At 41.8% G+C, this 70,354-nt stretch overlaps 2 protein-coding genes across 9 annotated transcripts in view; both read right to left on the bottom strand.

The window, feature by feature from the left end:
- Window positions 1-38,421, bottom strand: part of LOC111159703 (antigen WC1.1-like) — a 72,877-nt gene extending 34,456 nt beyond the window's left edge. The window contains exon 1 of the mRNA XM_022522263.1: window positions 37,980-38,421. Coding sequence (XP_022377971.1) covers window positions 37,980-38,421 — 442 coding nt within the window. The remainder of the gene's footprint in view (window positions 1-37,979) is intronic.
- A 14,137-nt stretch (window positions 38,422-52,558) lies between these two features.
- LOC111159769 (peroxisomal biogenesis factor 5) lies at window positions 52,559-69,944 on the bottom strand. Of its 8 annotated transcripts, XM_022522362.1 has the most exons (17): window positions 69,923-69,944; window positions 69,441-69,600; window positions 69,122-69,287; window positions 68,756-68,791; window positions 68,357-68,489; window positions 68,011-68,142; window positions 62,485-62,590; window positions 61,874-61,964; window positions 61,366-61,476; window positions 61,028-61,120; window positions 60,572-60,691; window positions 55,985-56,128; window positions 55,711-55,781; window positions 55,103-55,315; window positions 54,591-54,756; window positions 54,170-54,327; window positions 52,559-53,993 (listed from the first exon to the last, which is right to left on the bottom strand). In XM_022522362.1, exons 3-17 carry the CDS (start codon window positions 69,266-69,268, stop codon window positions 53,792-53,794), a joined length of 1,923 nt encoding a protein of 640 aa, XP_022378070.1. In that variant the 5' UTR covers window positions 69,269-69,287; window positions 69,441-69,600; window positions 69,923-69,944; the 3' UTR covers window positions 52,559-53,791. The 8 variants fall into 8 exon arrangements, with proteins under 8 accessions (XP_022378070.1, XP_022378072.1, XP_022378069.1 ...); XM_022522364.1 differs by lacking the exon at window positions 69,441-69,600 and having other exon boundaries at window positions 69,923-69,940; XM_022522361.1 differs by lacking the exon at window positions 69,923-69,944 and having other exon boundaries at window positions 69,441-69,679.
- Between the last annotated feature and the right edge of the window lie 410 nt (window positions 69,945-70,354).

Here is a 70,354-nt window from a genome sequence, read left to right as displayed (position 1 = left end):
TGGTGCAACCACTCTGGAAAACAGCATGGAGGTTCCTCAAAATGTTGAAAATAGAACCAGCCTATGACCCAGCAATTGCACTGCTGGGTATTTACCCTAAAGATACAAACATAGTGATCCGAAGGGGCACGTGCACCCGAATGTTTATAGCAGCAATGTCTACAATAGCCAGACTATGGAAAGAACCTAGATGTCCATCAATAGACGAATGGATAAAGAAGAGGTGGTATATATACACAATGGAATACTATGCAGCCATCAAAAGAAATGAAATCTTGCCATTTGTGATGACGTGGATGGAACTAGAGGGTATCATGCTTAGCGAAATAAGTCAATTGGAGAAAGACAACTATCATATGATCTCCTTGATATGAGGGAGAGAAGATGCAACATGGGGGGTTAAGGGGGTAGGAGAAGAGTAAATGAAACAAGATGGGATTGGGAGGGAGACAAACCATAGGTGACTCTTAATCTCCCAAAACAAACTGAGGGTTGAAGGGGGGAGGGGGTTTGGGAGAGGGGGGGTGGGGTTATGGACATTGGGGAGGGTATGTGCTATGGTGAGTGCTGTGAAGTGTGTAAACCTGGCGATTCACAGACCTGTACCCCTGGGGATAAAAATATATTATATGTTTATAAAAAATAAAATTAAAAAAAAAGAATGCTGCACAGAGAAACAAAAGAATAAATAATACAGAAAAGAGGATCAGAGACATAAAGTTGAGCAAGAAGGTTTACCTTAAGTTAAACTGAAATATGGGAAGGAAGAAAGGGAGACAGAGACACACACACAGAGAAAAAAAGAACTGAGCAGAAGCAATATTTGAAAAATATTGGTAAAGAATTTTCCAGAACTCATGAAAGACACTAATCATTAAAGTGATGAAGCCCAACAAAACTCAAGAAAGTCATATAAAAAGAAATTTATATGTAGACACATCATGAGTGTTGTTGATATGTCTAGTGTTCAGCCATATTTCAAGTTTTCTCTGGGCACATATCAATTCTTCCTTGCCTGTTTGAAGTTAAGTATGAGTCTGTGATCTGCTTTATTGAATGAAGTATGAGAATAAATTACGTGTGGCACTTCCAGATAGAAATATATAAAAGCCACTATATGCATCTAACCACAGTAAGCCCTACAGCCTCATGTTAAAGTAGTGGCATAAGAGAGGGAGGCATCCAACAACTTAACAAGTTGAATAATCATAAGCAGAGGCCCTGCCTAACTGAAGAGAATGTGTAGTGTAAGAATAAATAAATTTTGTTTATTTAATCTTCTGAAATTTGGGTTATTTGTTACTATAATATAACCTAATTATTCTTGTTAAAATGATGAAAACAGCATAAAACTGACAAAAAAAATTTAAGACAGAGTAGTCTATGTTTTTATTGTACTTTTCTGGATGTCTGAAATATTTTAGTAATAAAAATGATTTAAATTTTAAAAAGGAAAATACATTTTTTCCTCCATAACTTTTTCTAAAAATGCTTTAATTCTGTACATTCCTTTTTAAAAATTTATCTTTTTTATTACCGAAAAAAAGTGTTGAGCACTGGGTGTTATACACAACTAATGAATCTTTGGCTACTACATCAAAAACTAATGTTGGCCAACTGAACATAATAAAAAATTAATTTAAAAAAGACAGAATTGGTACACATTACCTCCAATTGAGCAACATCTGTATTAACATATGAGTCCCCAAAACAACAAGAGATGCCAGTACAGAGTAGAGAAGTCTTAGATGATCCAAAAGAGAAATAAATTACCAATTTAAATTTCTATACTCAAGTACACTTTATTTAAGTAACATCACCAAAATGGCAAAGTAGGAAACACCATACTCCATCCCCCACCAAAACAAAATAATAAAGATTGGATAGCTTTCCATGAACAAAGGCACTCTGGGAAAGCTTGGGAGTCCACTTGAGAAATTTTAGCAACATGAAGACTATGCATTTTGCCAGCATCATTCCATCCCTCAAGGCAGTATTGCTCAATACAAAGAAGGAACTTCCTAGCTAGAAAGAATGCCCTTCCAGTCCTACCTCTGCCTACACTGATCCCCAGCCACAAGCCCTAGAGTCACTACTGAGGACCCCAACAGCCTTTGCAGCCAGCACAGACCCCCTACAGTGCTTGTCAAGGTCCCTACAGTTGTCAAAACTCTGGACCTCAGCAATCTGAGCTGAAGAGATACCGTGCTTCCCAGATCCAGTGTAATCACACACCACAGCACTTGGCACCCTGCCTCACTGGGCTCAGGTCACAGCATGCTACAGTGTGCCCTCACTCGCAGGTGAAGATCTTCCATTACCAAAGTTAGTCTATAAAATCTGGAAGAGGTTACTGCTCCTATAAATCCACAGACACCTGTGCAGAGCTATAGGAATCAAGAAGAATCAAGGCAAAATGATTCCACCAAAGGAATACACTAAACCTCCACCACATGGTCCCAAAGAAATGGAGACACAGAAATTACCCAACAAAAGATTCAAAATAAATGTTCTAAAGATGCTCAGAGAACTACAAGAAAACATATATAAATATATAGTAATATTAGGAAAACAATAAACAAACAAAATGAGAATATCAACAAAGAACTAGAAAACATAGAACCAAATGGAAATTTTGGAGCTGAAGAATACAATGACTGAAATGAAGAATTCAATAAAGACCTTCAACAGCAGTTTTAACAAAACAGAAGAAAGAATCAGTGAGTTAAAAGGCAAATCATTTGAAATTATCCAGTCAGATGAGCAAATGAAAAAGAGTAAAAAGGAATGAAGAAAGCCTATCAGATTTATGGGACACCATCAAAAGAATCAGCAGAGCCATAGAAGAAGAAGGGAGAGAGAATTGGGTAGAGAGCTTATTTAAAGAAATAATGCCGGGCGCCTGGGTGGCTCAGTGGGTTAAGCCACTGCCTTCGGCTCAGGTCATGATCTCAGGGTCCTGGGATCGAGTCCCGTGTCGGGCTCTCTGCTCAGCAGGGAGCCTGCTTCCCTTCCTCTCTCTCTGCCTGCCTCTCTGCCTGCTTGTGGTCTCTCTCTGTCAAATAAATGGATAAAATCTTAAAAAAAAAAAAAAAAGTATGCCTAAGAAGTTCCTAAAGTGGGGAAGAGACTTAGACATCCAAGTTCATAAAGCTAATAGGTCATCGCAAAATTTCAATCCAAAATCATCTCATCCAAGCCAAACTATAATAAAACTGCCTAAAATCAAACATGAGAGAATTTTAAAAGCATCGAGAGAAAAAAATTTCAATACAAGGAAATGCACAAAAGACAATCAGTAGATTTCTTAACAGAGATGTTTGCAAGCCAGAAGAGAATAATATATGTTCAAAGTGCTAAAAATAAAAAAACTTCCAGCCAAGAATGCTTTACCCAGTATACTGTCCTTCAAAAATGATGAAAAGATAAAGACTTTTGTTAACAAATAGAAGCTAAGAAAATTCATCACCCCTAGAACTGTATTACAAAAAAATACTGAAATGCATTATTCACGCTGAAATGAAAAACCTTTAGTTAGTAACATGAGAACATATGAAAATATGTAACACACTGGTAAAGTATATAGTCAGATTCAGAATACTCAAATACTATAATATGGTGATGTATTAACTACTTAACTCCAGTATAAAGGTTAAAGGATACCAGTATTAAAAGTAACTATAGCTAAAGGATGCTTGGGTGGCTCAGTCAGTTAAATGTCTGACTCCTGATTTTGGTTCAGGTCATAATCTCAGGATTGTGACATCAAGCCTAACATCAGGCTCCGGGCTGGGTGTGGAGCCTGCGTAAGATTCTCTCTCTCCCTCTCCCTCAGCCCCTTCCCCACTCATGATCGCCCTCTCTCTCTCTCTCTCTTAAAAAACAAAAACTAAAATCTTTAGCTAAAACAATTTATTAATGGATATACAATATAAAATGATGTAAGTTGTAACATCGAAAACATAAAAGAGGAAGTGTAAAAGGGTAGAGTTTCTATATGAGATTAAAGTTAAATTATTACCAGTGTAAAGTAGCCTTTTTAAAAAAAAAATATTTTATTTATTTATTTGACAGAGATCACAAGTAGGCAGAGAGGTAGGCGGGGGGGGGGGGGGCGGTGAGTCTCCCTGCCAAGCAGAGAGCCTAATGCGGGGCTCAATCCCAGGACCCCAGGATCCTGACCTGAGCCGAAGGCAGAGGCTTAACCCACTGAGCCACGCAGGCGCCCCTAAAGTAAACTGTTTTATATTAAGGTGTTTTATGTAAGCTCATGGTACCACAGAGAGAGAACCTATAGTAGATTCACGAAAGATAAAGGTAAGAGTCAAATCATACCCCTATGAAAATCATCAGTTTACAAAGGAAGGCAGCAAGAGGAAGAAAGGAATAAGAGAACTATACAACAGCCAGAAAACAATAAGCTGGCATTAGTTAAATCCTAACAGATTAATAATTTCTCTAAATGTAAATGGACTGCACTCTCCAGTCAAAAGACTTAGAGTAGCTGAAAGGATAAAAACAAAAAGACCAGATATATGCTGCCTTCAAGATACTCACCTCCGCTTTAAGTACCAACACAGAATGAAAGTGAAAGGATTAAAAAAGATAGTCCATGGAAATGGGAACCAAAAGAAAGTAGGGATAGCCATACTTGTAAAAGACAAAATAAACCAGTCAAAAGCTATAAAAGGGACAAATTAGGCCATTATATAATGATAAAGTGGTCAATTCGTCCAGAGGATGTAACAATTGTAAATATATGCTTCCAACATTGGAGCACTAAATACATTAAGTAAACACGAACAGATCCAGAGGGAGAACTAGAAAACAATAAAATAATAAGTAGAGTTCTTCAATATACCATTCCAACAGTGGGTGGACCATCCATGCAGAAAATCAATGAGGAAACATTGGACTTGAACCATACTTTAAAACAAATGAACCTAAGAGACATGAACAGAAAATTCCATCCAACGGAAGCAGAATATTCTTACCAAGCACAGAAGGAAAATTCTCCAGAATAAATCATATGATAGGCAACCAAACAGCTCAACAAATTTAAGAAGACTAAAACCATAACAACTATCTCTTCCAATCACAATGGTATGAAACTAAAAATCAATAAAAGGAAGAAAGCTGGAAATTTTGCAATAAAGTAGACATTAAACAACATACTTAAAAAAACAGTGAAAAACAACCAAAGAAAAACCAGTATTATTACTTTGCAATAAAGTAGACATTAAACAACATACTTAAACAACCAGTGAAATACAAACCAAAGAAAAACAACCAGTGGAAAAAAAACAAAGAAAAACTCAAAAGGGAATTCAAAAAAATATCTTGAAACAAATAAAAAAGGAAAGACAACATATTAAAACCTATGGAATACTAGAACAGTTCTAAGAGAGAAGTTTATAGTAGCAAGAAATGCTTACATTACAAAAAAATAAAGATCTGAAATTGAAAACCTAACCTTATACCTCAAATAACTAAGAAACCAAGCCAAAGTTAGCATCAGAAGGAAGGAAATAACAAAGATCAGAGCAGAAAAAAATGAAATACAGACCAGACAACCAATAGAAAAGATTAACAAAAAAGTTGGTTTTTTGAAAAGATTTAAAAAAAAAAACTGACAAAACTTTTAAACAAAAATTAACATTAATCCTTCCTAAACTCTTCCATAAAATTGAAGAGGAAAGGGTGGCTCAGTCAGTTGAGCATCTGACTCTCAGTTTCAGATCAGGTCAGGATCTCACATTTTGGAGATTAAGCCCTAAATCAGGCTCCAGGCTCAATGTGGAGTCTGCTTCAGATTCTTTCTCCTTCTCCCTTCCCCTCTGCCCTACTCCACTCTCTCTCTCTCTCTCAAATAAACAAATAAAATCTTTTTTAAAAATTGAAGGCAAAGAACACTCCCAAAATCATTTTACATTATCAACATAAACATGACACTGAAGCTACATAAGGACACTACAAAAAAAGAAATCTATAGGCCAATGTCCCCAGTGAACATAGATATAAAAATTCTCAACAAAATATTAATAAACTGAACTGAACAGTACATTAAAAAGATCATATACCATGATGAAGCAGGATTTATCACTGAGATGCAAGAATGGTTCAAATCAAATGCATCAAATCAACAAATATAACACCTCAAATATATAGATGAAAACTAAAAATCATATGATCATCTCAATAGATTAGAAAAGGTGGCAAAATTCAACATGCTTAAATGATCAAATCTCTCCAAAAATTGGGTATAAACATAACTCAGCATAATATAAGCCATATGTAAGGAGCCCACTTAGTTCCATACTCAATGGTGAAAAGTTGAAAGTTTTTCCTCTAAGATCAGGAACAAGTAAGGATGCCTACTCTCACCACTTTAATTCCGTATAGTACAGTAAGTCCCAACCAGGGTGATCAGACAAGAAAAAGAAGTAGAAGACTTGATCCAAAACACAAAGGAAGAAGTAATATTCTCTCCACTCGCAGATGTCTTTACATAAAAAAAATCCTAAAGACTCAACCAAAAAGCCTATCTAATCAATGAGTTCAGTAAAGTTGCCAGATATAAAACCAACATACAGAAATCAGTTGTGTGTCTATACACAAAAAATGAAATATCTGAAAAATAAATTTTAAAAACCCACCTCATTTACAATATCATCAAAAGAATAAATGCTTAGGAATAAACTTAACCAAGGAGGGAAAGTTCTGGACACTGAAAACTATAAGACTTTGATTTTTAAACATTGAAGAAGACCCAAATAAATAGAAAGATATAACTTGCTCATGTTTGGAAGAATTAATATTGTTAAGATATCCATGCTACCACAGTCATCTATATATTCAATGCAATTTCTATCAATTCCAATTATGTTTTTCACAGAAAGGGAAAAAAATCTTAAAATTTGTATGGAACCATAAGAGACTCTAAGCAGCCAAAGCAATCTTGAGAAAAATAAAGCTGAAGGCATCACTTTCAAACTATACTACAAAGCTCTAGTATGATACTGGCATGAAAATAGACACATGGACCTTGGAAAAGAATCAAAAGCCTAGGGGAAAAAAACAATGCAATATGGTCAACTAATATTTGACAAGAAAGTCAAGAATACTCCAAGGGGAAAGGACAGTCTTTTCAAGAAATAGTGTTAGGAAAACTGAATGTTTACATGCATAGAATGAAATTGGACCACTACCTTAAACCACTCACAAAAATTAACTCAAAAGGGATTAAGGAGTTAAATGTAATAATAGAAACTATAAAACTCCCAGAGGAATATATACGGGAAATCTTGACATTTACTTGACAATGATTTTATAGATATGACACCAAAAACACAAGCGGAAAACATAAAAAGAAACAAGTAAGAATATGCTCAACTAAAAATCTTCCGTAGAGAAAAGTAACGACCACCAAAATGGAAAGAGAACATATGAAATGGGAGGAACTATTTGCAAGCCATCTATCTGATAAGGGGATCAAAAATACAGGGGTGCCCGGCTGGTTCAGTCATTAAGCGTCTGCCTTCAGCTAGGGTCATGGTCCCATGGTCCTGGGATCGAGTCCTGCATTGGACTCTCTGCTTGGCAGGGAGCCTGCTTCCTTCTCTCTCTCTGTCTGCGTCTCTGTCTACTTGTGATCTCTCTCTGTCAAATAAATAAATAAAATCTTTTAAAAAAAAGACTGCTTTTAAAAAAAATCCAAAATATATAAGGAACTCATACAAATCAATAGCAAAATAGAGAGAGACAGACAGAAAGAAGAAAGAAAGAAAGAAAGAAAAAATAATCTAATGTAACGAAACCATAAGAGACTCTTAACTATAGAGAACAAACTGAAGGTTTCTGGAGGGAGGTAGTGGGGGATGAGCTAAAGGGACATTAAGGAGGACACTTGTGATGAGTGCTGGCTGTTGTACATAAGTGATGAATCACTAAGTTCTACTGCTGAAACCAGTATTACACTATATGATAAGCTAATTAGAATTTAACCTGGAAAATTTTTTTAATTTTATTTCTTTATTTGACAGAGATAGTGAGAGAGCACAAGCAGGGAGAATAGCAGAGGCAGAGGGAGAAGCAGGCTCCCCATTGTGCAGGGACTGCCCCCCAACCCAGGACCTCCGGATCACGACCCGAACCAAAGGCAGACACTTAACCATCTGAGCCACCCAGGCATCCCAAAAAAACAAAAAAAATTTTTTAAGATTTTATTTATTTATTTGACAGACAGAGATCACAAGTAGGCAGAGAGGCAGGCAGAGAGAGAGAGGGAGAAGCTGGTTCCCCATGGAGCAGAGAACCCAATGTGGGGCTTGATCCCAGGATCCTGGGATCATGACCTGACCCAAAGGCAGAGGCTTAACTGACTGAGCCACCCAGCCATTCCTAGCATGTTTTTTTTTTTTTAAGATTTTATTTATTTATTTGACAGACAGAGATCACAAGTAGGCAGAGAGGCAGGCAGAGAGAGAGGTGGAGGCAGGCTCCCTGTGGAGCAGAGAGCCCGATGCGGGGCTCAATCCCAGGACCCTGGGATCATGACCTGAGCTGAAGGCAGAGGCTTAACCCACTGAGCCACCCAGGCGCCCCCCAGCATGTTTTTTAAGTGGCATTCAAATCAGTGACAAAAGATAAAAACAGAATTCAGGAAATAATATTGGAAAAAATAAAATAATGTTAGATATCACTTCATATCCTTCAGTAAACTAATTTATGCAGTTAACTAGTATTAACATATTTTTTTCGGATTTTTTAAAGATTATTTATTGAGAGAGAGCAGGCAAGCAGGGAGAGAGGAAGAGAGAGAATCTCAAGTAGATGTTACACTGAGTGCAGAACTTGATTCAGGGCTCAGTCCCAGGACTCCAAGATCATGACCTGAGCCAAAATGATGAGTCAGATGCTCGACTGACTGAGCTACCCAAACACTTGCTAGCACTGACACATATTTAAATATATTCACAAAATTATTAGAATAATGATGAAATAATTTAAAGTTGAAACAGAGAAGAGCTTTTGTAACAAGGCTCTGAAAGTGGGTGGAGGAATTTTTATAGATTTGACTATTAACATTAGACCTTTACTTGCATCTCAAAACATAGGAACAATAAAATGAAAACTAACTGGGGAAAATATTTGCAGCCTGTAAAGGGAAAAATTCAATAGGGACAATGATTGTGGACCCTGGTTGCCTGGTTTCAAGTCCTGCCTCTAACTACTTACATCTGTCTCACCTTAGACAAGTGATTGAACTTTGTTTTCTTTCAGTATTCTGATCTAATTTTTGAGATAAAAACATCGCTTGCCTTGTAGGGTTGTTGGGCACTCACAGGAGTTCACAGAAGTGAATGCAGTGTCCGATTATCTGCTGATAATCATAGTCACAATCATTGTGGTAGAAATAGTATAAAAAGCTCCAATATAAATAAATCACGACAAAATGTCAAACATCCCAAGTTTAAAAGCACAGACGTCATTAGTAAGTAATTCACAAATGAAGGATTAAATTAGCTAATATATACCAGTTTTTGCTTATGAAACTGGCCCAGTTTTTAAAACTCGATAAAAAGCCAATGTTGGTGAGGAGCTATGGAAACTAACACTCTCATATAACATTGGTGGGCATAAAAATTTAGTGCAAACATTTCTGGCAGACCATGGCTCTTCATGTATCAAAAGCTCTGAAGGTATTTACAGCCTATAAAACAGCAATTCCACCTTTAGAATGTCATTAAGAAAAACAATCATGAGGTGATTTTACACTTAAATGCAAAGAAATTCAGAACAACATGTTTCATAAAAACCGAAACACTGAAAACAACTAAATGACCAAAGCAGCTGATTAAGTGTGTATATTGCATTTTGGTCATATAATGAAATAATTGGAAGCAAATAAAATTTTCCATAATACTCCTGAAATGTCCATATTTTTGTCATACTACCATAAAACATTTTTAGTGTGTAAAACAAGAATAACAAGATGTCGAAAATATATTGTTAATTTTTTAAAAAGAGTTTACAGACTAAATACTGAGTTATCCAGTCTTTAAGAGTCTATGTTTGTGTATAACGACATAAACTGTGTTTCAAAGGATAATCTTTTGCCAGTGCCCATCATGGATTTCACAGTGGAGACTCCTGTAGTGTGTGCCCAACGCAGAAATCATCAAATGCTCCGAAAGGCCAGGACTATTGTTTTACAAAGAGCAGGGTCAATGTTGTATGAAAGAGAATAAATTTTTAGTAGGCTACACTGAGTGGTGTTGGTTCTGGGAAAATAAAAAGAATGCTTGCTTTGGTGAAATGTTCTTGCAAGTTAAGTTACTACTGAAGAAATTTCCTATAGTTTTCCTAGTCAGAAGAGGGGGCCTTATATGAGAACACTCATTGTCTCTCGTCCTCATGGACCCAAACCCCCACCTGCACCTCAGAATCATCAAGAGAAGAATCTTCACTAGCATCTGGCCAACACTCATGCAGCAGAAACTTGGAGGGATGGGGTTTGCCAAGGAGACTCAGGGAGGGACAGAGACTGAGCTCTAGAAGGAAGACAATCAGCACTGAGAGCAGTCAAAGCTGTAAGCAGTCTCGGCCTGGACCCGCACCCAAATCTGAAAGAGCTGCCTCCTCCGGACTGAAGCCTAGGCTTTTTGCAGCCCTATCTCTAACGCCCGCAGTCCTCGGAGTCCAAGGCTCAGTAGAAACCAGCTTGCAGAGAGGGACAGAAAAACGCAGGAGAGAGAAAATGTACCCTCCAGAATTCAGAAAGGACCAGTCCAGGATCCCAGTAAGTCAGGAAATGATTCACAAGGACAGAGGCAGGGACTCAGAAGGCTTAATATAACTAAGCTGTGCATCTGTTAATCTCTGTTAACAAGAGGCCTCCTGACATGGCTGCAGGTTCCTCTGCTCTACAACAGACACTTGGTAGGAACAAGCGAGGCCAGGAGGCAAAGCCTCTCCCAGAATCCAGTGTGGGGCAAACACCAAAGTCAAGCAGAGAGAAGACAGGGGGACTGAAGGAGAGGTGCTAAAGAGGAGAGCAGGTGTGAGATTATCTATGATCTGGTTATATATGGGACATGGCACTGCCAACGGTGTGGGCTTCACAGAGCAACCGACTCAGCCACTTCTCAGCAGCCCTGTTCCTCCCGCACAGACAGCCCTCATACCCCCTCATACCCACACACAAGCACATAGCCTACAGTCACATAAACATATCAAACATGGAAATCCTGATGAGGTAGTCCTCTGCAAAGTGGACAAATACAGTGTGCAAGGACCCCAGGGACACAGCTGAGGTCAATCGCTGGTCCTTCCCACACGCAGGGACCAACCAAACACTCCCTGAAAACAAGGGAGATATTAACTCGGACTCTCACTGACTCATCTCAGTCTGGGGTCAATATCATTTCTTACCAAAGCTCCCACCATGATCAGTTGACACCCCCTAGGAGAAGAACCGGTATTCACAGTCAGTGCGGTTCCTTTTTGGTCAAAAACACATGGTTTCCACTGAGGCTTCAGCTCCCTGACTCCAGAAACCTTTCCCTTCACCCCTTACTGTTGATCCCAGGACACTCACTTTGAGCAGCCACCATGGTGCTGAGGAGGACACAGAGTCCCTGAAGAGAGAGATTCAAAGCCATCCTGACTCCCATGTCCTCAAAGTCACAGTCCCAGCTGCAAAATAACCCTGCGAGGAGGTACCAGGACACCAACAAAAGTCTACAGTAATGGGAGGGGGTAATATAAACACATCCTCTGACATCCTCCCTACTGAGAGCCAATAGAGATGCACTTTGCCATTTAAGATGTGATCGGAGACCTCTGCCACTTTCTGAAGCTCAAACACCAATTAGATTCTGAACCTCCAAAATCTCCTTATATGAACAACATAGCCTTTTAACATCATGTTTCCTTAGGTCTCTGAGAACCAGGCCCGCGTCATGGGGGCTGAGTAGAAAAGCTACATCAAAAAGCATAAGTGGCTTTTTCTCCCCTAAGGGTCCTGGCTGCTGGTGGTAGACTGAAATCTTGGAGGGTCAGGGTGCCGCGATCTGGACCCTTTGGCCCAGGAGAGGAAGTTTTTGGTGCAATCGAGCATTGTTCTTCCCTGTGTCTTAGCTTATGGCTGGAACAGAGAACCACAAGGAGGTTTGAAATACAAGAATAATTATCAGATAAGCCAGCAGAAAATGAGGATTGGCAGCACAGGAATTCACAGATGAATGTGGAGGGCTGAGGTGGGAGTTAGGTGGACGTGTGATTATTGGTCTTTCTTCGTTCTGCTCGGAACGATCCGGACACCGAGGACCTAGAGCAAGAGGGGCTCATAACAAAAAGGGGCTTTGACAGAATCTAACTTTTCCTCTTTAGGGATCTTTCTGAGCCTTTAAAACCACTCTGTCCTGCCTACACCTGTCACCCGGGGATAAATTCTCCTTTATGGGATGAGGAGGAGCTCTATCCCACAGGGTATTTACAGACCCGATCTTCTAGAGAGCCGGGTTGGTGCTCAGGGTTCACAGCCCATGGCCTCTCTGTCCCCCACAACCCTTTCTTCATTCCAAACAAATCCCTGGGCATCCCTCGCTTTCCCATCCACTCCAGCCAAACGACTGACCCACCTGCACCATTTTTCTTCCCGAACTCCCCACCCTCCCCACCACCACCCTTTTGGAATCTCTCTAAATTCCCTATCCCTAGTTCCCTATCCCTAATACACATATTCACTCTCTTCATTTTTAATGGTTTTACTCTTAGTCACACCAGAAAAAGAAACAAGGGGAGACAGAACTAAGCAGCACTCAGAAGGTATGAGTACTCACTGAGGTAAAATTAGTGAGTTACTGGGCATCACGCAGAACACACCATCAGCTAACATTTACTTACATCCTCTCTACACCATTACATAAAAACACTGTGCCACAGGCTCAGAATAAAACAATGAACAGGACAGACAGTATCCCTGAGCTCACGGGGTTCACAGTCTAGCTGGTAGTGAAATATCTTAAACAGACTTAAGTGTATATGAAATTGTTTCACAAAGATGTGAAAAATCTATAATGAAAAAATTGTGTGAGTAATAAGAGGTTACAACATGGGGGCTGTGGGGAAATCAGCTCTCACCAGGGGAAGTTTCTCTTTGGAAGGGATATTTCAGCCGGTACAAATGAAGGAGGTGTAGCGTGCCAGAAAACTCAAGTCCCTCAACTCAAACCTCATGGCCTCTCTCTTGACTCTGCCATTGCTGGTAACCACATCCCAGAATGTTTATATACTGAAATTCTCTTCTTCTAGTTCTTGGTCTTATTTCAACCACCTGTCCTTCACCTCAACCTCTCTCTTCCCTTGAATCTCTTGTTCTACTTGAGATAGAATGCACTAAGAGTTGGAGAAAGAACTAAAGATTAGACCACCAAGAGGCATATGTGAGTTGACTAGCGCTTAAAGATGTAGAGCCAGGCCCCAAGAGGCTCAGAATTTGCAAGAACTAAGCTGATATTATTGAATTTGTGGGGAATGGTGAACCAGAACAAGAAGGACAACAACATTACCATTTTCCTCAAATGTGTGAAATGCCACATAGAGCGATGCTACTTAACGGGTCCTACTATGTTCATGTTTTATTGTGAAACATGACTTCCCATAGAGCAATGCTTTGGTGCAGTCACGGGAATGGAGATTTAACCTCTAACCAGTAGGAGCCTAAATTTAGGAGAAAACACATGAAACTCTCAGGTTGAGTCAGAAACTACTACAGAGGACAAAGATAGTTGTAAAATTTGTACAGTAAGCCTAAATAAAAAAAAAATAGATAACCAGTGGGAATTAGTGTGATGGAAGAAGAATGGCAAACTACTCTCTACAACTTGCAGAGTCACAGCAGAATGAACTCAGTCAAGCTGATCTGCTGATATTACTTATTGTCAACAGGTACCACTATTTTTTTTAAGATTTTATTTATTTATTTGACAGAGAGGGATCACAAGTAGGCAGAGAGGCAGGCAGAGTGAGAGGGGGGAAGCAGGCTCGCTGCTGAGCAGAGAGCCCAATGTGGGGCTGGATCCCAGGACCCTGGGATCATGGCCTGAGCTGAAGGCAGAGGCCTTAATCCACTGAGCCACCAGGCGCCCCAACAGGTACCACTATTAAGAGAAGTTATGTTTCATCTACCCGGCAGGCATCAAAACAAAAGAAAAGGAAGCTTCCTATCAACAAGGGTTCAAATTCACTGCTTCTCTTCCCTTCGGCATTATTTGATGTTATTTCAAAATCACACAGAATCTTTGCACCCTAGCCAACAGGTTGACAACTCCACTCTCTTGCTCCAGCTCACACTCCATTGATTATTTTATCCTCCCTGTCACCCACAGAGTATGAGTTGCATCCCAATACTGGACCCAGTCTGTTGAAAGGGGCCTCTAAACACCAGACCCAAGGTTCATCAGCTCAGTACCCCCCTACGTAAGTAGCTCTGAGCCTCAGGTCCATTGCTGGTTCTCTCATGTGGCAGTATCTGGTGGTGAACTCAGGGGTCAGCCTACATCCTCTGAGATTAAACAATTACTTCCTGTAACACCGGTTCTAGCTGGATCCCTCCTCAACACTCCACTGCTCCCCACAGCTGCCTCTCATTCTTTACTCACCAGTGTAAACCACTATTAATCCAGAAGTTTCTGAGGCCATTGAGCCAGGCCTACAGGGGCTCATGGTCAAGCCTGGATCAAAGGCAGAAAGACCCATGGGTAGTCAGACAGTAGGCCTAGACTTCCTCTCCTGCTGGCCCACAGAGTTAGGGTGGGCCCTAACACCTTCACTTCCATCGAGCATACAAAGTCCCAATTACTCACTTCCATGGTCAACCATTTTTCCTTGGCAGCTATTTTCTCTACATTCAGTCAGGAGAGGAATATAGTAAAGCCACAACATCAGGTTTAGTGGTAAATGTGAAAATTCTCGGGACTTTGTACATATTCCTGTTCAGGGTCAGTTCACATCTAGATGGGATAGAGATGGTCCACACGGCCCTCAGAACATTCTGCTCCTTACCTACCTCTGTGGAGTAGATGGCACTGGGCTAGGCCCATTTCCTCATTTGGTTCTTGTTCTTGAGATCTAGAACAGGAGCAGAGAGACAGGCTTTAAGCTGAGAGGAAATGACTCTGGTCTTGGGGGAAAAAGGGGATGAATAAGCATTGTGATGCTAACACTTATAGTGAAGAGAGAAGATAATGTATTAAATCATTGTCTGATTATTTCTCTCAGTAAAATAGAAGACAAAAGTACTAGAAGGAAGGAAGTGGTTTGTAAAAGGTTTAGAGAGAGAAGCAAGTTTGCAATTACACCTGATGAGAACTGCATTATTATTCAAGTTATATTATTTCATTTATCTGTTAGAACACTAACACTGTTAGAACACTGAGCCTCCAGAGTTAGAAACCTAGAAATCCTGTTGACAAAACAACTACAAAATTTATTGAACAGGCATGAAGCAGTTCATTGAGCCATTGAACCTAAGGAAGAGCCTCTGGGTATGGAAGCTGGGACCAGCCACTGCCAGGAGTCTCTGCACTGACCTCTCAGCTGTCCTGTTCTTGCCTGGTTCCATTCTTTGCTACTGTAGACCAACTCTAACCCATTCTCACCCCAAGAAGCAAAGTTGTCTCTCCTTCTAGCTGTGGTTTGACAAACCCAGAAGAGGACACTGGATGGCCTGACTTAAGTCTTATGCCCATCCCTGGACCAGGAGCTGTGCTCAGAAGGATGAGCTACTCTCTTCTGGCTCAGCTTGCATCTAAGTGCTCAGGGTTTGGAGGGCATTTCCAATAGTGAAGAAGTGTAAGAAAAGACAAGGGGATGGATGGGGCATGCTGTGCACAGTAAATGCCAAAGTTCCTCTTTTGGGTTCTTGGCCTCAATTCTAACAGAGGGTTGTGGAGGGGAGGGCTTCTCACATAATACCAAACAATTATCCAACACTAGCAGGGTGTCTAAGAATTCAGTTCAATTCTGACACAATCTACCCAGAGAGCATATCAGATTCCAAAGCTTAAGGGTTCAATCCTACAAAACTGCCCCCACTACCCCTCTTCCCCACACACACACGGTCCCAAGTCCAGGTTGTTACCTGTGCTCCTGACAGAACAGCTACAGATGAAGTTTTACTGGACCTCCTCCCTGGGGCCCTTTAATTTGCTAGAGCATCTCACACAACTCAGAGAAACATTTTGCTTCCTAGATCACCAGTTTATTACAAAAAGATACAACTCAGGAACAGCCAGGTGGAAGAGATGCATGGGGCAAGGGACGGGAGAAGGGATGCAGAGCCTCCATGGTCTTCTCCAGATGGGCCCCTCTCCCTGCATCTCCATGTGTTCACTAGCCCAGAAGCTCTTTGAACCCAGTTCTTTTGGGTTTGTAAAGCTAATATAGGGAAAACTCATTAAAATGGAGTTGGAAGGTTCAGCAGGGGGTGCTTTCATGCCTAACCACTGGTAGTCAACAGCAGACCCAACAGGAAGAACAGACCTTGCACTTGGATATTACTTTACTATCCCAGCAGGAAGGAGGAAGGTTTCTTCCTTCCCCAGCAACAGCCCAGCCAATAAGAGACAGTCACCGTTCAGCCAATGAAAAGCCACCATACTTAGAGCCCCCAGTTTACTCCAATGGACTTTCTGTTAATAAGTGCCTCCTAACTTCCCACTCTCTTCTGTAAAAGAGCATTCCTCTCCTTTGGCAGACTTGCTTATTGTTTTGCCATAAGTTCCTTGTCCCAGATTATGATTTCCCTGTTACTCCTGAATAAACCATCTTTTGCTAGTAAAATAACTGGCAGTTTTGTTTCTTTAAGGTTAACAGGTTTTATGGAGACTTCATTACATAGTCATGATTGATTATATCATTGGCCATTGGTGATTGATTCAACCTCCAGCTCCTCTCCTCCCCCCAGATGTCAGGGGATGGAACAAAAACTTCCAACCCTCTAAACACAATGGTTGTCTCCACTGGAAACCAGTTTCCGTCCTTAGATGCTTTCCCAAAGCCACCTCATTCACATGACAAAAGATGCCTTTATCACTTTGTATCACTTATCCCAAAGGTTTTGGGAGCTGTGAGCCCAAAAATGCAGATTAAAAACAAACCTATATGAAAAAATATGTATTTGGTCATCTGAATGACCAAATACATATTTATTATAAATCAGAATGTCATGGTTTCCTAAGGGAAAAGTAGAATGAATCCTTGTAAAGACCATGTCATTAAGAAAGATTAGTCAGCCATGGAACATAAATGGAATATTGAGCAAACACAACTGATGAAGAAATGAAAACTTTTTTACTTGACTCGTTTCTTAAAATTAATTCAGAGGGAAAGTTTTCTCTGCCCCCGTGGCAGATCCCAGGACTTCTCACTACTAAATGAGGCACAGTCCAAGGTCACTTTAAGTCAGAAAACACAAGCTCAGTGCAATAATTAGACCATATCCAGGCAGAACTCCCTTAGACTCAGTCCAGAGGATCCTGCACTTTGTAGGACAGTGCTATGGCTGTCCCCTAGCCAGCCCCTTTCTGCAGGTAGGAGAGTCCATGGGGTAGGTGAATACCCTACCAAGACAGAGTCCACGCCGTCCCCTACTAGACCACCTCTGGGTTCTCAGAACCAGGAATTCCCTGCCCATATGGAGCCCAGCCTGCTCCTAGACCTGCATCGACCACTTCCCAACACATCCTCCTAAGATTGGACACAGAGTAAGCAACCCCGGCCCTGAGAAGTCCTGGTGTTTGCTGTGGAAGTAGGGATGCAATTTAGACCACGGCTCCTCAAAGTAGGTGCATCCACACACAGGCTGTATCAGCACCTGGGAGGTGGTTAGACTGAAAATTCTCAGACCACACCAGTACCTACTAAATTAGAATCTGGCTGTCACAAACTTTCCAGGTTATTCTTATGCACATCAAGATTTGAGAAGCCCCAGGTTATGTGGAGCAAGGACACATAGGCTGGACTGAACATACTGCCTTGGACTGAGGAAAAGTATTTGGCTTCAGCACTGAGGCACCAAAAGTGTCCAAATCCTCCTTCAAAAACTCCTCCTTTCTTGACACTATGATCTCTTTCCTATCCATAATCTCCTTAACAGGGCCAACTGCCATGGAACCATATCTAATACATTACCTTTGTAAATCTGCATTTAGCTGTCTGGCTTCAGAATTTCCTATCTATTACATTTTGATGTCTCGGTGGCAATTTCAGCTTTAACATCCTACTCCAGAAACATAAGAAAGCTGTCAAAAACAAACAGTGGCTATGCCTTTGCAGGGCTTATTGAAGCCAGAGGATCCCCTTACTCGCCAATATTATGGTCTGGTCTCCTGAAAGCCATCCGACATTGTCTTGTTAGAATGGAAGTGCCATCCATCTTTGTTGGAAAGGTGGGTTTGTCAGTTTGTAGAGCTTGAGGCCATTAAAACTTCCAACTAAATATCTAGCTTCCTCTGTTCATTAACTAGGTTTTCAATCATCTCATGCCAACCCCTCCCCGACCCAGAGGTTACAGGCAGAAATGTTTGGTCATATCTAGGTAACACCCAGCTAATCTGACAGTTACATTTCCCAGTGTAAATGAATAAAAATGGTACTCTGACTTAAATTTTAAATTGTTTTCTGAGAAGTCACAGTCAGTAAACCTCTTCTTGAAAATAAAAACACGTTAACAGCTCTCTTAATGATAATAATTTATCACTAATCATCAGCGAGGAAAAGAAAGAAAAGAATGAGGACAAGGAGGAGGGTGGAAAAGAAGTTCCACATAGGGGTACCTGGGTGGCACAGTGGGTTAAAGCCTCTGCCTTCGGCTCTGGTCATGATCCCAGGGTCCTGGGATTGAGCCCCGCGTTGGGCTCTCTGCTCAGCGGGGAGCCTGCTTCCTCCTCTCTCTCTGCTTGCCTCTCTGCCTACCTGTGATCTCTGTCAAATAAATAAAATCTAAAATAAATAAATTAATTAATTATTTTTAAAAAAAAGAAAGTTCCACATATTCATTTTCATCTAATTAATGTTATCTTAAAAATCTTTTCACATAAATTTGTCCACATTTCAGATTACTTACATTTAATAATGCCCAGAAAGGGTATTATTTTATATTTGCAGAAGAGCAATTTATCATTAGTTAAATGACAAAAATATTGTCTCTTATCATATTGTCATTGAAGTATCTGGAAATCCTTCCATTCTCCTCTAAATCACCCAAACTTTCTTGAAGGAGGAGAAAGAAAATAATAAATTTATCTCCTTCATCCCACTCCACATCTAAGTCACTATGTTTTCTAAGAGTGGCTGGAATGGGGAGTATTTCAGGCACAGGACATGTGTTGACAAATTCCCTCCAACCCCCAAGGTTCACTGCCCACCCTCCATTCACCTAGATATGGAATCTTTACATAGCCTTCACTGGGTTCTGGACTTCTGAGTTGCAAATACTTAAATGATTAATTTTTACAAAAAAAAATGTTCAAGTCAAACTGTAATCCACTCCTTGTGTCAGTGTACTTGTCCAATGTGTGAGAACATCAGCTGCTGTGCTGGCGCCCAGGTTCCTGGTTGCAAGTGTGCCAGTTACAGGATCGCCACAAGATTGCAGAACTGGGAATGACAGGTATTGCAAGCCGACTGAGCCAAGTCAAACGTCATCACTTGTTTCTCAACAAGGTCACAATATCTATTTCATGTTCAAATGTCCTAGAATGGTCTTTTGACTAAGATCTCAAAGCTCCGTTGTTTGAACTCTGAAAGATATTAATGAAGATAGAAACATAGACACTAAATGGATGGACTAGAGATATGGTATGATTGATGATGGTGGTGATGGTGATAGATAGATGATACATAGATAGATACATACATACATACATAGACAGATGATAGACAGCCAGATGGATTCAATGTCTAGACATAAGAGGCTTTTTAATTATGCTACCCTTTTCTTTTATTGCATTTCATTTTATGTGAACTATCCTTTTCAGCTAGTCACCAAATGATCTTCAGGTGAGAAAGAGACTGTTATAACAACAGATAGAGAATGAAGGAGACAATGTTCAACTCTAGCCTACCGAAATAAGATGTTTAGGTCCCAAAAAGAAAATAGTTTCGAAAGACTATGGTTCTCTAAACTTCAGATGTTTCCCCTTTGTATATTAAGAGTTTGGTTTGGTTCCTATCAGAACACAGTTGTATTATAAACCACAGCTAAGAAAGACATAAAATATAATTTAAGGGAACCACCCCAGACAGAAAGGGAAGAGAGAAAGTCTTTTGCTAGAGGGTGGCTGCAAAGGGTAAAAGTCAAGGGAAACAGAAAAGAGAAGGGGGCAAATGCTGCCTGAAAGCACCAGTGAGCCCCCACTTCACCTCCTTAGACCTAAGGCCAAGAGGAAAGGTGGGGGCAAAAATGAACGCCCAGATGAGTTGAGGGGAAAGCCAAAAGCAACTTGCACCCCATTTAGCCATTGCTGCCTTACTCTGGTTCCCATGGAGCAGAGATGTTCCCACATGTTACCCCAGGGTAGGTATAGTGAGACGGGCAGTAAGGAAATGAAAGATATAGCCTCCTATTTCAAAACTCAACCTTGGTAACACCACTACCACCCCATTCTTCATGCCCTCTCAAGCTCAGAGTTCCCATAATGCACCCCTTCAGTACACACAAACCCACCCTGTGACCCCCTCACCCTGGCCCTCAGCATTTAAGCACACAGATATGGAAGGAAGCATTTTGTGACCTCCTCATCCCCAGAGTACCCCCCCACACAACATCAGAGACAGCCTCATACCCCGCCCCATCCTACACAGGAAGTTCTCAGTGGGACAAACCCTGTGAGTCAGTTCACAGCCTTGTCACATTCTCTGCTAGAAGGACCCATCTCATCCAGTTCAGTAAATATAGGTTCTCTGTCCCTACCAAGCCCATTCTTTGTCCTTGAGACTTAGGTAAATTAAAAGGGAGAAAAAACAATTGAACACATGTACATCTCCCCTAAATATTCTAGTAGCTACTTCTTAATTTCCCAAGCATCACACACTTGTCATCTGTTTCTCCCACTCCTAAGTCCCATGGCTGTACGTAAGCCCTGTCTTCTCCTATGTCTGTCATCTTATCATTGTAATGAAAATAGCTGATTATAAATCCGATAAACGGGATTTGATCTCAGGTGCCACAGTTAGGATGAGGATCTGGTCACTCAGAGTCGATGCTATCCTCCATCTGGAGACCAGATTTACCATTCCCTCCCCAGTTTGAGTCTCTACATCCTCACCAGAAACCCTTCACCTGGACTCCTAGAACACAGGGTTTGCTGGAGTCCAACTATCCCTTCCCACAAGATGACAAAGGCATGCATTTAGTGTAACCAGTTTCATAGGGTCTCACTTTCCTCAGCACTGAAATCTCAGAGGGAAGGCACTGTTCTGGGCTCCAGACCCTGTTCAAAGGAATGATGGGCTGGAAAGGAGGAGCTCAACTCAGGGCTGGCGTGCAGTCTCCACGTACTGCCCTGTACTACAGAGCTAGGGTACCGGGTCAACGTAAGCCTACTCGCCCTCCAATAAAGATAAGATCTTCTTTGACACATGAGGAAATACCAGTGTACAGTCTCTTCAAAGCTGAAAGGGAGGAAAATTTGAGATGTTATTCTATTAATATATTTCATACAATACCATTAAATGGTATGAGCAAGGGGTCAAAAACACAATGAATACAGTCGATTCTAAATTCCAGAAACCAATGCAGCCCCATTGCGACAGCAGTGATGAGACAGCCAGTTTCAAAAATATACAGATGCTGCAGGTTTCTCTGTGTACCCTGAGATACAGAATACAAACCTCAACATCGACAGCTGAAGACCATGAAGCCTCTTACTCTAGCCTTAATCAGATAGGGCTAAGGTGACAAGATGTTACATATTTATCGTTTGACACATTTCCAATTAAAACCACATACAACTGTAACAGTAAGAAAATGTTGTTATAAAAATATTAATTCAGCATCTTTTATATTGAATACAAAATATAGAAGTAAAGAGCAGAAAGAATTTTGGGTTTTGACTTAGGATACCTGTTTGATTGGCCTTATGGATTGTAAAACAATGTGGTATGTTACAACAGTACTGCGACACCGTGTTATGATTTCCAATTGGTCTGTGAGAAAGGGGCGTAAGAGGTTAAGTAATCTCTTTTCTGGAAATTTAATAATTAAACATTCTTGCATGAGGGATAGTTGTCAAGAGCTACCAGAAACAGAGTGACCAAGATACAAAATATTCCCACTATGATATAAAATATTCCTTACCAAAAAAATAAAATAAGTCCTTCTGAATTAAAAAAGATCTATACAACATTAAGAAGAAATTATTAATTGAGTAGTTTGACCCAAGCATTGGAGATCCAACTCACTCATCTGTATTCCTTATGTGGACGGTTTCAGGGTTAGGTAAGGCTCCTCTAGCAAAGCCCATTTCAAGGGACCAGAGGCATAAGTGGGCTCTGATGCAGCATGGTTAGCACCATCTAGCAAAGAGCTCAGCTCTCAGTTAGTCTCATTCATTTCTCTACAAATCCAGTGAATGATGCCCAGAGACCAGACCAGATCAAACCTATTAAATTGAAGACAAGCAGACACTAAGTGGAGAGCAAGGACTCTTTCTCCACTGCCATTAAAATAAGTCCCCCTGGCTTTGGAAGGAAAAACAGGGAAATTCTTCCTGAAAAAAAGAAAACCAACTCCAACTGAGAGTCTCCATCTGGAATTGACCAAGTGTTTATTGCACTGAACCTGAGCAAAGTTAAAGAACACATTTTCAGTGGGAGAGCATGAGTTAACTTTTAATTGAAAATTGGAAGTTGGAAATTCTTTTTATTTTTTTAAACACTTTTTTATTTCTTTTCAGCGTAACAGTATTCATTGTTTTTGCACCACACCCAGTGCTCCATGCAATCCGTGCCCTCTCCAATACCCACCACCTGGTTCCCCCAACCTCCCACCCCCTGCCCCTTCAAAACCCTCAGGTTGTTTTTCAGAGTCCATAGTCTCTCATGGTTCACCTCCCCTTCCAATTTCCCTCAACTCCCTTCTCCTCTCCATCTCCCCTTGTCCTCCATGCTATTTGTTATGCTCCACAAATAAGTGAAACCATATGATAATTGAGTCTCTCTGCTTGACTTATTTCACTCAGCATAATCTCTTCCAGGCCCGTCCATGTTGCTACAAAAGTTGGGTATGCCTCCACAGAAAGGATGAATACCCAACTTTTGTAGCAACATGGACGGGACTGGAAGTTGGAAACTTTTAATCCATACAAAAACCCTTGCCAGTGAGCAAGATGAAATCTGTTACAAAAATAGAAAACACTACATTTGTGCATATTTGAGCTCTAGAGGACATTCTCAGGTCCACTAAAGATAGATAATTCCCAAACCTTCCCAAGATTTTTTTTCATTTTATGTTTTTTCATCATGATAACTGTACTCTTTAATCCCCATCCCCTATTTCTCCCATTTCCCTACACACACCTCCCCTCTGGTAACCAGCCTGTGTTCTCAACAGTTAAGAGTCTGTTTCTTGGTTTGTCTCTCCTTCTCTCTCTCTCTCTCTCTCTCTCTCTCTCTCTTTTTCTTTTCCCTTTGTGCACTTGTTTTGTTCCTGAAATTCCACATATGAGTGAAATCCTATGGTATTCACCTGGTGTTCTCTGACTGACATATTTCATGTAGCAATATACTCTCTAATTCTATCCAGATTGTTGCAAATGGCAAGGTTACATTATTTTTATGGCTAAGTAATATTTCATTATGTAGATATACCACACCTTCTTTATCCATTCATCAACCCATGGACACTTCAGCTCCATAATTTGGCTATCCGAAATAATGCTGTTATCAACATAAGGGTGCACTTATCCCTTTGCAGTAGTATTTTTGTATTTTGGGGATAAATACCCAGTATTGTCATTCCTGGATTATAGGCTAGTTCTCGTTTCAAATTTTTGAGGAAACTCCATACTGTTTTCCAGAGTGGCTGCACCAGCTTGCATTCCCACAATAGCCTAGGAGGGTTCCCCTTTCTCCACATCCTTGCCGACACCTGTCATTTCCTGACTGTTTAATTTAGCCATTCTGTCTGGTGTGAGGTGGTATCTCACTGTGGTTTTGATATGTATTTCCCTGATGCCAAGTGATGTTGAGAACTTCTTCATGTATCTGTTGGCCGTTTGGATGTCTTCTTTGCACAAATATCTGTTCATGTCTTCTGCCCACTTCTTGATTGGATTCTTTATTCTTTCGGTGTTGAGTTTGGTAAGTTCTTTATAGATTTTGGATACAAGCCCTTTATCTGCTATGTCATTTGCAAATATCTTCTCCCATTCTGTGGGTTGTCTTTTGGTTTTATTGAATGTTTCCTTTGCTCTGCAAAAAGCTTTTTATCTTGATGAAGTCCCAGTAGTTCATTTTCGCTCTTGCTTCCCTTGCCTTTGGTGATGTTTCGAAGAGGAAGTTGCTGTGGCTGAGGTCGAAGAGGTTGCTGCTTGGGTTCCCCTCAAGGATTTTGATGGGTTCCTTTCTCACATTGAGGTCTTTCAACCATTTTCGGTCTATTTTTGTGTGTGGTGTAAGGAAATGGTCCATTTTCATTCTTCTGCATGTGGCTGTCCAATTTTCCCAACACCACTTGTTGAGGAGACTGTCTTTTTTCCATTAGACATTCTTTCCTGTTTTGTCAAAGATCAGTTGACCATAGAGTTAAGGGTCCACTTCTCAGTTCTCTGTTCTATTCCATTGATCAGTCTGTTTTGTGCATACTGTCTTGATGATTACAGCTTTGCAATAGAGCTTGAAGTCTGGAATTGTGAGTCTGCCAACTTTGGTTTTCTTTTTCAACATTCCTCTGGCTATTTGGGGGCTTTTCTGGTTCCATATAAATTTTAGGATTATTTATTCCATTTCTTTGAAAAAAGTTGATGGTATTTTGATAGGGATTGCATTAAATGTGTAGATTGCTCTAGGTAGCATAGACATTTTCACAATATTTGTTCTTCCAATCCATAAGTATGGAACATTCTTCCATTTTGTTGTGTCTTCCTCAATTTCTTTCATGAGAACTTTATAGTTTTCTGAGTACAGATTCTTTGCCTCTTTAGTTAGATTTATTCCTGGGTATCTTATGGTTTTGGGTGCAATTGTAAATGGGATCAACTCCTTAATTTCTCTTTTTTCTGTCTTGCTGTTGGTGTATAGAAATGCAACTGACTTCTGTGCATTGATTTTAAACCCTGACACTTTGCTGAATTCCTGTATAAGTTCTAGAAGTTTTGGAGTGGAGTCTTTTGGGTTTTCTACTTAAAGTATCATATCGTCTGCAAAGAGTGAGTCTTTGACTTCTTCTTTGCGGATTCAGATGCCTTTTCTTTCTGTTGTCTGATTGCCGAGGCTAGGACTTCTCATACTATGTTGAATAACAGTGGTGATAGTGGACAGCCCTGTCGTGGTCCTGACCTTAGAGGAGAAGCTCTCAGTTTTTCCCCAGTGAGAATGATATTCGCTGCAGGTTTTTCATAGATGGTTTTTATGATATTGGGGTACATACTCTTTATCCCTACCCTGTGAAGAGTTTTGATCAAGAAAGGATGCTGTACTTTGTCAAATATTTTTCAGTGTCTATTGAGAGTATCATATGGTTCTTGTTCTTTCTTTTATTAATGTACTGTATCACATCAATTTGCATACTTTGAACCAATCTTGCAGCCCAGGAATAAATCCCACTTGGTGTGGTGAATAATCCTTTTAATGTACAGTTGGATTCTATTGGCTAGTATTTTGGTGAGAATTTTTGCATCCATATTCATCTGGGATATTGGTCTGTAATTTTCCTTTTTGATGGGTTCTTTGTCTGGTTTGGGTATCAAGGTGTTGCTGGCCTCATAAAATGAGTTTGGAAATTTCCTTCCATTTTGTTTTTTGGAACAGTTTCAGGAGAATAGGTATTAATTCTTCTTTAAGTGTTTGGTACAATTTCCCTGGAAAGCTGTCTGGCCCTGGGCTCTTGTTTGGAGATTTTTTATTACTGCTTCAATCTCCTTACTGGTTATGGGTCTGTTCAGGTTTTCTGTTTCTTACTGGTTTAGTTGATAGTTTATACGTCTCAAGGAATGCATGGAATGCATCCATTTCTTCCAAATTTGCTGGTATATAGTTGCTCATAATATGTTTCTATAACTGTTCTTATTTCTTTGTTTTGGTTATGATCTCTCCTCTTTCATTCATGATTTTATTCATTTGGGTCCTTTCTCTTTACTTTTTGTTAAGTATGCCCAGGGATTTATCAATCTTATTAATCCTTTCCAAGAACCATCTCCTTGATATGTTCTACTGCCCTTTTGGTTTCTACTTCATTGATTTTTGCTCTGATTTTTATTGTTTCTCTTCTTCTTCTGTGTTAGCTTCTTTGTTGTTCTTTCTCCAGCTCCTTTAGGTGTAGGGTTAGGATGTATACTTGAGACCTTTCTTGTTTCTTGAGAAAGGCTTGTATTGCTATATACTTTCCTCTCAGGACTGCCTTTGCTGCATCCCAAAGATTTTGGACAGTTGTGTTTTCATTTTCATTTGTTTCCACGAATTTTTTAAATTCTTCCTTAATTTTCTGGTTGGCTGATTCATTCTTTAGTAGGATGCTCTTTAGCATCTTTGAGTTCTTTCCAACTTTCTTCTAGTGGTTGAGTTCTAGTTTCAAAGCATTGTGGTCTGAAAATAGGCAGGGAATGATCCTAATATTTTGGTACTGGTTGAGACCTGATTTGTGACCCAGGATGTGATCTATTCTGGAGAATGTGCCATGTGCACTAGAGAAGAATGTGTATTCTTGTTGCTTTGGGAAGGAGTGTTCTGAATATATCTGTGATGTCCATCTGGTCCAGTGTGTCATTTAAAGCGCTTATTTCCTTGTTGATCTTTAACATAGATGATTGGTCTATTTCAGTGAGGGAGGTGTAAAAGTCCTCTACTCTTATTGTATGACTGTCAATGTATTTCTTTGATTTTGTTATTAATTGGATTATATAATTGTCTCCTCCCGTGTTAGGGGCATAAATATTTAAAATTGTTAGATCTTCTTGTCAGACAGACCCTTTAAGTATGATAAAGTGTCCTTCCTCACCTCTTATTATAGTCTTTGGCTTAAAATCTAATTTGCATAATATAAGGATTGCCACACCAGCTTTCTTTTGATGTCTATTAGCATGGTAAATTGTTTTCTGCCCCTTCACTTTTAATCTGGAGGGGTCTTTGGGTCTAAAATGAGTTTCTTGCAGAGCATGTCAATGGGTCTTGTTTTTTTAATCAATTCTGATACCCATGTCTCTTGACTAGGGCACTTAGCCCATTTACATTCAGGATAACTATTGAAAGATATGAATTTAGTGCTGTTGTATTGCCTGTAAGGTAACCGTTACTGTATATTGTCTCTGTTCCTTTCTGGTCTGTTACTTTTAGGCTCTCTCTTTGCTTAGAGGACCCCTTTCAATATTTCCTGTAGGGCTGGTTTGGTGTTTACAAATTCTTTTAGTTTTTGTTTGTCCTGGAAGCTTTATTCTCTCCTTCTATTTTCAATGATAGCCTAGCTGGATATAGTATTCTCGGCTGCAGTTTTTCTCATTTAGTGCTCAGAATATATTGTGCCAGTCCTTTCTGGTCTGCCGGGTCTCTGTGGATAAGTCTGCTGCCAATCTAATATTTCTACCATTGTATATTACAGACCTCTCGTCCTGAGCTGCTTTCAGGATTTTCTCTTTGTCACTAAGACCTGTAAGTTTTACTATTAGGTGACAGGGTGTGGACCTATTTTTATTGATTTTGAGGGGGGTTCTCTGTGCCTCCTAGATTTTGATGCTTGTTCCCTTCGCCATATTAGGGAAATTCTCTACTATAATTTGCTCCAATAAACCTTCTGCCCCTCTATCTTTCTTCTTCTTCTGGGATCCCAATTACTCTAATATTGTTTCATCTTATGGTATCACTTATCTTTCAAATTCTCCCCTTATGGTCCAGTAGTTGCTTGTTTCTCTTTTGCTCAACTTCTTTATTCTCTGTCTTTTGGTCTTCTACATCACTAATTCTCTCTTCTGCCTCACTTATCCTCGCAGTAAGAGACTCCATTTTTTATTGCACCTCATTAATAGCTTTTTAAATTTCAACTTGGTTAGATTTTGGTTCTTTTATTCTCCAGAAAGGGATTTTATTTCTCCAGAAAGGGATTCTATGATTTCTTCAAGCCCAGCTAGCATCTTTATACTCATAATTCTGAGCTCCAGTTTCTTCCATCTTATTAATGTCTGTATTGATTACGTCCCTAGCAGTTGATACTATCTCTTGTTCTTTTTTGAGGTGAGTTTTTCTGCCTTGTCATATTGTCCAGAGAAGAATAGATGAATGAGAGAACAGAACGCTAAAAGGGTGACAATGACCCCATAAAAATATACACTAACCAAATCAGAGGAGGCCTGAAACTGGGGTGGGGGGGAGGAAAAGAAGAAAGAAAAAAAAGTATGATTAGGCTGGTTACTAAAACAGAGCCACATATTTTATTTGAGTGTATTTTGGTCTGTTAGGAGAAACTGCCTCCCAAAATTTTAAAGAAAGAAAAAATACACACACACACACACACAAATAAGGGTAAACATGATGAAGGGATGAAGTATGACTGTAAAAATGAAAATTTAAAAAGATTTTTAAAAAGGAACTGATAAGGGCGCCTGGGTGGCTCTGTGGGTTAAGCCCCTACCTTCGGCTCAGGTCATATCTCAGGGTCCTGGGATCGAGTCCCGCATCAGGCTCTCTGCTTGGCAGGGAGCCTATTTCCTCCTCTCTCTCTGCCTGCTTCTCTGCCTGCTTGTGATCTCTTTCTGTCAAATAAATAAATAAAATATTTTTTTAAAAAAAGATTAAAAGGAATTGATAAAAAGTTGGTTGAAAAAAGAAAAAAAGGGAGAGAATGTGATCAGGCTGGAGACTAAAATAAAGCTATATGCTATACTTAACATACATTTCAGTCTATTAGAAGAAACTGTATCCCAAAATTTTAAAGAAAAAAAATTTATATGTATACAAAAAAATAAAGTAAAATACAATAAAGGGTTAGAATATGACTACAAAAATGAAAATTAAGAAAGATTTTTTAAAAGGTATTGATAACCGTACACAAAGATAAACTCAAAATGGATAAAAGACCTCAACGTGAGACAGGAATCCATCAGAATCCTAGAGGAGAACATAAGCAGTAATCTCTTCGATATCAGCCACAGCAACTTCTTTCAAGATATGTCTCCAAAGGCAATGGAATCAAAAGCCAAAATAAACTTTTGGGACTTCATCAAAATCAAAAGCTTCTGCACAGCAAAGGAAACAGTCAAGAAAACAAAGAGGCAACCCACGGAATAGGAGAAGATATTTGCAAATGACAGTACAGACAAAAGGTTGATATCTAGGATCTATAAAGAACTCCTCAAACTCAACACACAAAAAACAGACAATCATATCAAAAAATGGGCAGAAGATATGAACAGACACTTCTCCAATGAAGACATACAAATGGTTATCAGACACATGAAAAAATGTTCATCATCACTAGCCATCAGGGAGATTCAAATTAAAACCACATTGAGATACCACCTTACACCACTTAGAATGGCCAAAATAAGCAAGACAGGAAACAACATGTGTTGGAGGGGATGTGGAGAAAGGGGAACCCTCTTCCACTGTTGGTGGGAATGCAAGTTGGTGCAGCCACTTTGGAGAACAGTGTGGAGATTCCTCAAGAAATTAAAAATAGAGCTTCCCTAGGACCCTGCAATTGCACTACTGGGTATTTACCCCACAAGATACAGATGTAGTGAAAAGAAGGGCCATCGGTACCCCAATGTTTAGAGCAGCAATGGCCACAGTCGCCAAACTGTGGAAAGAACCAAGATACCCTTCAATGGACGAATGGATAAGGAAGATGTGGTCCATATACACTATGGAGTATTATGCCTCCATCAGAAAGGATGAATACCCAACTTTTGTAGCAACATGGACGGGACTGGAAGAGATTATGCTGAGTGAAATAAGTCAAGCAGGGAGAGTCAATTATCATATGGTTTCACTTATTTGTGGAGCATAACAAATAACATGGAGGACAAGGGGAGATGGAGAGGAGAAGGGAGTTGGGGGAAATTGGAAGGGGAGGTGAACCATGAGAGACTATGGTCTCTGAAAAACAATCTGAGGGTTTTGAAGGGGCAGGGGGTGGGAGGTTGGGGGAACCAGGTGGTGGGTATTGGAGAGGGCACGGATTGCATGGAGCACTGGGTGTGGTGCAAAAACAATGAATACTGTTACGCTGAAAATAAATTTAAAAAAAAAAAGGAAATCACTGCTGTGTCTAATTAATCTGTACAAATGTGTTTACTGTCTCCAAATTGGAAACTTCTTGAGAGCAGGGACTGTGTCTTATTCTTCAATATCTCTTTAAGACCAAGTAAAGCTGCATAGTAAATGCTTAATAAATATTGGGTAAAGAAATGGAGGGGTGCCTGCATACTCAGTCAGTTAAATGTCTGCCTTTGGCTCAGGTCATGATCCCAGGCTCCAGAGATCAAGCCCCACATCCGGTTCCCTGCTCAGAAGGAAGTCTGCTTCTCCCTCTCCCTTTGCTACTCACCCTGCTTATGCTCTCTCTCAAATAAATAAATAATAAAATCTTAAAAAAAAAAAGAAAGAAAGAAAATAATTGGATACATGAACAAAGATGAAAAAAACCTGCAGTTCATAACTATTGGGTTTCATGGAAGCTAGGAAACAGGGAAGACACAAATCTGACTAATCACATTCAGCACAGACTAAATTGGAGGTGAGACGTCAAAGATCCCACCAATTAGAGGAATCAGATAAAAATGTCTTCAACACCCACTCTGGGGAAGTTCAAATGTGTTCAATTTCTATACAAAGTTATACCTCACAAGCTTCTCCAAGAAAAAAACTGACAGCAGTGCTATCAAAAGTTTGAAGGGTATGGCATAGACAGGAAATAACCATCCAATATTCCCTGTACTAGGCACTAATGACTAGTTCTGGCCAATGAAATGCAGGTAGGTATCACGTGTGTCCCTTCCCAGTGGAGGTAGTGAGAAGCCCAGCTTATGCCTCTCTAGTCTCTCAATTTCTTGCCCTGGAATCTGCATGTTCCAGAAGGGACATTAACAAGATGGCAGAGCCTTCAGTCAGCCTGGGTCCCTGAGTTCCTAAGAAGCACAGAGCCCTCCACTGACCGCAGCAGATTTTAGCATAGTGATAAATAAGTCTGTGTATGTGTGTGTGTGTGTGTGTATGTTTGTGTGTGTGTGTGTGTGTGTGTGTGTGTGCATGTGCGTGAACTACTGAGACTTTGTGTTAATTTGTTCCAGCAGCATAATGTAGTCTATTCTGATTGATGTCAAGGAGAAAGAAGATTTGGAAAGAAGATGGAGTCTGCCATGTGAAGAAGGTGCTTCTTCATAGTTTTCTGCATCCAGGTTTCTTCTTCTGTATTCATTCCAAGCTGCTCTCTCAGATCTCAGTGTGCTTCCTCTGTTGGACTCTGTTGGTTCCCAGACTTACTGACTTGGTTTCTTGGTTTCTGACTTACTGACAACTCGATGGAAAACCCCCTTTTAAGAGTAACTGGATTTGGCTGCACCTCCTTTTTCCTTTTACCCCAGTCTGTGCTAATAGCCACGCCCCCATTTCTCTGCTTTCGTCTCTCAACATCTTGATCTTTATCCTTAACCATCTCTCCTTTCTGCCAGGTTACTCAATTTATCACATTTGACTTTATTTTTATCCTTCCACATTCCCATATTAATGAAAAGACATTGTGTGCTTTAAACCTCTTCCATTGCTTCTTGGTTTCCTGAGCAAACCTGATTCCTGGATTTAGGGCTCCATGCTCAGGCTTTAATTACTTTCATGGCCTTTGGGTAAGAAAGAACTTCCCCAAATTGATGTTTTTTTCCTCATTCCTAAAAATGGCACACTCAAACCATATGCCCTTGTGAACACAGGGTTGGGGCCCCTCCCAGGGCCTTGGAAGGGCCCATACAGTACAAGGCCAGGAAGTTAGGCTTTATTAGCTTCATGATTAATCCTCCTCTGCTCAGAGCTTAGGTAATTAGCCAGTCCAGAGCAATTTGAGTTCTCGTGGGCAATGATTCTTAAGCCACTTAAACCCAAGGTTACTGCTAGGATAGTTTGCTCTCCAACCAGAAGGCATTTCAAAATCAAATAATAGAAGAACAGAATCTGGGCATCTGAACCATCTATGGTTGGCACTCAGACCTCAAAGCTGGGTGCTCCCACAGGGGTGCTGCGTTGCACATGGAGTTTTGATGCAGCTTAAAGTCCTGCCTGCGGACCTGCTTGAAAACACTGAAAATACAGCAAAATTTCTTCCTCCTTTCAATGTCTAAAAAGTCTGTCAACAGGCTCTCTTTTCCTTATCTTTGAATCCTTCCCCACCTGGGGAAGTTAACTAAGGCCCCTGCAGGCTGCAGACATCTGCTGAGGTCCCATAGGGCCAAAGGTTGGAGTAAAGCCTATATTCCCTATTTTACCTCCATGTACTGCTACCAGAGTGCCTAAAATTTTTAACTCATTTTTTTATGCTCCACTTAATCTCCTAAACTAGATGTGGAGGGGAGGGGCTCTGTATTTCCAATGTCTATAACATACTAGTTGCTCAACTAATGTTTTATTGAATGAGTAACACTGTATTGGACACTTAAGAGGAATGATCTTGTATAAAAAGAGCTCTTTTTGAGAATATTGCTTAGGTAATTGATATTTTAGCTTTAAGGGCATATGATTTCAGCAATTAATAAATGCCAAATTTAAGAACAGAAGAAGCTTATCATCCACGAATGTATCATTAGCAGAAAATGCTGCCAATCTCTCTGCCTGCAAAGATACCCAGGACAAACCACAACATCCTAACAGGTGGAAACTTATTACATCTTAATCAGATACAACGGAAGAGACAGGGTATTTACATATGTATTTATCATTTGGCTGCTTTTCAAGTAAAACCACACAGGAATACAACAGGAAGAAAAGAATATTACTAAAAAAGTTCTGAGGTAGAGAGAGAATCCTTTTGCTTATGCAAATAGCTTAATTAGTCTTTCACATCTTCAAAGGAGAGTCCTCTTGAGCTGATCTTGAAGAATACTGTAAAGAACAAGACAACTAAATTGTTCTGTACGATAAAGTAAACTACCAATAGGAGTAACAACAGACAGAGAAGAGGAGCTAGAAGGTCAGACTGCAGGAGTAAGAGATGTGTGCACCTCACAGATTACTATGAGGATTTTCCCAGGAGACTCAGTGGCTCAAGAAGTCTGATCCTCCCTGACCTGAAACTTACGGCTGCTCTCCTGAAGTAGAAAGAAACTAGTCATTCAAAAATGAAATGGAATTATCATCCGCAAACCTGTTACTACATAATACCCCATCAGCTCCAGTAACGTGGCAGGAAGTCACCTGAACAGTAAGAAGGGACAAAAAGGAATCAAAAGAAAGTATGGAAGAAAACCAAGAAATAGGGGTTTATCTGTACCCATGTAAGACTCTCTAGAGAAAGGGGCAACAGTATAGAAAAGTTAATAGATGATCTCTTCCATCCTCTGGATGTCACAGATGCTCATGAAGTTTGGGGTCTTGTTTTTTTTTTTAAGATTTTATTTATTTATTTGACAGAGATCACAAGTAGGCAGAGAGGTAGGCAGAGAAAGAGGAAGAAGCAGGCCCCCCGCTGAGCAGAGAGCCCTATGTAGGACTAGACCCCAGAACTCTGGGATCAGGACTCTGGGATCAGGACCTGAGCCAAAGAAAGAGGCCTTAACCCACTGAGCCACCCAAGTGCCCCAAAGGGTTTGGGTTCTGAAAATGAAGGGTTGCATGGCTTTCCAATTGTTAGAAGTCGTGGTGGCTTGTAATGGCCTATTTAGCCAGAGCAACTCCATCTTGGTTAAATAGCCATTTTGTTGTTTGTGTTGTTGTGCAAACTTAAATTAACCCCCCCACCCCCGAGAAACTTACTTAGAAGCAAGTCCAGGAAACCAGTAAAATGTAGTTGGCTAGTTCCTGATAACAGAGCCCAGAATACAAGGACAAGTCAGGCCAGATGGAGACACCTAATCAGTACGAAGCACTGTTTGTAACAGTGAGAAGGTCTTGCCCAAACCAAAATGACTCCATCCTGGGAAGGACGACCATCTTATTATTCACACTGCATATGTTAACTGACTAAGCCTTCCCGGAAAATACTATTTGTAACAGTTGCTGGTATGCGGTAATCTTGAATAGCAAGTCACCAGACCAGATGGAACTAGCCAATCAGCAAAAGACACACGAACCCAGCGGGTTAAAATAACAAGATATGGGTTGCAGTTTTACCCAATAAAAGGTAGCCTGTGAGATTGGGCGTGGTCGCTCTCTTTAGAGGCGGCCCTGACCAGTCAGTCGATTCGTGAGCCTGTACACTGGGGGTGGTCAGTCTCTTCGGAGGCCGCCCTGGCCGGTCAGTCTGACTTCTAATGCTTGGCATAGAACAAAGCTTTGCATAACTTTCACTTTGTCTCAGTCTCATTCCCCTGGCCAGTCAGTCTGACTTCTAATGCTTGGCATAGAATAAAGCTTTACATAACTTTCACTTTGTCTCAGTCTCATTCCTTTAATAACGGACCCCAACAGACTTTTCCACGTTGGCTTTTAAAGATGGGTAAACACTGTTATAGCAACAGGAAACCTGCTTACCCAGTCAAAGCTCTCAAAAGAAAATACCAAAGGGTACACCTTTGTGCCACCCAAACTGTTAGCAAAATGGTACTTGGTGGGGATAGAGGAGTGTCAATGAGATTCCGTACAAACAATTATGGTGCTACAAATAAATTCTCAGAGAAAAAGCAATTGCTTGGGTGAAGAAAAGATCAAGATACTGGAACACAGAAAAGAGTAGTTTCTGGAATCCAGCTAGAAATCCAGAACCATTTATTATACGAATTTACTGGAATGATTCCTGCAGAATTTTCCCCACTCGAAATATTAGAAGAGAAGCCCACAAAAATGCTCACAACAAACAACATATATTTTTTAAAGAAAGTTGTATTCCACAAAGGAGAAAGAAGATCCCTGAATGATATGGTTAAAGTTGTATTCCACAAAGGAGAAAAAAGATCCCTGAATGATATGGTTAAGATCCTTTGGCGCCCCCTGCTGTTGGTCCAGGGTTGGCAATACCAAATGGTTTGGATTCCTTCTATCAGCTGTTTTTTCTTCTTACTGGAACATCTGCATATGACGTTTTCTTCTTCTGTTGGGTCATTTATTCAAACAAAGAGATTGAGAGTATTTGGTTCTTTTTTAGACAAACAAACAAACAAAAGTGCCTTGAACTAGCTTAAAGTGAGAAGCAGCAAAGGGCAGAGACTGAGGGCTCCAGGGTGAGTTCACCTCCCTTTGAATCTTGGATATGACTTGTGCTTTCTGCTAACATGATCCAGACAACTTAGGGTTACTTGAGCTGAGAACCAACAGAATGCAAGAGAATTTCCAATATGTAAGAGCGGTAGCAGGAGTTTTTGCTGCATAGTAATGGTTGCCAGATGCTGTTAGTGGAGTCAGGACGGGAACTTTTTTAACTGGTAAAGCCTATGTAATCCAACTCAAAGGAAAAGTGATTTAAACTCTGCCCTCTTGGGAGCACGCGGGTGGCTCAGCTGGTTAAGCATCCGAGTCTTGGTTTCCTTCAGGTCATGGTTTCAGGGTCATGAGATCAAGTCCTGCAACAGGCTCCATGCTCAGTGGGGAGTCTGCTGGAGAGTCTTTCTCCCTTTCTATCTCTGCCAGCTCCCCCCCTTCTCTCATAAATAAATAAACCTTTAAACTCTGTCTTCTTGGAAATGTTAGCAATTATTTGAAAATTTTATCGATTTAAATAGATATTAACCTACCTGGAGACAAATGGGTTCTTTCTTTGTGACATTTGAGATTAAGCCACTCAGCAGGAATCAGGCGATAAGAATTCCCAGGCTACCAGAAAACTTTTGCTAGAGTAGAGATTAGAGGAGAACAGAAAGATAGGGCCCCGGTGGCAGCCCTTCATCAAGACAAGGGACCAACTGCTGTAGAGGATGGAATAAATGTATGGTGTGCTGGAAATCCTAGAACAAGCTGCTTTATGTGGTTTCTTTTTTTAAAGATTTTGTTTATTTGACAGACAGAGATCACAAGTAGGCAGAGAGGCAGGCAGAGAGACACGGGGAAGCAGGCTCCCTACTGAGCAGAGAGCCTGATGCGGGGCTCGATTCCAGGAACCTGAGATCATGACCTGAGCCGAAGGCAGAGGACTTAACCCACTGAGCCACCCAGGCACCTCTGTTTTATGTGTTTTATTCTGAGATTGGGGATGGCGTTTTCCCCCTGATTCAATTACTTCTTTTCTTTTCCTTTCTTTGAAATATAAGGCTATCATGAATATCTAGAGTGACCAGACAACAAGTAAAGGTTTCCTTTCCCATATGAGTGCCCAAGAAAGCTAAAAGATGGTGAGTAAAGAACTCAAGATGACTTCAGGATCCCAAGGAAACCCCAGCCTTTTCATTCAGAAGTAGCATCTGCTATCTATTTTTACAGAAAAGAAATAAGTAAATTGAATAAAACCAGCAAGAAGAAACTTTGGAGATTCCAGGTCTAAACTCCTTTCAAATGTATTATTAAAAACTGAAAGATATTTTATTGAAAACCTTCTTGTTGGGATCCTAACATCTGAAAACCCAAAAATAGAAGTTATGAGGGCAAAATAAATTTAAGAATTAAATTTTAATACAAGTTCCCTTGGATTAAAGAAATGGTGTGTGAATTTCAGATATACAAGATTTCTCTATATATTTCTCCAGGTTTTCCCACAGTATAAAATAAAACAGCAAATGTAGCATTATAGCTTAGGTAAGACTTTAGATCTTTCTTTCTAAAAGGCTAGATTAAATGAAACCTACTAAATTACATACACTTGCTTTAGAGACATAGTTGCTACCTTTGCCATTATTTAACAGCATGTAAATGTATATATATGCGTAAATGGGTTTTTAAATAATTTTATGTAATTAATATTTAAATTTAATAAATGAGGTAATTAGTGTCTTTATAAAAGGGTTTTCTTAATCTTAGTCATTAGCACAAATTATGTAGACTGCAAAGTTACCTTACATCCACAATCTGAGTAAAATTTTAGGCTGCCACATTTCTCTGATAAATTCAGATTATTGACAGTAATTATATTGTTCATTGAAGCTAGCTTCTCTATAATTCCTAAAATCCCAAAATGACTTTAGAACTTTGGAATAATACAATATGGTAATAATTCATTGAATCTATATTTATGTAAAGATTTCTCAAGTCATTGAATTCAATACCTATTCATGTCTTTTAAATGTAACATTCACAAATTTTTAAAAAATCTTTTAGCAAATGAGGAAGCTTCTGTAAACTGATAAATTTTTTACCAAAAAAATTACAGCCAATCATGCTTACTTGTGAAAAATAGGAAGCATTGAATGTACAAACAAGAACAAACACTTTTTTTTCAATGACACTTTTCCTCGCTTCAATATTTTTTTGTCTTCTTCTGTTTTTGAAATGAGCATTCCATGACAAAATATCAAAGCACACTTAAAAAATGCTAGCCACTGGCACGCTATGGAGAAGCTCACAAGTGAGGACAGATCACAGCAGCAGGTAGCAGGAGGTGGGAGGTGATCCAAGCAGTGGTTACAAATATTGACACGAAACTGAAACTATCCAACAAGTTGTGCCCTAATGTTAGCACAGGTTAGACTCGTCACTACCTTGGTGGGCGGTCTCAGCGCTTTTGTGTTCAGATTCAACACAGCAATACAATTTCTGCCAGTTAAGAATTCTTGGCTTGCGCCAATCCCAGGGCGGGCGGAGGGCCCTAGACCAGTCTACTGATTTTTCAAAATGCTGTCCTAGACCTGGTAGATGTACTGAGGGACCCCAGGAGCTCGACTTCCGCGACAACGTATAATTTGGGTTTCCTGGCTGGATACTAAGTAGCTCAGCCAAAAACCAAACACCATTAGTGAGCTTCAGGGATTTGTCCTGCATGTCCTGCCCTTCCACATTCCTCTTGGCAATAGTATAAGCACTGTTGTTTTGCAATTTGCTGGAAACAGTGCCATTATTTAAGTGACATTTCTTAATCTGAAACTGAAGTTCATTTTCATCGGGAATATCCTTCCATGTGGCAAGGAAGACCCCGCAATCCATTTTGCCATCTTCTACAAAAAGCACCTTGAATGGGATGAGGCAGCCTAAGTAGAAGACCTCGGTGTTATTTTCACAACCAGCCGCAGGTTATTCAGAGGTTCCATCTTCATGACTGGGCTCAAGGTGTTGAAGGGCAGGGAGACATCAGTGCTGTGGCTTGGCATCAGCCGTGGACGGATGGTCGGAGGAGAGCTGAGCGTGACACCAAAGCTATTCTTGTTAAACTGGACTCAGAGCCTGTCCTGTGCCGCAGAGCTTTGTGGGTGAAGTTTGTTTTGTTTTGTGAAGTCCGTGTAGTTTGTTTTGTGAAGTTCATTTCCATCAACATGTGCCCTTGGCAGTGAGTAAACGTTCCAGAAATCTCCAAGCCTTTAGCTTTTACTGCAGGCAGCCAGACAGCCTTAGGAGCAGCATATCCACCAGGTGCCATGCGTATTCCTGGGGAGAGTTCAAGCAGGTCGTTGGGACCCCTGCTGACTACAGCAGGAACAGGTGATCCTTCACCTGACGCGGGAATGAAGCATTGTCCCACCAGACTGTCTAGGTCTCCTCCGAAGACTTTTTTTAAGATTTTATTTTTTAAAGATTTTATATGTTTATTTGAGCGAGGGTGCATAAGCAGTGGAGGAGGGGCGGTGGAGCGGGGCAGAGGGAGAAGGAGAAGCAGACTCCCTGATGAGCAGGGAGCCAGGTAGACTCAGGTCTCAGTCCCAGGACCCTGGGATCATGACCTGAGCTGAAGGCAGATACTTAACTAACTGAACCACCCAGGCACCTCTTTAAGATTTTATTTCTAAGTAATTGCTAACCCAATGTGGGGCTCGAACTTACAACCCCAAAATTAAGAGTCACATGGTCTACTGACTGAGCCAGCCAGGTGCTCCAAGAACAAACTCTTATTTAAAATTCTACTGGAGGGGCGCCTGGGTGGCTCAGTGGGTTAAGCCTCTGCCTTCGGCTCAGGTCATGATCTCAGGGTCCTGGGATCAAGCCCCACATGGGGCTCTCTGCTCAGCAGGGAGACTGCTTCCCCCTCTCTCTCTGCCTGCCTCCCTGCCTGTGATCTCTCTCTGCCAAATAAATAAATAAATAATCTTAAAAAATAAAATAAATAAAAAATAAAGTTCTACTGGAGGTTCTAGTTAGTACAGTATGATAAGAAAATAATTAAAAGGATTGAAGAGGAAGAAATAAAAGGTCATTGATTTTATATGATTGTCTATGATCTAAAAGAATATAATGTCAGGTTAATTAAACCTACTGAATTCACAAGAGAATTTGGCAACTAGATATAAGTTAATTATACCAAAAAAATTGGGGTGCCCGTGTGGCTCAGTCATTGAGCGTCTGCCTTTGGCTCCAGTTTTGATTCCAGGGTCCTGGGATCGAGCCCCACATCGAGCCCCACATCAGGCTCCTTGCTCAGCAGGAGGCCTGCTTCTCCCTCTCCCATTCCCCCTGCTTGTGATACCTCTCTCGCTCTCTCTCTGTTAAATAACAAAAATCTTAAAAAAAAAAAAATAGGGACGCCTGGGTGGCTCAGTTGGTTAAGCAGCTGCCTTCGGCTCAGGTCATGATCCCAGTGTCCTGGGATCGAGTCCCACATCGGGCTCCTTGCTCAGCAGAGAGCCTGCTTCTCCCTCTGCCTCTGCCTGCCATTCTGTCTGCCTGTGCTTGCTCTCTCTCCCTCTCTCTCTCTCTGACAAATAAATAAATAAAATCTTTAAAAAAAAAAATTAAAAAAATAAACTGCATTTTCATACACCAGAAATAAACAATTTTAACACACAATTTAATAAAGACAATAATAACAATAACCATAAAAATCACAAGTACCTAGAAACAAATCTAACAATTCTAAAATGTTACATTAAAACAATAACAAAGATCAAAAAAATTAAAAATAAAAAAAATTTTTAAAAACAATGACAGGAATCGATTCTCTAATTTCCCTTTCTGTATTTTCATCATTGGTGTATAAGAAAGCCACTGATTTCTGTAGATTGACTTTGTATCCTGCCACGTTACTGAATTGCTGTATGAGTTCTAGTAGTTTTGGGGTGCACCAAGAACCATAAGATACCTGGGAATAAACCTAACCAAAGAGGTAAAGGATCTGTACTCAAGGAACTACAGAACACTCATGAAAGAAATTGAAGAAGACACAAAAAGATGGAAGATCATTCCATGCTCTTGGATCGGAAGAATAAACATTGTTAAAATGTCTATACTGCCTAGAGCAATCTATACCTTTAATGCCATTCTGATCAAAATTCCACCGGTATTTTTCAAAGAGCTGGAGCAAATAATCCAAAAATTTGGATGGAATCAAAAGAGACCCCGAATCGCTAAGGAAATGTTGAAAAACAAAAATACAACTGGGGGCATCACGTTACCTGATTTCAAGCTTTACTACAAAGCTGTGATCACCAAGACAGCATGGTACTGGCATAAAAACAGACACATAGACCAGTGGAACAGAGTAGAGAGCCCAGATATGGACCCTCAACTCTATGGTCAAATAAACTTGACAAAACTGGAAAAAATATACAGTGGAAAAAAGACAGTCTCTTCAACAAATGGTGCTGGGAAAACTGGACAGCTATATGTAGAAGAATGAAACTCGACCACTCTCTTACACCATACACAAAGATAAACTCAAAATGGATAAAAGACCTCAACGTGAGACAAGAATCCATCAGAATCCTAGAGAACATAGGCAGTAATCTCTTCAATATCAGCCACAGCAACTTCTTTCAAGATATGTCGCCAAAGGCAAAGGGAATAAAAGCGAAAATAAACTTTTGGGATTTCACCAAAATCAAAAGCTTCTGCACAGCAAAGGAAACAGTCAAGAAAACAAAGAGGCAACCCACGGAATGGGAGAAGATATTTGCAAATGACAGTACAGACAAAAGGTTGATATCCAGGATCTATAAAGAACTCCTCAAACTCAACACACACAAAACAGACAATCATATCAAAAAATGGGCAGAAGATATGAACAGACACTTCTCCAATGAAGACATACAAATGGCTATCAGACACATGAAAAAATGTTCATCATCACTAGCCATCAGGGAGATTCAAATTAAAACCACATTGAGATTAAAACCACACCACTTAGAATGGCCAAAATAAGCAAGACAGGAAACAACATGTGTTGGAGGGGATGTGGAGAAAGGGGAACCCTCTTCCACTGTTGGTGGGAATGCAAGTTGGTGCAGCCACTTTGGAGAACAGTGTGGAGATTCCTCAAGAAATTAAAAATAGAGCTTCCCTAGGACCCTGCAATTGCACTACTGGGTATTTACCCCACAAGATACAGATGTAGTGAAAAGAAGGGCCATCGGTACCCCAATGTTTAGAGCAGCAATGGCCACAGTCGCCAAACTGTGGAAAGAACCAAGATGCCCTTCAACAGACGAATGGATAAGGAAGATGTGGTCCATATACACTATGGAGTATTGTGCCTCCATCAGAAAGGATGAATACCCAACTTTTGTAGCAACATGGACGGGACTGGAAGAGATTATGCTGAGTGAAATAAGTCAAGCAGGGAGAGTCAATTATCATATGGTTTCACTTATTTGTGGAGCATAACAAATAACATGGAGGACAAGGGGAGATGGAGAGGAGAAGGGAGTTGGGGGAAATTGGAAGGGGAGGTGAACCATGAGAGACTATGGTCTCTGAAAAACAATCTGAGGGTTTTGAAGGGGCAGGGGGTGGGAGGTTGGGGGAACCAGGTGGTGGGTATTAGAGAGGGCACGGATTGCATGGAGCACTGGGTGTGGTGCAAAAACAATGAATACTGTTATGCTGAAAATAAATTAAAAAAAAAAGAAACAAAAAACAATGACAGGGGCACCCGGGTGGCTCAGGGTTAAGCCTCTGCCTTCAGCTCTGGTCATGGTCTCAGGGTCCTGGGCTCAAGGCCTGCATCCGGCTCTCTGCTCAATGGGGAACCTGCTTCTCCCTCCCTCTCTGCCTGCGTCTCTGCCTACTTGTGATCTTTCTCTCTGTGTCAAATTAGTAAATAAATAAAATCCTTTAAAAAAAAAAAAAACAAAGATCTAAGTAAAACTGAAAGTTTTAGTTCTGTAAGTTTCATAAAAAAATCATTTTAAAGATGTCAGCTTTCCTAAAATTGATCTACAACTTACATGAAATCCTGATTAAAATCTCAATAGGCTTTTGTGGAACTTTATGAACTCTTCATATATACATTATATAATAGAGATACACATAACATATATTATATATAAATAAATATGTAATAAATATATACAATATATATATAAGCAAAGTCTCAAGAATTTGTGTTTAAAAACTTCAAATGAATAAGCTGAGAGAAGAGACTTTCTCTGAAATAAACAAAGACTATGACAAAGTTGGATGATGAAGGCAAGCAGTCTTGAAATAGGGATAAATAAAAAATAAATGAAACCGAATAGAAAGACAGATAAAGATCCACATGTATATAGCTCTGAAGAGATGACTAGAGGAAGCATTGTAAATCACTAGAAAAAAGGAGTTCTTCAATGCATGGTTGTGGGGTGCTGGGGTAATTAATTATCCAAATAGGAAAAAATTAATTGGGTCTTTACCTCACACAATATGTGAAAAAATCAACTTGAGATGGGTTAAAGTTTCAAATGTGAAAATCAAAGCATTAGCATTTACAGAATAATATATTGGGTATTTCTAAATCTTGTTATTTACACACAGAAAACTCTACTCATTTTTCTAAAAGAGTGAGAAATTCAACAACATTAAAGTTAAGAACTTCTGTTAATCAAAAAATACTAGAATGTGAGTGAAAAGACAAGTCACAGACCATGAGAAGTTTTTTGTAATACATATGGATTAGCCTCCAGAATATATAAAGATCTTCCTTAAAATCAGAAATAAAAAGATAGCCTCATGGGAAAATGTGCAATAAACATAAATTGTGCAATTCACAGAATGGGAAATACGAATGGCCAATAAACATGGAAGCATACTCGATCTCTCTATTAATCAGAGAAATACAAATTAAAATCACAATGCAAGACCACTTTGAAATCACTGTAATGTAAAAATTAATGTCTAACAAGACCAAGTTAGAGAACAAGGTATCCAACATTCCAAGGTATGGGAATGATATAGATCAACAGGAATTCTTATACACACTGACAGGTGTATATATGGAATGGAAATTGGCACACTCACTCTTGAAACAATTCAGCATTACCTTATAAATTAAACATTCACAATTCTGCTCCTTGGTATATACCCAAAATCGCTGGCATATGTGCCCGAGGAGACAGCTACAAGAATACTTAAGCAATGATTTGTTCATTTTAGCCAGAAGTAGAAACAACCGAAGTGTTAATCAACAAAAGAATGAAATAATTTGTGGTATATTTGTAAACTGCAGCTGTATATTGAAATACAAATGAGTCTGATATACAATGTTAAATGAATAAAAGCAGAACCCAGGAAACTACAACAGAATGATACCATTTTTAGAAAACTCAAAAATAAATGCACTATTGTTTAGGAAGCACACATGTGTGATAAGAAGTATTTTTGTAAAAGGGATAGTAGTTACTTCTGAAGAAAAGTCAAGGAGAGAAAACAGAGGAGAAGCACAGAGTTTCAACATTACTGATAACATTCTGGCTGTGACCCTTGAAGGGAATGAATTTCATTACTGTGCTTTGTAAATTACATGTTAAATGTGTTCTTTGTATCAAATGTTATATAATAAATTATTTTAAACAATGAGCAAGAAAGGTTCAGTTACAATGTAGTAACTGATGGGATGTGGGAGTGAGGAGGAGTTGGGAACTAAGGTTTCCAGTCCAGGGAACTGAACAGAGGTAAAAGTTTTCATAATAATAATTGTGTTGGTCAGGAAAAGCTAACCGTTAAAAAAAAAAAATCCCATTAGACCATTTACGAGAAGGACTTGGGTCAGGACTTCACATCCCAGTATACCAACCGAGGTCATAACAGCACTTAAATCCCCTGGAAATCTGGGTATTCTCCTTTCCCTTGTATACAATTGCTCTGGTATATGGCCATCAGTCCCTTTAAAGAAGATTTGGAGAATATTTATTGAATATACTTGTGGTGGCACTGCAAGTTTCTTTCCTTTTTAAAGGGAACTATCCTCTCTTTCAATTGATAACTGACACAGATCTGGAACCTGGGTAAAGGATCATGATTTTCCACTGTAGAGGCTAACAGGAGTCCTCTGCAATACTTTCATTGGCTACCCACCTCTTACTCTTAGGAACACCATATGCCATTAACTTTCACCATAGTTTCCTAGGGGTTAGAGTCCCCTGATTCCCACCCAACCTTACCATCTATATGGTAATTATGCCCACCTTCCTCTCTCATGCTTAAGTGCTTCCCTACAGCTTCTGCTGTTCTAGAATCCTATCGTTCTACTGACTCAAGGGAACCGAGTCTCATATGGGACTCAGTATAGCTTTTCAATCAAGTCTCGAGCCCAGGGATATTTTCTATTATTCATTTATTTGATTGAACTTATTCTTCTTTTGGAAATTGTCTAAGGTCCATATATTAGATTTCCTTGATCTGTCCTAATCCTGTCTTTCCCTCATTTTTATTCCTATGGGGTTTTTTAAATTTTTTTTATTTTTATTTCTATGTTTCTATAGGTAGCTATGATTTTTATATTTAGTTTTCAGTGGTGATCATCTTCTGTTTCTGTTTCCCTATTGCATTTTTACTTAGAAAATCACGTCTAATGGTCCTAGGAAGTCCTTTTGTGCTCTATTGGCATTTTCTTAAGAATTTCCGTGTGTGTGTTATGTGTGTGTGTGTGTGTGTGTGTGTGTGTGTGTGTGTGTGTTGTTTGCTGAGATTCTCTTCTGATTCTCTTATCATTCGTTCAGCCACGGGCTGTGGTTGACTTCTACCCCAATACTTTCCTCGCCCCCACCCTGAGTAAATGAAAGCAGGACTGTCACAAGTGCAGCACCCCAGGCACCAGAAAGCAGTTCATCCACAGCCAGTGGCCTTTGCCATGCCACTGCTGGTCAAGGCAACCACTGCTCAGTCATAGTGCGGTTCCCTGCCAGAGCCACTGTCGCGCTGGGGCTGCACTCCGCTGACACAAAGCTTACTCAGAAGCTCTGTTGCCAAGCTGCAGCTCGCAACAAGCTCTTTCGCACACCGCACGACTGCGGACACCGAGCCCTGGCACTGAAGGGCCTCTGTGCAGGACACAGACCCCATCCCTGCACAGGTCCCTCTCCACAAGCTGTGTTCTCCCTTCCATAACAAAATGAGCTGGACAAGGTCTCTGGCTCCCTCACTCCACGGTTTTGTTCTGAAAAACAGTATACCCTTAAGAACCTCTCCTTAAGGGGCATCTGGGTGTCTCAGTCTGCTGAGTGTCCAACTCTTGATTTCAACTCAGGTCACGATCTCAGTCAGGGTCGTGAGATCAAACTCCACATTGGGCTCTTCATTGGGTTCTGTGCTGGGCATGGAGCCTGCTTGGGATTCTCTCTCTCTCTCCCTCTCTCTCTCTCTCCCCCTCTGCCCTTCCCATCCCCACTATCACTGACTGACTGAATGAATGAATAGAAAGTAAATGAAAATGAATGAAAAAAAAAATGAAAATTTGTTTCAGTGATGAGGGGTTGCTAACAAATGAAAAGAAGACACACACACAAACATGAAGCTATCGCAGCAATCCAAGAGACACGATATGGCCCTAAACAAAAGTAATAGCAACAATAAAAAGACCAGAGGACCCTTGGGAGCTAGACTGAGGAGGGAGACCCTGTGGGACTGGGTGACTGAAGAAGTATCACAGGACCATAAGGAGTTATCCAGATCCATTCATTGTTTTCTCCTGGGATGTTGCCAAGAGTATACAACACGAGGAGCAATTTTTAGAAGGGAATTCCTGTTCTGAATGTGTTGAGTTTAAGGTAGCTGGGGGACATCCAAATGGAGGAGACAGAATGTAAGTGTGCAACATGTGTAAGTCCCAGGGTGAGATCTATGGTAAATTATCATCAACATTTCAATGGTAGGTACAGCCACAGGGTAGATGAAGCCAAAAAGAATCAAGCAAGGAAAGCAGGTAAAGAGAATTTAAGGAACAGATAGACACAGAGACACAAAGAGGAGACTAAAAAGAAGAGAAAAAAGGAAGAGAAACACGGGAGAGGGTTTAAAAGAAAGTCATCATCAATGCAGGCCAGTGAGTACAGCCATATAGTTTGCGCACTGCACAAGCCTGGCTAGCATCATTCACATGGACCATGTTAATGGCACCCCCGAGATATGCAGTGTACCATCTGCCCAACCAGGTATGGCAGAGCTGCTTAGGATCAAATGTCAGAGTTAGATCAAGCAAGATCAGAAATGTCCATTGGCTTTGACAATGAATGGAATTCATTGGTAACCTGAGCAAAGCAGTTTCGGTGGTGTAATGAGGGCAGCAAAGAGTACAGAGAACAACTCCCTGAAGAAGCTTGGCTGTGAGGAAGAAGGAAGACACTAGTGGGGGTGGATTGGTGGCTAAGAAATGATTATTTGGGGGGTGCCTGGGTGGCTCAGTGGGTTAAAGTCTCTGCCTTTGTCTCAGGTCATGATCCCAGGGTCCTGGGATTGAGCCCCACATCGGGATCTCTGCTCAGCAGGGAACCTGCTTCCCTCTCTCTCTCTGCCTGCCTCTCTGCCTACTTGTGATCTCTGTCTGTCAAATAAATAAATAAAATCTTTTAAAAAAAAAAGGAAAGGATTATTTTGCTTGGTTGATCTATCCGTGGATCAGTTAGATTTTTATTTGGTTAAGGATGGGAAATAGTTGAGCATGATTACTTAATGAAGAGAAAGGGCCAGTAGGGATGGAGGAATTAAAGATAAAGGCTAGATGAGCAATTCTGCCAAGACTGAAACTTGAAAGCCTGAGTAAGGGATTATCCTTGAAGAGGAAGATGGTAGTTGTTCCCCTGAAATGCAGCAGGAAAGAAGGAATGACCCAACAGACGTAAGTGGAGATAAACTTGTAGGGGGCAGATGAGAACATTTATACAGTGTTTTCCTGATGACCTTGCAGGATCTCTGCTGAGAGAAAAAAGGGAGTTGCCAAGTAGAAAGCTGCCCAGGAAGGCCTCTGAGTACAGAGAAGGAATTTAACAGATCCTACACAGAAAAAATAACCTAAAACTCAGTTCAAGGTTTTAAAGAAATTATGCAGGAGAACACAGCTGGCTCAGTCAGTAGAGCATGCAACTCTTGATTTTGGGGTTGTGAGTTCGAGTGCCACACTGGGTATAGCAATCACTTAGAAATAAAAAAGTCTAAAAAGAAAAGTGTCTAAAGATACAATCATTAGGAAGAGAGACTGTAGTCAAGAAAGCAGAGAGTACACCTCATCCAAGAAGATACACAGGTGGCAAATAAGCCTACAAAAAGTTGTTACACATCATCTGTCATTGGGGAAATGCCAGTGAAAATGATGACATACCACCACACACCTATTACAACAGCCGAAGTTCAAGACACTGACAACACCAAATGCAGAGAGGGTGTGGAGCCACAGGAACTCTCACTCACTGCTGGTGGGAATGACAAATGGTACAGCCAGTCTGGAAGTTCCTTACAAAAAGGAGCCTGGGGGGCTCAGTGGGCTCAGGTCCAGGGTCCGGGGATGAAGCCCCACATCAGGTTCCCTAATCATCAGGGAGCCTGCTTCTCCTTCTCCCTCTCCCTCTGCCCCTCCCCCTGTTTGTGCTCACCAGCTCTCTTTCTGTCTTTCCATCAAATAAATAAATAAAATCTCGAAAAAAGAGGGGTGCCTGGGTAGCTCAGTCATTAAGTGTCTACCTTCTGCTCAGGTCATGATCCCAGAGTCCTGGGATTGAGCCCCACATCGGGCTCCCTGTTCAGCGGGAAGCCTGCTTCTCCCTCTCCCGCTCCCCCTGCTTGTGTTCCCTCTCTCCCTGTCTCTCTCTCTCTCTGTGTCAAATAAATAAATAAAATCTTTAGAAGGAAGGAAGGAAGAAAAGAAACATACTCTTCTCATACAATTCAGCAAGCATGCTACTTGGTTTTTACCCAAAGGATATGAAAACTTCTGTCTAAACAAATGTTTATAGCAGCTTTATTTGTAATTGCCAAAACCTGGGAAAAACCAAGATGCCCTTCAGTAGTGAATGGATAAACAAACTGAGATACATACAGACAATGGAATATTATTCAGCGCTTATAAAAAAAAAAAAAAAGCTCTATCAAGCCATGAAAAGACATGGAGGAACCTTAAATGCATATTGCTAAGTGAAATAAGCTGCATATGGCAAGATTCCAACTCTATGACATTCTGGAAAAGGTAAAATCATGGAGACCACTAAAGGGTCAGACTTGGGGGTGAGGGAGACACAGATGAGCAGAGCACAGAGGATTTTGAGGGCAGCAAAAATACTCTGTGTGATACAACAATGATGGATATAGTCATTATGTGTTTATCTAAACCTATGCAATGCATAACACCAAGAGTAAACCCTAAAGTAAACTATGGACTTTGGATGATTACGATGTATCAACAGAGGTTCATACCTGGTTAAAAAAAAAAAAAAAAGTCCCACTCTGGTGGGTGACATTGTTAATGGGACAGGCCATGCCTGTGGGGGAGCAGAGAGCATGAGGGAAATCTCTGCACCTTTCTGTCAATTTTGTTGTAAACCTAAAACTGCTCTAAATTTTTTTTAAATTTAAAGTAAAAATTAGAAGTAATATTTTAAATTAAAAAAAGAAAATAAAGAGGAGCCTTAAGGAGGCCCTCAGGGCCTTGTGCAAGCTCCAGTTAGAGAAGAGGGTGTCTGGCGTGCTTCCCTGCCTCCTTCCCACCCCCCTTGGTTACAGGAGAGTGGGGTCAGCCCATCGGCAACAAGGCGCTGAGGCCATTAACCCAAATTCCCACACTTGCCAAGAAGGCCTTCTGTCCTTCAACTCCCATCAGTTTACCCACAGAGGGAGAATGCCCTGGTCTTACTGAAACGAACACACATCTGCTGGTTACACTTCTTCCTGGAAAAAGAAAAACTTGGATTAAAAGTTAAATTGTTTCTTTAAAGTTGTAGACCTCCAAGTCATTTTTTTATAAAGATTTTATTTATCTATTTGATAGAGAGAGATCAGTAGGCAGAGAGGCTGGCAGAGAGACAAGGAGGCTGGTAAGGAGGCTGGCAAGCTCCTTGCTTGCGGAGCAGAGAGCCTGATGCGGGGCTTGATCCCAGGACCCTGAGATCATGACCTGAGACAAAAGCAGAGGCTTAACCCACTGAGCCACCCAGGTGCCCCCTCCAAGTCATTTTTTTGCTTTTGTGTTTTAACAAGGTCACCCTTAACAGATTTGTATCCTGCAGAACAAACAGCTGCTTTAAGCCATTCTGCCTGCCTGTTAATCAGTGCTTCTCGGTAGCCAACCACCAATCCCCCCCTCTTATTTACATTCTCCCAAACCTTCCCAGTCCCAGGGCTTTAAATGCGGTCTCTATAAACAGGACTCTCAAATTTAAGCATCTAGCCCTGACTTCTCCCCAAGACTTATATACCCACTTTATCTACTTGACATCTATTTTTGGAGAGATCTCGACCTTCGATCTAATGTGTTCAGTATAGAGTTTTATATTTGCCTTCCCAAACCTGCTCTGTCCACCATTTCCCCTTCTTGGTTAAAGGTATCACCATTCTCGCAATTGCTCAGGCCAAAAATCTAGGAGTCGTCCTTCATCTCTTACCCTAGCCCTCTACATCTACCCAATCCAGCGGCAAATCCTACAGTTGTACCTACAAAATATATGCTGAATTTGTGCAACTTCCTCCATCTGTGTGCTATCCTCCCCTGCCTTCCATCTCCACCCTAGACTAAGCCACCAATATCTCTCAGTGGGCTGACTGCCTAACTGGTCCGCCTGCTTCAGCTGCAACCCACCCCAGCCTCTTACATCCATTCTTTACCCTGTGGCCAGAATGGTCTTTTAACACGTAATCACATCACATCACATTTCTGTTTAAACTATCCAGTGATATCCTGGAACTTGGAATAAAATTCAGACTCTTCACCATAATCATGGCTCCTAACCACTCCTTTCTGCCCTCTGTCCTGCCACTGCTCCTCTCCTCTACAGCGCAGGCTCCCTCCTGTTAGTGTGCACAGAGAGCCCTTTTACCTTCAGATCCCAGCCTTCATATTTGCCCCCTGGGACCTGGGCCCTCCCAGACACTCAGCTCACCTCATGAGAAAGGTCTTTCCTGACCACAGTGTTGCCCGCAAGCCATCCCCTTTACTCTCTAGTGCAATGTGCCATTGTGATTTCTTCATAGTACGTAAAACAGGCATTTTCTTTTTAACTTGTATATTCTATCTTTCAGTCAACTCATATGTAAGCCGTGAGAACAGAGCCCTTGGGAATGGTATCCCTGGTGCCCGAACAGCACCTGGCACGTGATAGGGGCTCAATTACCACCAGATGGATCTGACTTGGGTTCAAGAGCTACCTCGCCCTGGCCATGCAAGAAAAGCATCCTCTTGGACACCTTCATGCCACCACAGGCAGGCAAAGTAGGTAAACCTGGAGACTTCAGTGAAACCAGGCATTAGCTCGACTCTCACACCAGGAGTTTCTTTTATCCACACATTGTAGAAATTGCTGCATCAGTTTGTTGCTTTGCCTGCCTGCCATTCAGAGCCCAGGACACAGCTGTCCCAAGATCACCCAGGTAGCAACAACAGATGCCCCTCCCTTCCCCCCCGAAGGTGTATTGTTGGGTTTTTCTATGGAAGTATTACCCATGCACTAAGAAAAATTGAAAGTTACAGAGAAGTATGACAAAGCAGGAGAAAAATCACTCATAATCACACTTTTAGCATAATGGAATATTTCTCTAGTCTCTTTTCAATGCATGCTTTTCTTGAGATAACCTATATTTTGCCAACCTTTTCTTTCTCATCATGTGTTTTATGTTAGCATTTATTGTCATTGGAAATAACTAAATATTTCACTATCTGGATAATTTACTGAACCAATTCTCTTTTGGACATTTTTTTTAAATTTTTTTTAAGATTTTTATTTATTTATTTGACAGACAGAGATCACAAGTAGGCAGAGAGGTAGGCAGAGGGAGAGAAAGGGAAGCAGGCTTCCCGCTGAGCAGAGAGCCCAATTCGGGGTTCAATCCCAGGACTCTGGGATCATGACCTGAGCTGAAGGCAGAGGCTTTAACCCACTGAGCCACCCAGGTGCCCCTAGACATTTTTTAATTCAATTCTAACATGGCCATGGACGTTTACTTCCAAATATATTCTTTGTTTTAAAAATTTTCCCCAGGATAGCCCACTGAGCTATGAATGGATGGATAGCACACAGATGGAGGAAGTTGCACAAATTCAGCATATATTTTGTAGGTACAACTATAGGATTTGCCGCTGGATTGGGTAGATGTAGACACCCAGCGGCTCAGTGGGCTAAGCATCTGACTCTTGATTTTGGCTCAGGTCATGATCTCAGGATTGTGAGATCGAGCCCCACATCAGGCCCCATGCTGAGCCCTAAGTCTGCTTGATTCTCTCTCCCTCTGTCCCTCCCTCTTGCTTGCGCTCTCTCTCTCTTAAAAAAAAAAAAAAAAAAAAAAAAAAAAAATTTCCCCAGGATCAATACCCATCTTTATATGGCTCTTGATACAGTTTCTAATAAGACCAGGGAGAGCCAGATGAAAACCTTTAGAAAGCATAAGCATTGGCAAAACTACCATAATCCTCCCATGTAATTCAGAATGAAAACAATACCAATTACATCACACCCCATATTTCCCTTTATAGTATTATCACAAGTATGAAAAATGCATGATTGTTAACCAGTGGTCTCTCTTGCTAAACTTTAAGTTCCATGAACACAGGGACCTTGTCCATGTTATTCACAGTACCAGGCAAATATTAGGTGCTCAATATTATTGAACAGGTGGATGGGTAATCAATACACCAAGGAGAATTTGAGAGACAAAGAAAGAGGAAGAAAACTGTTAAATACCTGTCCTTCAAACACCAACCCACCTCCCACACCCACACCTGGCAGAACTCACACCCAGATCAGCTCCATTTATTCTTCATACAAATTTTATTCATACAATTTTATTTTTAAATCATTTACACATATTCATACAAAGAAAAATAAATTTCAGGATGGAACCTTGGGACCATGGTAGTTTAAAAAAAAAAAATCTCTCTGATCTTAGCTACTGAAGACAAGGCAAGAGGCTCAGCAGTCATTTCTGGGGGTTAGTGTATCTCCCCATGCAGGCAGGGGACAGTTGAGAAGAGTCCGAGCTGCTCCCTCAGTCTTCACCTTGTGGAGGTAATACGGGGGGAGGGGTTTTTCAATGCTTTCCCCTAGAAACATTTCAAGAAGTACAACAAAAGGCTTATGGTAACACTGAACTGCCTCTTTGCTTGGAATTTGGCAAGACTGTTATTTCTGAACCAACTTTCTAGAAGAGTTAGCTCAAGTCCTACTTGCAGGCCTTTCTGAGAGGAGGGCTGGCTGCACTCACCACACCCCCAGGCCACCTGCTCTTCCTCCCACCAGCGCCCTTGATCTGACCCCATCTGGTCCCTCCTAGGCTCATTCCACAAATACGCCATCCTCCTACCCTACATACAAACACTCTCTGTACAACTGACCCCAGCAACTCCTATGGACCCCTCAATAATGATGCCAGCAGCACCGCATGCAGCACTGTACCCAGAGAACCTGAACTACAGCCAGGAGAGGTCCAGGAGCAAGAGAACTATGAGCAGCCCTATCAAACTCAGCTCTGCTGAGCAAAAGCAACATTTCAACCCAACAGGCCAACTCCTAACATCCTGTCCCAGGTGGAGTCATCTCAGAGGTGGATGGGAGAAGAACCTGCTGCACACAACTGACCAAGAAAGCTGTACTATTACCAGTTCCCAGTAAGTGGGGGAAAGGACAGACATTACAAATGTGGCAGACCCTATCAGAAATGGCAGCTGATGACAACAGTTACCCTAGATCTTCGGGTCCTACCCAAAAAGCAGCACCAAGAAAGGGCATGATGAGCAGAGAGATCTGGAGCTCAATGTACATCCCCTGAATTACCAAGAGACTCAGAGATAACACAGCTCATTTCCTACAGTGATGTAGGAAGAACATGGACTAACCCCCACCCACTACGTTGAGGCAGCTCCTGAGGGGCCACACCGCTTGTGGTCATCAGCCCACCCCCTTAGTAGGCCCATTTGGGGAGAGGGAGTCATGTCCAGAGCAGGGACCCCTCCAAGCAGACACTCACAGGGCAGCCCATCCCACTGTCACTGGGGCAGGCCAAACATAGCTAGGAGGGTGGGCAGATCCCGGGCATCGGCTGCCCCATAGGCATCACTCTGGCCTAACATGGACAATGCCAAACGCAGGGTGCTCCAGATATTCTCCGACATGGCACCCCCTTCACCCCGAGGGCCCCGGCTTTTCCTCTGCATGTTCAGGGCCTCCAAAAAGTGTTCCACAGCCTCCCTGTGGGGAAGAAGAAGGAGAGCTGGTGAGCAGAACATTACTGGAAGGAGGCAGATCAGCTGGCATGGGGAGAAAGCTGGGGCTGTTTAGTCAAACAGAGGATTGGAGAATGAGGAGCTAGGGCCAAAGGCAGGGAGAAAGAGTTCATTCACTAATTACTCCATAGATGCTCTCACCGGTGAGCTCCGAGGTTGATGCAGCTGATGCCCAAGTTATAGCGGGACCGTATATAGCCAGGCTGTAGCTCGAGGGCCCGACGGTACGCAGCTACCGCTTCCTCACTCTGGTTTCCATTGGCCAGGGTGGCCCCTAGCTTATTCCACAGCAAATAGTCCTGGAATAGAGATGGGGAAGGAGTAGTGACAACAGCTAGACTCAGATCCAACTCTGCCCATCCTCCCCGGGTCACCATTCTGTTTAGCTAATACATGTTACTCTCCCTTCCTTTCTTCTCAAATGTTTCCAGCCTTCTCTGCCCAATTCTCCCAAGGCAATCAGTATATGGAACAGAAGCTCCCGTGACTTCGAAGGTCCCAACAAATGATCCTTCAATAAGATGCAATCATGTGCTATTTCCATTCCTCCCCTGAGGCTCACATTGGGACGAACACTGAGGGCAGCCGTGAAGCAGTCCACCGCCTTGTCATACTCCCCACTCAGGTTGAAAAGGACTCCTAAGCCACACTGCACATCTGGGTCAATGGATGTAGGGTCCAGGCGCACAGCAGCCAAGAAGAGCTCTTTCACTTCAAGAAAGAGGGAGCTAGATAAATAGGAAAGAAAAAGAAAAAAAAAAAATGCAAAAGTAGGTGGATGGATGTGTCTATATTCTTACCCTTCCAAAATAATTCCTTAATTCGTCACTCATATCCCCAAGATTCATCAATCTATCAGTCATCCTCCTACTCTCAAATTTCATTTTAGAAACAGGTTTTTCTGTTTCATCCCAGCACTGCACCATAGAATGCAGACCTCCTTCAAGTGCATCCCAGGCTTCCCATCCCACTCTGAGGTCCTTGAGTATCAATCCAGCCAGGCTTCCAAAACCAAGGTCCTCCTTCTACTGGGGCTCAGGTTACCATCTGTCATCCCAGGAATCCTTCACTCACTCGGACAACAGAGACCCGAGGATGCGCTTGCTGGGGCCCTGTCCTGACCCCCCAGACCCTTCTTCACCACGCACGACCAGATGGGCATAGGCCGGCGTGTAGCGCAGCCAGTCTCGCAGGGTTTCACAGGCCTGTCGCTGCAGGGACTCGTTGGTGAAGCTCACGGCCAGCGCCATCAGTGCTGTCCGGTTATCGGGCTTTAGCTCCAGACACCTGTTCAGACAGAGTGGGCAGAGCTGGTATCCACAGTGATGCTGGAATATAGTCCTAGAATGCAGAGTCACAATGGCCTCACCTGCCAACTCCCTCAGATTAAAGACACAGAGGACTCCTCTACAGGGGTGTTAGTGAAAAAAATTACAGATACAAGAAGGAGAAGGTTTTAGCAGCCAAGGAACCAGTGAGGGTCCTACACACAAAATTAAAGCTGATGAAGGAATGGAACAAGATATCTCCAATTCACTCCAAACCTTAAGAGTCTCACCACAAGAAAACACTCTTGCTAGTGACCAAAAAAAAAAGACAAGGATCTGGGTCTGGAATCCTATCATTCCAAAGGCTATTTACAGAGCCCAGGAACCACCTCACCCCACCGTTCATGTACTCACTTCCGCAACGCACTGATGGCTAAGAGTTCCTGTTCATTCTCTGCCTGGGTGGTACCCAGATACTGCCAAGCCTAGAGAGAAGGTGTCAGATTCTATCACTGCATTCACCTTTCCAACCTCTCTTCCTCTGGCTCCCCCCACTCACCCTCTCACTCCTACTACCCCATCCCAGGCCATCACCCAGGCCCTAATCCATCTGCACTACTCTATGGGGTTTCCCTCAAAACTGACGGAAACGGGCTCTCATATGAAGTCAGAGTAATGCGTCACTCACTTCCATGTGCTTAGAATCCTGCTGCACAGCTGCCTCAAAAAGCAGCACAGCGTTTGGCAGGTCCCCCTCCTGAAGTCGCCGGAGCCCCTCCTCAAAAGGTTGGGGGTGGTCACGCAGGGGATTCTCCTCCTCAAACTGGTACCCCTAAAGGGAAAGGAAGCAAGTGAAAACCTCAGAAAGAGCCATCACAGTCAAAGCACCGGGATGGCAGATGACAACCGGGACAGAGGTGGAGAAGTTAAAGGCCTCCAAAAAGGTATATGAATTAAATACGGGCAAATTTTCCATATTAGAAAGGAGATCATCTACGACCGCAGTAAATCCATTCAGTATCATGCTCATGCTGCTATCTCCTGAAAAGCTAATAGTCTACAAACTCTGACCCACGCTGGGAATAAACCAATTTTAGGAAGTCCTTATAGGCCTGTATTTCCACATCCTTGATTCTCACCACTGGACAGAACACATTTCTTACAGGAACTGCTTAAGATAAGCAGATCTTATGAGATCTTACCTTAAGAGATAAGGTCTCCTTAGCTATTCAAAGGGCACTTCCTATTTTCCTGCAACAGCATGAAAATGAATAATGGAAATGCAATTTGGAATGAGAGGCTGTACCACTCAGATGCCACGCAGATGCCACTCTTACCCAGCTCACAGAAACACTGTGCGCATGACTGGATAACATGTGTTCAAGCACTCTAAAAATTTTAGTTGTTCACTAATTTTACTCTTAGAAGCTACTAATATTAATCTCTATCTGATAGTAAATGAAAGCTAGATGAACCAAAATCCTGATGGCAGAAAATGCTTCAGAAAAACAACATTTTCTCACTGAGGATTTCTCATTTGAGGAAAGAATTATGATGCTACGTGCAAAGCTCTGTCTACTGGTATTTCATGTCAGGCAAAGAGTAGTATTAATAAGATAAAATGGGAGTCATTAGTAAGCCCCATGACTTGGGACAAGCAGATAAAATGTTCTTTGGGGGGAGTTCTTTTGAGGAGTTACCAACACAAACACCACACCAGAATGAAAAGAAGATGCAAACTACCAGGCAGAGCCCTTCTAAATGCAGCTAAGGACACATCAGAATGAAACCATACATAATACAGACAAGAGCGAGGCCCCTTTTCACTATTACCAAGGAACTGCTAAAAAAACTGGCAACACTTAAACCTTATCAGCCAAGTTCTAAACCATGATAAGCGATCAGATGTAAATATTTGTGATGAACCGAAATTACATGATTATGATTGACGTCTAAAAAACAAGACATATTATAGGAGACGGATTAAAAATAAACATATTTAAAGTCTATTCATGTTGAGAATAGGTAATGTGCCTGGGAAATCTCTGTACAATATGAAAACTTAGAAGGTAGAAAATGACCCTAGACCCGGAATCAGCAAGTCTTTTCTGTAAAATGCCACATAATAAGTAAATAAATATTTTGTCGCAACTACTCAACTCCACCTTTGGAGAGAGAAAGGAGCCACAGATAGGTAAGCAAAAAAGTATGACGGTGTTCCAATAAAACCTTATTTATAGACAGCAAAACTTGAATTTTGTATAATTTGTACACGTCACAAAATAGTACTTTTCAATTTTTTTCAACCATTTAAAGCCACTATCAGCTCACAGGCCAGGCAAAAACAGGTGACAGGCCAGACTTACTGCAGGACATAGTTTGCTAACCCCTACTCCAGTTTACCACATTCAACCTCAATTCCTATCTATCATCAATCCACGCCTTAAGCCACCCTGTAGGAAACAGAGATCACCATCATCTATACCACAATTTCATAATGAAATTAATTCCTGCCTCTCAGAGCTATTGAGAGCATCAAATAAGAATATTCACCCAAGAGGCACCTGGGTGGCTCAGTGGGTTAAGCCACTGCCTTCGGCTCAGGTCATGATCTCAGGGTCCTGGTATCGAGTCCTGCATCGGGCTCTCTGCTCAGCAGGGAGCCTGCTTCCCTCTCTCTCTCTCTCTCTCTGCCTGCCTCTCTGTCTACTTGTGATCTCTCTCTGTCAAATAAATAAATAAAATCTTTAAAAAAAAAAAAAAAAGAATATTCACCCAAGTCATATTATCAAAAAGCATAAAATAGGGTGCCTGGCTGGCTCAGTGGGTTAAGACTCTGCCTTCAGCTCAGGTCATGATCCCAGGGCCCTGGGATCAAGTCCCGCATCCACCTCTCTGCTCAGCAGAGAGCCTGCTTCCCCACCCCTCTCTCTGCCTGCCTCTCTGCCTACTTGTGATCTCTCTGTGTGTGTCAAATAAATAAATAAAATCTTCAAAAAAAAAAAAAAAAGGCAGGGGCGCCTGGGTGGCTCAGAGGGTTAAAGCCTCTGCCTTCGGCTCAGGTCATGATCCCAGGTTCCTGGGATCAAGCCCCCCATCAGGCTCTTTCCTTGGTGGGGAGCCTGCTTCCTCCTCTCTCTCTGCCTGCCTCTCTGCCTACCTGTGAACACTCTCTGTCCAATAAATAAATAAAATCTTTAAAAAAAAAAAAAAAAGGCATAAAATACTATTCATAAAATAGGCATTATCCTGAAAAGACAATGTAACACATCAAGGCCATCAGACTGCAACTACAGGGTTCCCTAAGTGCTCCCTCGTCTGTGCTGTCTAGCCTCCTTGCCATTTTATCAACTGCTGATCAGAGAGGAATTGTTCATAATTAGAATACATGCACAATTGGAACAAGAATATGCTGGAGGAAGCTTCAACAGCCCGCCAAAGAATGCAGCATGAGCTTATGATCACTGCTGCAACGTAAAATGTCTAACCTGAGCTAGTCTGATCCATTGTCTGGTCTACTCTGAAATCTCAAAGGCTCACACAGCTTCTGCTCTTCCACTAAGAGTCTGTCCCATTGCAGAAACTTCTCTTTATGCTAAAAGAATACACTATCTGCTTGAGGTACACATGTTAAGTTGTCTTGAAAATTTAAGGACCATCCAGTAAAAAATAGTATTTTTCAGAGACCCATGAATTTATAGAACAATCAGGGTCAGAGTCACATTTAAAAGCAAAAAAAGCACTACTGACATATAATTCAGTAATAGTTAGAATAAAGCCAGATAAAATCTGAATCGTTCATTATTAGTAACAAAGTAGAGCACAATTCTGTGGAACATTAATGCAAATATTTCTAGTCCTACATCTGCACTATCTCAAGGTACCAATGATATCAAATAGGGTTCAAAAATCTAAAAACATAAGTTCTGAATTTAAAACTTTATTAAAAAAATTATATTCCACCTAGCAAGTCATTAACATGAGAGTAAAAAATGCTATTCATACAAAATCAGTGCTATATCTGTATTTATCAAAGCACAGAAATTTTCAACTAGAATTTATAATTTGCCATTTGTAAGCTAAGAGAACCTATGCAACTTACCAAATTGCTAATACAAATTAATAAATGTATTATCTCCAGGTATTACCAGGTATTATACCAGGTATTACCTTGAGTTCTTCCTCCTCAGAATTCTATAGAAGAAACTCATTATGGCAAAACACAAAGCAGGTTCCAAGAAGTAAGCTGTTTTTCTACTAACAGGACAGCTCATAAAAAATCAGACTGCAATAGTACACAAAACCCTATTTTTCCCAGTACTAAGTTTTTCATTGGCTTTCAAATGCTAACCTTTTTAAAGTTATCTTGAACTTCACTCTTCTTTATCTTTGCACACACAGCTCCCTGATGTCAAGATCTACCTCCAGCATCCAGCTCCACATCTCAGGTCCTGGTTTTAGCGCCAGAATCCTTTCCCAACCAGATCTGAGCTGGGAAGAGGCATCGCTACTCACCTCCTCAGTTCCTGTTTTGCTTCTTTCAAAACCCAATAATTCTCTCCCTTTCCTCTCATGCTTCAACTTAGCAGTTCAATTATTAACTACATCCCTAAATACCCTACAACCTCAAAGTACATTTTTTTCTACAGTAATACCTCTGAAATAGCATACGCTTCTAAGTCTAAGTCTATGCTATGTACGAAACTAGATTATCTTTGACCAATGACTGGCTGGGAAATTTTCCTAACATTTAATTTAATATAATTCTTTGCAAACACCCTAAATTGGTACACATGGTCAGTACTTAGAGAAAAAGATCCATTTTTTTATAATAATTTTTAATTTTAAAATAGATTTTTAAAATAAATTTGTGAGTTAAAAAAAATAAATAGATACTAAGATGTAGCAACAGAGACATAATCTACCAATTACTACTCTCTACCAAAGGAATTACACCGATCTCCCAATCAACCTCCAAAGCAGAGCTCCTTCACCTTTGTTCTGAATGCATCACAGGCAAATCTCTGTCACAGGTATTACATCACCGTCTTATCATGATTTGACAAGGACAGTCTATTATTATTAATCTGTATGTTCTAAGAATAAAGCATACCTTCAATTTCTGAAGAGGAGTGGGACAAGGGAATGATTCAGATTTCCTTTCACAGAAAGGGGCTCAAGGAAGTAATTACTTGCAAGGAAGTACCCTTCATTCAGGATGAGAGGAGAAACAACATAACAAAGAAACCCTGTGATCTGAGAACAGAATTCCTACCTTATCGTAGGAAGCAGACGTGAGGTCATCATAGTCAGAAAGCCAGGGGTGAGCCTCAGCATCCCGTTTCGCCATCTCCTCCAACTCTGCCTGCAACTTGTCCCAGAAATCGACATCAGACTGTAAGGAAGGGAAGGCAGGTAGAAAAAGGAGATCCATCATGACCACCCCACTCCACCCTCAGCGCCTCTAGGATGGCTTCCCTACAACAGTAAATCCTAAATGTCAAAGGGTCCAAACGCCTCTGGATCCTACCCCCAGATTCCGATCCTGCAGTGGAAGGTGATGGCCTGGGACTGGCATTTTTGACAGTCACCCACCCTAGCCCCGGCAGTTCTGACACAGAGCGTCCAGGACCACTACAGCATACAACATTCATCATCGGTGATGCTCACACGCCACTGTCCAATGGAGTGTGTTCCCTTAGGCGTCTGCTCCTGTGCTACCTGCTCTCACCTCTATAGCTGACTTGGCTCGTTCAAACTCCATATCAAGGGCAGCTGTGTTTACTGGTCTTGTGAACTGGTCAACCCAGGCCTCTGATGTACCCTGTGACAAAGAAGGATGGTCATACCACCACCAACTTTCTACCCACTGAACACCCACTGAACACCAGCAACCTGGACACTTCTGAGGACATTCTCAGACTCTTTCCCACCCGCTCAGGACCTGGATGCTACCAAGACACGTTGGCAGTAAAATCGCTTTCCCGTCTGGAACCCCTGAACACTGAACCCGAGGCCTGGGGCACCAGCCGGCTCTGAAAGTGGGACTGGGAAGTGACAATGTCCTACCTGCTGCTGTATAAACTCTGCTGCCCACTGTTCTGCCTGAGCTCGGCCCGACCCTGCACCGGACTCCAGGGACACCTGCCCCTCGCCAATCTGCCGCACGAATTTCAGGAACTGGGGCACAGAGACACACAGAGGCCACTTGGGAGAGGACTTCCAGGTGTGCACTCTCAACCATGCCCAAGAGACACCTGCACTTCCCCCTCCCCCTGACCATCTCTAGCTGCAGACAAGACTTGCTAAAGACCCTGAAAAACGTCGAGAGCAAAAAGAAAGGGATTTCTGGCCTTAAATATTTGAGAAGACACAGAAAAGCAAAAGGGTTAGTATGCAAGGAAATGAGAGAAAGGATGTTGGAAGGAAGAAGAAGGATCCTAAGTCTCTATTCTCCAGACAGAAGGAATGGACTTTGGATCTTATCTCCTTCTCTTTAAACTGGGGTAAGAGAAGCTAGACTCTTGACTTCCAAGACCAGCTCTGCTGGGCAAAGCAGCAGTGAGATGTGGCTCACCTCAGAGTTAGCCAATTTCGGGTCATCCACCTTGGCCACAAAGTCACTGGCTGTGTGCTGCAGGTCCTCCTCAGGATGATATTCATCATACCTAGAACAGGTAAGGACAAACCAGTTCCACGCACTAGTCTGACACCACCTTCCCCACACTACTGCCTACTCCCAGCCCATGGCAATCACAGTTCCTGGGTCCCGAGGCGGGGGTGGGGGGTGGGGGGTGGTCCTACTCTCTCATTAAGGACCTACAAATTCCAAGTTACATTAAAAAAGGACACCTGGCCAGAAGTGGCAAAGCACTAGCTACATTCTTTTATCCTTCCCTTTCCCAAATACCCATTTATAGAGAGAAAGAATACAGCAGTAGCCTCTAAAGTAAAGAGGGAACAGGGTGCATAAGCTAAAGTTATGAAATTCTGGTTAAGACGGATTCTTGACTCAACCGGATGTGAGACAAACTTCTAGGGTAATAATACAAGTGGGAACCTTAACACAGAAAATGAGGGGACTACAAGTCGGTTTGAGAATGTGGATGGAGGAGATGAGGGAGGCTGGGAAAACCATCTAGTACTCCTTTCACAGGGATCCATCCAGAAAGAAGTAGCTAGACTCACCAGCGATCTGTGGCAGCTGTTCCCTCCGGCTCTCCCAGCCACAGCTTCTCCTCTGACTGTTCCAGATACTCCTCGGCCCAGCGGGCAGGGGAAACAGACAAAGGATCTGCAAGGAACAGACGTGGAGAAATCAAACAGGGCTCAGGGAGGGATCAGGGAAAGGGAGAGTACGACACGTACTCAACTGACCCTCTTACCCAAGCCAAAGCAGATGAGATCCTACTGAATACCTCAGAGATTCCTGGTCAAAAGAAAACACTATTGAATTCTCAATACACAACCTACTTCCAAGGGGCCTGGGGTAGAAGTTTATGGAGCTGGAAACAAGAGAACAAATGAGGAGACTCAGGAAAGGAAGACAGACCAAACCTTTTTGCTTGAAGTGTCAGAGACTTCAATAAGAAATAGCGGGTGCTGAGGGCCTCCACCTTCCTCAAAGGTACTGCGGCCAGCTGGTAAGGAGCTACGGGAGAACAGAAGAGCCCCTGCTCCTTAACCAAAGCTCTGGTGCGTTCCAATCAATAGAGTTCACCCTCTCCCAAGAAAACAAGCCTCATGTTTCATCTTAATATAACTACCTAGAGACTCTGAGAAGCAGAATGCAGGACTAGAATTTAAAGATACATTATTGGTCCACTCTTCCCATTGGATGTCTGTTCCATTTTTTTAGCTGAGATGGAACATGCAAGCATGAAAGTACATACAGTGCACCAAACGTAAGCGTGCTGCCTGATGAACTCCGACATGAGTGACTCGGATCACCGCCACCCAGATCAAGATGCAGGAGGTTTACTGCTCTCTCACCGGCTCCCGCAGACTGCCCCTCCCCCAGGAAAAAACACTAGTCTGACTTTTGATTCATTCTGAGTGCTATGTTTTAAGTGTAATTCCAGAAACTGTCTCAGAAGCTCTAGTGACAAAGGGCGCCACTGCAACATCATAATAAACACACCAAGGTCACAGATCAAACGAGGGCGCTAAACTCTTTCTCAACCTCCAGCACTTTGTCCTGAATTATTCCAGGGCCAGAAAAAAAAACCCAAACTAAAACAAAACGAAAGCATTAAGACATGGTTCAAAGGTGCCCTAAAGAACAAGTAAACACACAGAAGTCAGAAGCCTCGGTATCCTTTCCTTCTGCTCCGCATCGATACCTTTCCACATCAACACTGAAGTGCTCGTCCTATTTTGTCCCCAATTTAAAGATTTGCCATTGCTTTTAACACTGAGAAGGCAGATTCATCCCCTCAGTATTAAATATGTTAACAGAACAGTCTATTCTATTTACCAAGACTTTGCCTGAACAATTTCAACAAAGTAAACCCAACATCTGAGAAAGTAATGTCAAAATCTGAAAAAAAAAAGCGGGGGGGACCCAGACTCTCAAAAATACACTTAATTATAAATAATAAATATTACTAATATAACAAAAGATGTGGTTGATGATTTTTTTTTTTTTTGATCCTCTTAACTTCAAGGACTTTCAACATTTTTATCCAGATTCCCTCACCATTCTCTTTCCTTTGCCCCAACTAGACTGTTGGCTCAAGAGCGGAGACTTAGTAAGGAGATACCTTAACACTTAAGTAGACACTACAACGCCTCCTGGTCCCTTTGTCCCATTCTGTTGAAAACTAGCCACTCCTCTCTTTACTCTCCAGTCACTCCTTCCTCTCAACTAGAGGATTTTGTGAACCCTACTCTGGCCACAAGTACTCCTCAAATTATAGAGAATACTGTTTCTGTGAAATGCTCCTTTCAAGGACAAGAAGCAATGGAAAAAATACAAACCACCTGGACTTTAAAAGGGACATGAGGCAGATTAGAAAAAAATCCCAGAGGTGAGAAAAGTCATCTTCAAACAGCCATGATCTGGTATTTTACCATATTAGCCACAAGCCTCAGAATTTCCTGGCACTGGAAACCTGCTCCAAAAGAGGAGTCAAAATGAAATGACCAAAAGAATTCTATTTGGCCTTCACGCTATTATTCAATAAATTCTTACAGAAAATGAGATCCTCTTGGATACCTGAGATTGAAACAATTAAGACCTACGTCCAGGAAGGGACTATCCCAGGTCACATAAATTAGTAGAGTTAGAACCAACAACCTAGATACCAAATATCCAACTCAGAATGTTGTCTTAGTTTCTCATTGTGTGTTCCTTGGCATATCCAGCCCAAGCTCCAAAGTCAAAAACTCCGAACTTCCCACCCTTATCTGTAAAGGTTTCTGAGTTTACTAAAGAGCCCAATCAATGGTAAAGAATGTAGGTTCCAGATCAGCCTACTGGACACTCAAATCCCAACACCACCACTTATTCACTGTGCAAGGTACTTAACCCTTAAGTTTCCCTTTCCTTATCTATAAAATAGAGATAATAATAGCTACTACATAGGAATTGTTGTAAAGACCAAGTGAGCTAATGCACACATCAAGCTCAGAGTAACAAATGTTAGTTATTATTATCATTACTGTCTGCTCACAGCAAACCCATACCGAAAGTAGAAAACATCACAGTGAGATTGTTACTCCTTTTCATCCACAGTCTCTTCGGCTGCCGTCAGGGGAGACGGATTGACACTCACTACCTGCTACTGCTGTCTACAGCCCTTCCTAGGAAAGTTCGGGTTTCTCTCTCATGATTACCGCAGGAACCTCACACAACATGTTAGCTGAGGCTGTCTAATTTCAAAATCCCTTAAAGACGTATTTCATCCCTATAGTCACAAGATGGAGCATTATTTGGCCCAGGAGATTTAAGGGCATGGGTGGGGGCTGGATTGCATCAAGAAATATGGCAGACTCAAAAATGAGCTTCATGTGGTGATGGATTAATTCTGTAACTCGACTGTGGTGGCAGTTACACAAATCTGCACACATGATCAAATGGCACAAAACCATAAAGACACACAAAGGCCTATAAAACTGGTGTGATTTAATAAACTCTATGGATTGTACCAATAGCCACTGTCTGACTTTGATACTGTATATAACTAACAGTTAAGCAAAATATTACCACTGGGGAAAACAGAGTGAAAGATACACAGAACTCTCCTCTACATTTTTTTGGCAACTTCCAGTGAAATTATAATTATTTCCAAATAAAACACTAATACAAGGAAAAAAATGAACTGTCAAGGCTCCTTTTAAACTTGAGTCTAGAATCTTAACAACAGGGATTTGAAGATAAAAAGGATTTAAATATAACCTCCTTTCATCTTGAAGTCTACTTATCCATAAAGCAATTGGTAACCTATATCATCAATATAATATCAGCCACAAACGTTACGATAATAAAAAAATGAATTACCAGAAAATTAATTTCCTTTAGCTTTCTCCCAGATCTCAATTCATTTGTTCAATAAATACTGAAGGTCCAGTACCTACAAAGCAATATACTGCTGCAACTGGCATTTTTATGAAGACAGACCACCAAAAGCTCAATTTCCCTTTCCAGCTCTCCATCTTCTTGTCTCCATGAAGCAGGCACAGTCCCAAAAGAATGTGTAAAACAGAAGAAATCTCCCAAAGAGGACTTAACAAGTTAAGAGAGGTCCAACTCATTTTTCTAAAGTTGTTTTTCACTTACAGGTTAAGGAAGCTTTCACTGATTGCAAGCAATTTTGATCATTATAACAAAAATCTCATCAATCTCAATGCTCATAGTAGCACTGACTTTTTTTTTCTGAGTTACCAAAATGACAGATGCCCACACATTACAAAAGAAGTCCCTCTACGATAAAGAGGTCGCATTTAAGTCTAAGGTTTGTATGAAAAACTGAGTTTGTTTGGTGGAAGGTGTTTGCTACAACTCAGATTTTCACTTGAGGCAGTCCCCTGAAGAGAAGTCTCAATGACAGAGTAATGGTTTTAACTATGGAGCGTAGAGAATGTTCCTCAGTGACTCTGAACCAAGTAGTTAACCTTTACAAATCTCAGTTTCCTTATCTATAAAATGGGGAAGGAATACCTACCAGCTAAGTGTAACCATGACGACCAAATGAAGTTTATCAAATGCAAAGTACCACTAATGAAACCAAGAATATCTATCTTCTACCTTAAACTTCCCACTTAAGGGTGGGAAAGGGAGTCACAATAAAAGAGATCAATAGCTTTTACTAAAGATGAGCTTTAGTTGTTAGATGTGGCATTTTCTTCCTAGAGAGAGAAAGCCCTATTTTTAGAGAATAAAAACGATGGTGGGGAAAAAACAAAGAGCTGCCATTAATGATCTCAAGAATGTTCAAGAACTATGACGATGAGTGCCCTGAGAGTCTAGAATCTTCGTAACTTTTTCCATTTGTATGTCTTGTTATTCTTAATTTCTTAACTTGGAAAAAAGCTAGCAAGTGCTTCTCTTTGAAAGCAATGAGGAAGAGGAAAGCTGAAGAGAGAGAGTGCCTTTTCCCCATGCCCCTAATCAGACAGGCTTGGGGAAGAAGAATCAATTCCAAAGGATAGGATGAGCATGGACACTCTCAAAGACAGAGAACGGAAACGAGGCTGGGAATCTGGAGAGCTCCAGGTGCAGGTCTGGCAGTAGAGCACCATGGTTCAGCCAACTGGGTCTGGAATCATTCAAACCCAGAGTCAAAGCCCAACTCCACCACTTACAAAACTGTATCACCTTGGGCAAATCACTTAATCTCAAAGCCTGTTTTCTTATCTATATGCTGAGAATAGAAACAGTAGCTACCTCAAGAATTCTCATAGGGATTAAACAGATAATACACTGAAAGCACTTAATACAAAGCCTAGAAGACGGTAAATACACACTGGTGATTATTATGAGTATTTATTATTATCATCAGGATATGGTCTTTGCCCTCTAAGACCTCATACTTCAAGCCCTTGAACACAATTCCATTTTCTAAGGCCCCAACTCTGTTCAAGAGGACTTTTTATTTTTTAAGATTTTATGTATTTGTCAGAGAGAGAGTGCACACACACAAGCAGGGGGAGCAGCAGGCAGAGGGAGAAGCAGGCTCTCTGCTGGCAAGGAGCCATGCAGGACTTGATCCTGGGACCCTGGGGTCATGACCTGAGCCTAAGGCATATGCTTAACCAACTGAGCCACCCAGGCGTCCCTGTTCAAGATGACTTAATGCCAGAATCCCACTGGCTATGCCTAGCACTTCTTCCTGGGCCACAATGCCATCCATCCAATCTGTGGATCCACACCACCAAACTACAGTAATAATGTCCCAGATAACAAAGAAGTACCTAACTCCACGTGTTCTCTCTCCTCGTCCTCTCTCCCATTCTCTTTATATAGAGGCAAATAAAGAGATACATAGATATAATTTCCAAAATCTCTTACCCAGTTCAAACCCAATCCCTTCTTTCATGTAAGTTTCAATAACTCCCTACTACCACCTAAGGGGAAATCAGGTTCAGTGCCCTAGAGAAATGAGTCAAGAGTCCAAAAAGTCATAGAAGCTGAAATCGCTTTATACCCTAAGAACTGGGGGCACAGAATCAAACTTTGTCCCATATGACCCACTTACCCACAATAAGCCTCACCTGTAACTTCAGAGATGAATTCTTGGGACCAGTCTGTCTCATTATAATCCTGAGTTACATCCACAGCATCTCCAGCTGCAAGAAACTCCTGGGCCCAGTTCTCAGACAAGGCCAAGTCTGCCACACCAGGAGCTTAAAAGAAAGAGAGAAAATTAAGAAAAAAAAAAAAAGAAATGCATATCATTCTATCATGCCTCAGGAACCCTGAGGGACATGAAAGCACTTTCCCTTTTATCTCCTTCTGCATCTCAGTTCCCTAATGCCAGCGGCATGCAAATATGGAATCCCCTTGGTCCCATCTGCACAGAAAATGATGATGTGCCCTCCCACCAGACTCTGGACCCACCTCTCTGGGGTGCCTGGCGGAAGTTTGACTGTTCAATCTCCTGCATCTCTGCCAGGAGGTCATCCATCTTGAAGGTCTGAGGGGCACGGGACACAAGTGGTGCATTCTGGTCCTGGAGAAATTCAGCCACCAGCTGCCAGGAGAAAGATGATGACATGAACTCAGCAAGAGATAGGGCCCCATGAATGGGAGACAGTTACATCAAATACAAGGAAAGGGAAACACAGAAACTACAGATGTCAAAATACTCAGTACACTTTTAATACCAAGCAGGAGAAGAAATAAGGCAAATCTCTTTTAGTCAGGAAGCTCCAAAAAATGAAATATAAATGAGCCATGTTTAAAGTAAAAACACAATGGGCAAAAGAAAAATGGAGCAGAAGAGACTGGTATGTTTACCTCATCTTCAGAGGCTACTCCCAAAGGCTTAGAGACCTAAGACAGAAAAAAAAGGGAAGCAATATGATACAGTAATGAAGTCCACATACCCAACTCAGTTAACAGGAGTTAAGATTCCAGCTCTAGCATTTAGAGTGACCTTGGGCAAGTCACAAAACTTCTCTGAGCCCCAGTTTCTTCATCTACAAAATGACTGCCTTCATCTGTATAAGGATGTACAATGCTTAGTAGAGTGTTAAGTAAACACTCATTAAGTGATAACTACTATTATCTGCAACACAACAGAGAAAGCAGTTATCCCAACGTGTTCATCTGGCCCCTCTATCCCAGGTCACCCTTTGAGTTTTCTACCTCAAGTACACTCACCGCCTCTGTGGCCGGGGCTCCTGGGGGCCAAGGGCCAGGCCTCAACCCTTCCTGCCGAAGGGCCTTGTCCTGTGTGAAGTGCCCAGCCAGCTTCATGAGTGGGTTGGCACCCCCGCATTCGGCCTCCACCAGCTCCCGCATTGCCATGGTGACCGCCAGCCCACTGCTGGTCAGAGAAGGTTTGGAACTGAGGTCCGGCTGCCAGATCCTTCCTCAACCCACACTCAGCCCATGTCTGGGCGGAGGCGGGAGAACGTCCGTCCCAGGTTGTTAGCCGCTCGCCACCCTCCACCCCTGTGCCCTTTGCTATGGCCCCCACCTCTGCCAGGAGTCCGAGAGGGGGCCGGTGCCCTCCTGCCGCCCTCCTCAAAGGCCACCGCTTTCAGCCTCGGCCTCTCCAGCGGCCTCCACGACTGCGGTCCCAGGCAGCGACACCGGCCGGCGGTAGCCCCCCACAGAGGGGCCGGAACCCCAGGGGTCTAAGGGGGACAATTCCGCAATTGGGCTGTACCCGGGCATTGGACGGGCAATGAAGAGGGAGAACGCCGCCAGAGCGTAAGCCCGGTCCCCCAAACCTCTCGTGTCCGGCGAGCTCCGCGGGGACCCATTCCTTCCCCCTAAGTCACCTGAGCCCCTCCCCCCATCCGGTGGGTGCCGGCCCACCCCTCCAGCGCTCTGGACCACCCATTACCCCCGCCCCAGTCGCAACTCCAGCTCCGCCCCCGGGACCCGCGAGAAACAGGCCCGGACGGGGGAAGACCGGGAACACGTCCCCGCGCCCCCTCGGGGTCCTGCGCTCACCGTCGCGCGCCGCGCCGAGCCGCACGACCAGCCCGGGCACCTGGTGCTGGCTAAAGGGGGTGGGGAGGGGAGGGGGCAGGAAGCAAGGGGCGGGGCTCGAGCTTAAAGGGGCCGTGGAGGCCGCGCAGCCCTCACTGCCCTGCGTTAAGCTGTTTGTAGGGGCGGGGCCTTAAGGCTGCGACGCAGCGTGACGGAGGGAGCCGTGAATCTTAAAGGAGAAGAACGCCTTAAAGGGGAAGTCGTGAAGCGGCGACGCTGAGAGCATTCAAAAGGATCCTTGGCACTAGGACAGGTTTGATGGGAAGCTCAAAGAAGAATGGAGCTAGGAGGGGCTTCCTGAGCTTTGAGGGAAAGCTAAGGGAACGTAATCCTGGTTTCAGCCCGCCCTGAGTTCCCTGGTGGCACATTGTGACCCATGGGGATTCCCTGCCC

The sequence above is a fragment of the Enhydra lutris genome, unplaced genomic scaffold (genome assembly GCF_002288905.1).
Source record: "Enhydra lutris kenyoni isolate GAN:26980312 unplaced genomic scaffold, ASM228890v2 scaffoldscaffold69, whole genome shotgun sequence".
Taxonomy (NCBI): Eukaryota; Metazoa; Chordata; class Mammalia; order Carnivora; family Mustelidae; genus Enhydra; species Enhydra lutris.
The sequence above is the reverse complement of the archived record's forward strand: the minus strand, read 5'-3'. Positions and strand labels throughout refer to the sequence as shown.

What these genes read in the sequence shown, in the direction of transcription:
- LOC111159769 (XM_022522362.1), bottom strand. Translation starts at nt 69,268, where the DNA reads ATGGCAATGCGGGAGCTGGTGGAGGCCGAATGCGGGGGTGCCAACCCA. An exon ending in CAGAGTTTATACAGCAGCAG is followed by an intron (nt 61,121 to 61,365) that starts GTAGGACATTGT and finishes TCTTTGTCACAG; the next exon opens with GGTACATCAGAGGCCTGGGT. An exon ending in CTCGGGTCTCTGTTGTCCGA is followed by an intron (nt 54,757 to 55,102) that starts GTGAGTGAAGGA and finishes CTATTTATCTAG; the next exon opens with CTCCCTCTTTCTTGAAGTGA.